This window comes from Papaver somniferum, chromosome 5 (genome assembly GCF_003573695.1).
Source record: "Papaver somniferum cultivar HN1 chromosome 5, ASM357369v1, whole genome shotgun sequence".
NCBI lineage: Eukaryota > Viridiplantae > Streptophyta > Magnoliopsida > Ranunculales > Papaveraceae > Papaver > Papaver somniferum.
The window spans coordinates 52,184,111-52,256,199 of record NC_039362.1 but is presented as its reverse complement, the minus strand read 5'-3'; the positions used below and the strand labels follow the sequence as shown (position 1 = coordinate 52,256,199).

The window sequence follows — 72,089 nt, the reverse complement described above, 5'->3', positions numbered from 1 at the left end:
GTGAACGACTTCAGCTTTTTGGATAACCAACTTCTGTTAGGATTTGGTAAAAAGGGTGTTTCTGGGAATTCTACACCTGTATTTCTTTTAAAAGGCTCTACCTCTTCAGCACTCTCATTTCATCTTCTCTATCATGTACTCCTCTAGTATTTCAAGTAAAGAAAGTGATGTATGGACATTTCTATTTCCTTCAAAGAAGATTCGTTTCGATTCTTCTACAATGAGATGTGCTATAGCAAACATGTCTCTTCTTCTGATGACAACCCTTCTGTCTCTCAGTTTGATAAGCTCTCTTTAACCATGAATCTCGTTTTGGAACAAGTTCGTGCTCTGAAAAATGAACTTGAAGGTTCTTCCAAAAGACTTGAGGAGAAATTGGATAGTCTTGAATCAAGGATTGACCTAATCGAAGATGAGCTTGAAGAATATAGGGAATACGAGAAGAATATTCAAGGTAAGTGAAATGATTGTTAAGAGGTATAGATACCTAGTATGTCTTCTTTTTGGATTAGTTGGAAGAATAACTAGTGCTTTGAATAGTGATGATTGTGACTACACTAGCTATTTTTGTTTTCATCTTCTTATGTTATTTTTTTAGGTTTATTGGTTTTAAAATTCTAAAAATATTTGAGGATGATTTTATGCAGTATTTTAATGGTTTGTGATATTGCAATTTTTTGGGATATGTATTTTTGCGTCCGTGAACTTGAAGGTCCCATATTACGGTCAAAATAATCGTTCATGAATCGGTATTTCATATTGATGAAAGGACGAATGAACTTTTGACATATACAAAAGTTATGCCTATGCAGTCATGTATTTGATGGAAAATAGGATAAAATCTTTTGTTCGACAAGGATAAAGTCTATATGTCGTTATGATGGAAAATAGAATAGATCCTTGTATGTTATCCACGGTATGATCTTCATGATCCATTTTATTATATTTTACCGTGAAGGCTCCATTGTGTGTCTTATGTTGACACCTTACAACTAAGTCGATTTACCTGGCTTTCTTGTTGTTCCATGATATGATATGTGAGCTTAGGAACTAAATTAATCAACTAGTTTGGTATTTAGTAGTACCCATAAGTTTTCTTCTTATGTTGAGTACCTGTACGTTAAGGTTGTCATATTCTATGATGAACTTAGTCGGGGTTCCATAAGTTCTTTATGTTGAGCCCAAAATAATTAAATTGATTACTTCGGTGATTAGTATGGTTATTTGTATTCCAATTAGATTAATTATAGGTTCTCTTGTAATTAATCTAGTTGAGTTTTCATATATTCCACAAGTTCCTGTGTTGAGTATATGAAAGGCTACACTATCATGTTCTTTGGTTAATGTAGTCGTATATTTCGTAAGGTTTTCCTTATGTTGAATATTTGAACGGTTAAGTTAGTCATCTCCGTGTGATTGACTTAGTCGTAGCTCCGTGAGTTTACTTATATTGAGCACTTTCAACTCCGTAGCACTGGGATCTACAAGCTAGGAGATTGGTTAGAGAATGATAATAAAAAATCCCTACAATAGTGAAGATCAACTTTGAATGTTCTCTAAAAAGCCTTGAAAACTCTAAAAAACCCTGAAAACTCTGAAAAGCCCTAAAATATCTAAAGAGCTCTAAAAAAAGCTTCAAGTTAATTATATTTCGTAGCACTAGTATCTACTAGCCAGGGAATTCGTTAAAGCCAACTAAAAGTAACTTAATTCTTTATAAAGAATGATACTAACAATTCCCTGCAATAATGAAGATTATCTTTGAAAGTTTCCTAAAAACCCTAAAAACATTAAAGAGCCCTTAAAGAGCTCTGAGAAACTCTAAAAAGCTCAGAAAGACTCCAAAAGGCTTTGAAAAGCTTAAATTTAATTATACTCTGCAGCACTAGGATCTAAAAGCTAGGAGATTCGTTAAAGAATGATAATAACAAATCCCTACAACAGTGAAGATCAACTTTGAATGTTCTCTAAAAAGCCTTTGAAATTCTAAAAAACCCTGAAAACTCTAAAAAGCCCAAAAATATCTAAAGAGCTCTGAAAAACTTTAAAAATATCTGAAAAAGCTTTGAGTTAATTATATTTCATAGCACTAGTATCTACTAGCCAGGGGATTCGTTAAATCCAATTTAAAGTAACTGAATTCTTTATAAAGAATGATACTAAAAGAATTCCCTACAATATTGAAGATTATCTTTGAATGTTTTGTAAAAATCCTAAAGAGCCCTGAAAGCGCTCTGAAAAACTCTAAAAAGCTCAGGAAGACTCCAAAAAGCTTTGAAAAGCTTAAATTTAATTATACTCCGTAGCACTGGGATCTACAAGCAAGGAGATTCGTTAACGAATGATAATTACAAATCCCTACAATAGTGAAGATCAGCTTTGAATGTTCTCTAAAAAGCCTTGAAAACTCTAAAAAACCTTGAAAACTCTAAAAAGCCCTAAAATATCTAAAGAGCTCTGAAAAATCCAAAAGAGCTCTGAAAAAGCTTTAAGTTAATTATATTTCGTAGCACTAGTATCTACTAGCCAGGGGATTCGTTAAAGCCAACTGAAAGTAACTTCAGTAACAAAATTCCCTACAATAATGAAGATTATCTTTGAATGTTTTCTAGAAACCCTAAAGAGCCCTGAAAGAGCTCTGAGAAACTCTAAAAGCTCAGGAAGACTCCAAAAAGCTTTGAAAAGCTTAAATTTAATGATACTCCGTAGCACTGGGATCTACAAGCTAGGAGATTGGTTAGAAAATGATAATAACAAATCCCTACATTAGTGAAGATCAACTTTGAATGTTCTCTAAAAAGCCTTGAAAACTCTAAAAAACCCTGAAAACTCTGAAAATCCCTAAAATATCTAAAGAGCTCTGAAAAAGCTTTAAGTTAATTATATTTCGTAGCACTAGTATCTACTAGCCAGGGTATTCGTTAAAGCCAACTTAAAGTAAATTAATTCTTTATAAAGAATGATACTAACAATTCCCTGCAATAATGAAGATTATCTTTGAATGTTTCCTAAACACCCTAAAAACACTAAAGAGCCTTTAAAGAGCTCTGAGAAACTCTAAAAAGCTCAGGAAGACTCCAAAAGGCTTTGTAAAGATTAAATTTAATTATACTCCGTAGCACTAGGATCTACAAGCTAAGAGATTCGTTAAAGAATGATAATAACAAATCCCTACAACAGTGAAGATCAACATTGAATGTTCTCTAAAAAGCCTTGGAAATTCTAAAAAACCCTGAAAACTCTAAAAAGCCCTAAAATATCTAAAGAGCTCTGAAAAATCTAAAAATATCTGAAAAAGCGTTGAGTTAATTATATTCCGTAGCACTAATATCTACTAGCCAGGGGATTCGTTAAAGCCAACTGAAAGTAACTTAATTCTTTATAAAGAATGATACTACAAAAATTCCCTACAATATTGAAGATTATTTTTGAATGTTTTCTAAAAACTCTAAAGAGCCCTGAAAGAGCTCTGAAAAACTCTAAAAAGCTCAGGAAGACTCCAAAAAGCTTTGAAAAGCTTAAATTTGATTATACTCCGTAGCACTGGGATCTACAAGCTAGGAGATTCGTTAACGAATGATAATTACAAATCCCTACAATAGAAAAGATCAGCTTTGAATGTTTTCTAAAAAGCCTTGAAAACTCTAAAAAACCCTGAAAACTCTAAAAATCCTTAAAATATCTAAAGAGCTCTGAAAAATCTAAAAGAGCTCTGAAAAACTCTAAAAAGCTCTGAAAAAGCTTTAAATTAACTATATTTCGTAGCACTGGTATCTACTAGCCAGGGGATTCATTAAAGACAACTGAAAGTAACTTCATTCTTTATAAAGAATGATAGTAACAAAATTCCCTACAATAATGAAGATTATCTTTGAATATTTTCTAGAAACCCTAAAGAGTCCTGAAAGAGCTCTGAGAAACTCTAAAAACCTCATGAAGACTCCAAAAAGCTTTGAAAATCTTAAATTTAATTATACTCCGTAGCACTGGGATTTATAAGCTAGGAGATTGGTTAGAGAATGATAATAACAAATCCCTACAATAGTGAAGATCAACTTTGAATGTTCTCTAAAAAGCCTTGAAAACTCTAAAAAACCCTGAAAACTCTGAAAAGCCCTAAAATATCTAAAGAGCTCTGAAAAAGCTTTAAGTTAATTATATTTCGTAGCATTAGTTATACTAGCAAGGGGATTCGTTAAAGCCAACTGAAAGTAACTTATTTCTTTATAAAGATGATACTAACAATTCCCTGCAATAATGAAGATTATCTTTGAATGTTTCCTAAAAACCCTAAAAACACTAAAGAGCCCTTAAAGAGCTCTGAGAAACTCTAAAAATCTCAGGAAGACTCCGAAAGGCTTTAAAAAGCTTAAATTTAATTATACTTCGTAGCACTAGGATCTACAAGCTAGGAGATTCGTTAAAGAATGATAATAACAAATCCCTACAACAGTGAAGATCAAATTTGAATGTTCTCTAAAAAGCCTTTGAAACTCTAAAAACCCTGAAAACTCGAAAAAACCCTAAAATATCTAAAGAGCTCTGAAAAACTCTATAAATATATGACAAAGCTTTGAGTTAATTATATTTCGTAGCACTAGTATCTACTAGCCAGGGGATTCGTTAAAGCCAACTAAAAGTAACTTAATTCTTTATAAAGAATGACATTAAAAAAATTCCCTACAATATTGAAGATTATCTTTGAATGTTTTCTAAAAACCCTAAAGAGCCCTGAAAGAGCTCTGAGAACTCTGAAAAGGTCAGGAATACTCCAAAAAGCTTTGAAAAGCTTAAATTTAATTATACTCCGTAGCACTAGGATCTACAAGCTAGGAGATTTGTTAATGAATGATAATAATAAATCCCTACAATAGTGAAGATAAACTTTGAATGTTCTCTAAAAAGCCTTGAAAACTCTGAAAAGCCCTAAAATATTTAAAGAGCTCTGAAAAATCTAAAGAGATCTGAAAATCTAAAGAGCTCTGAAAAACTCTAAAAAGCTCTGAAAAAGCTTTGAGTTAATTGTATTTCGTAGCACTAGTATCTACTAGCCAGGGGATTCGTTAAAACCAACTGAAAGTAACTTAATTCTTTATAAAGAATGATACTGACGAAATTCCTTGCAATAATGAAGATTATCTTTGAATGTTTCCTAAAAACCCTAAAGAGCCCTGAAAGAGCCCTGAAAGAGCTCTGAGAAACTCTAAAAAGCTCAGGAAGACTCCAAAAAGCTTTGAAAAGCTTAAATTTAATTATACTCCGTAGCACCGCGATCTACAAGCTAGGAGATTCGTTATAGAATGATAATAACAAATCTCTACAATAGTGAAGATCAACTTTGAATGTTCTCTAAAAAGCCTTGAAAACTCTAAGAAACCCTGAAAACTCTAAAAATCCCTAAAATATCTAAAGAGCTCTGAAAAATCTTTAAGTTAATTATATTTTCTAGCACTAGTATCTACTAGCAAGGGGATTCGTTAAATCCAACTGAAAGTAACTTAATTCTTTATAAAGAATGATACTAACAAAATTCCCTATAGTAATGAAGATTATCATTGAATGTTTTCTAACAACCCTAAAGATCCCTGAATGAGCTCTGAGAAACTCTAAAAAGCTCAGGAAGACTCCAAAATGCTTTGAAAAACCTAAATTTAATTATATTCCGTAGCACCAGTATCTACTAGCCAGGGGATTCGTTAAATCCAACCGAAAATAACTTAATTATTTATAAAGAATGATACTAACAAAATTCCCTACAATAATGAAGATTATCTTTGAATTTTTCCTAAAAACCCTAAAGATCCCTTAAAGAGCTCTGAGAAACTCTAAAAAGCACAGGAAGACTCCAAAAAGCTTTGAAAAGCTTAAATTTAATTATACTCCGTAGCACCGTGATCTACAAGCTAGGAGATTCGTTATAAAATGATAATAACAAATCTCTACTAACAAAATTCCCTACAATAATGAAGATTATCTTTGAATGTTTCCTAAAAACCTAAAGAGCCCTGAAAGAGCTCTGAGAAACTCTAAAAAGCTCAGGAAGACTCCAAAAAGCTTTGAAAAGCTTAAATTTAATTATACACCATAGCACCGTGATCTACAAGCTAGGAGATTCATTATAGAATGATAATAACAAATCCCTACAATAGTGAAGATCAAATTTGAATGTTCTCTAAAAAGCCTTGAAATCTCTAAAAAACCCCGAAAACTATGAAAAGCCCTAAAATATCTAAAGAGCCCTGAAAGAGCTCTGAGAAACTCTAAAAAGCTCAGGAAGACTCCAAAAAGCTTTGAAAAGCTTAAATTTAATTATACACCGTAGCACCGTGATCTACAAGCTAGGAGATTCATTATAGAATGATAATAACAAATCCCTACAATAGTGAAGATCAACTTTCAATGTTCTCTAAAAAGCCTTGAAAACTCTAAAAAACCCTGAAAACTCTGAAAAGCTCTAAAATATCTAAAGAGCTCTGAAAAAGATTTAAGTTAATTATATTTCGTAGCACTAGTATCTACTAGCCAGGGGATTCGTTAAAACCAACTGAAAGTAACTTAATTCTTTATAAAGAATGATACTAACAAAATTCCCTGCAATAATGAAGATTATCTTTGAATGTTTGCTAAAAACCCTAAACACACTTAATAGCCCTTAAAGAGCTCTGAGAAACTCTAAAAAGCTCAGGAAGACTCCAAAAAGCTTTGAAAAGCTCAAATTTAATTATACTCCGTAGCACCATGATCTACAAGCTAGGAGATTCGTTATAAAATAATAATAACAAATCTCTACTAACAAAATTCCCTACAATAATGAAGATTATCTTTGAATGTTTCCTAGAAACCCTAAAGAGCCCTGAAAGAGCTCTGAGAAACTCTAAAAAGCTCAGGAAGACTCCAAAATGCTTTGAAAAGCTTAAATTTAATTATACTCCGTAGCACCAGTATCTACTAGCCAGTGGATTCGTTAAAGCCAACCGAAAGTAACTTAATTCTTTATAAAGAATGATACTAACAAAATTCCCTACAATAATGAAGATTATCTTTGAATGTTTCCTAAAAGCCCTAAAGAGCCCTGAAAGAGCTCTGAGAAACTCTAAAAAGCTCAGGAAGACTCCATAAAGCTTTGAAATGCTTAAATATAATTATACTCCGTAGCACCGTGATCTAAAAGCTAGGAGATTCGTTATAAAATGATAATAACAAATCTCTACTAACAAAGTTCCCTACAATAATGAAGATTATCTTTGAATGTTTCCTAAAAACCCAAAAGAGCCCTTAAAGAGCTATGAGAAACTCTAAAAAGTTCAGGAAGACTCCAAAAAGCTTTGAAAAGCTTAAATTTAATTATACTCCGTAGCACCGTGATCTACATGCTAGGAGATTCGTTATAGAATGATAATAGCAAATCTCTACAATAGTGAAGATCAACTTTGAATGTTCTCTAAAAAGCCTTGAAAACTCTAAAAAACCCTGAAAACCCAAAAAATCCCAAAAATATCTAAAGAGTTCTGAAAAAGCTTTAAGTTAATTATATTCCGTAGCACTAGTATTTACTAGCAAGGGGATTCATTAAAGCCAACTGAAAGTAACTTAATTCTTTATAAAGAATGATACTAACAAAATTCCCTATAGTAATGAAGATTATCTTTGAATGTTTTCTAGAAACCCTAAAGAGCCCTGAATGAGCTATGAGAAACTCTAAAAAGCTCAGGAAGACTCCAAAATGCTTTGAAAAGCTTAAATTTAATTATACTCCGTAGCACCAGTATCTACTAGCCAGGGGATTCGTTAAAGCCAACCGAAAGTAACTTAATTCTTTATAAAGAATGATACTAAAAAAATTCCCTACAATAATGAAGAATATCTTTGAATGTTTCCTAAAAACCCTAAAGAGCCCTGAAAGAGCTCTAAGAAACTCTAAAAAGCTCAGGAAGACTCCAAAAAGCTTTGAAAAGCTTAAATTTAATTATACTCCGTAGCACTAGGATCTACAAGCTAGGAGATTCGTTAAAGAATGATAATAAAAAATCCCTACAACAATGAAGATCAACATTGAATGTTCTCTAAAAAGCCTTTGAAATTTTAAAAAACCCTGTAAACTCTAAAAAGCCCTAAAATATCTAAAGAGCTCTGAAAAATCTAAAGAGCTCTGATAAACTCTAAAAATATCTGAAAAAGCTTTGAGTTAATTATATTCCGCAGCACTAGTGTCTACTAGCCAGGGGATTCGTTAAAGCCAACTGAAAGTAACTTAATTCTTTATAAAGAATGATACTACAAAAATTCCCTACAATATTGAAGATTATCTTTAAATGTTTTCTAAAAACTCTAAAGAGCCCTGAAAGAGCTCTGAAAAACTCTAAAAAGCTCAGGAAGACTCCAAAAAGCTTTGAAAAGCTTAAATTTGATTATACACCATAGCACCGTGATCTACAAGCTAGGAGATTCATTATAGAATGATAATAACAAATCCCTACAATAGTGAAGATCAACTTTCAATGTTCTCTAAAAAGCCTTGAAAACTCTAAAAAACCCTGAAAACTCTGAAAAGCTCTAAAATATCTAAAGAGCTCTGAAAAAGATTTAAGTTAATTATATTTCGTAGCACTAGTATCTACTAGCCAGGGGATTCGTTAAAACCAACTGAAAGTAACTTAATTCTTTATAAAGAATGATACTAACAAAATTCCCTGCAATAATGAAGATTATCTTTGAATGTTTGCTAAAAACCCTAAACACACTTAATAGCCCTTAAAGAGCTCTGAGAAACTCTAAAAAGCTCAGGAAGACTCCAAAAAGCTTTGAAAAGCTCAAATTTAATTATACTCCGTAGCACCATGATCTACAAGCTAGGAGATTCGTTATAAAATAATAATAACAAATCTCTACTAACAAAATTCCCTACAATAATGAAGATTATCTTTGAATGTTTCCTAGAAACCCTAAAGAGCCCTGAAAGAGCTCTGAGAAACTCTAAAAAGCTCAGGAAGACTCCAAAATGCTTTGAAAAGCTTAAATTTAATTATACTCCGTAGCACCAGTATATACTAGCCAGTGGATTCGTTAAAGCCAACCGAAAGTAACTTAATTCTTTATAAAGAATGATACTAACAAAATTCCCTACAATAATGAAGATTATCTTTGAATGTTTCCTAAAAGCCCTAAAGAGCCCTGAAAGAGCTCTGAGAAACTCTAAAAAGCTCAGGAAGACTCCATAAAGCTTTGAAATGCTTAAATATAATTATACTCCGTAGCACCGTGATCTAAAAGCTAGGAGATTCGTTATAAAATGATAATAACAAATCTCTACTAACAAAGTTCCCTACAATAATGAAGATTATCTTTGAATGTTTCCTAAAAACCCAAAAGAGCCCTGAAAGAGCTCTGAGAAACTCTAAAAAGTTCAGGAAGACTCCAAAAAGCTTTGAAAAGCTTAAATTTAATTATACTCCGTAGCACCGTGATCTACATGCTAGGAGATTCGTTATAGAATGATAATAGCAAATCTCTACAATAGTGAAGATCAACTTTGAATGTTCTCTAAAAAGCCTTGAAAACTCTAAAAAACCCTGAAAACCCAAAAAATCCCAAAAATATCTAAAGAGTTCTGAAAAAGCTTTAAGTTAATTATATTCCGTAGCACTAGTATTTACTAGCAAGGGGATTCATTAAAGCCAACTGAAAGTAACTTAATTCTTTATAAAGAATGATACTAACAAAATTCCCTATAGTAATGAAGATTATCTTTGAATGTTTTCTAGAAACCCTAAAGAGCCCTGAATGAGCTATGAGAAACTCTAAAAAGCTCAGGAAGACTCCAAAATGCTTTGAAAAGCTTAAATTTAATTATACTCCGTAGCACCAGTATCTACTAGCCAGGGGATTCGTTAAAGCCAACCGAAAGTAACTTAATTCTTTATAAAGAATGATACTAACAAAATTCCCTACAATAATGAAGAATATCTTTGAATGTTTCCTAAAAACCCTAAAGAGCCCTGAAAGAGCTCTAAGAAACTCTAAAAAGCTCAGGAAGACTCCAAAAAGCTTTGAAAAGCTTAAATTTAATTATACTCCGTAGCACTAGGATCTACAAGCTAGGAGATTCGTTAAAGAATGATAATAAAAAATCCCTACAACAATGAAGATCAACATTGAATGTTCTCTAAAAAGCCTTTGAAATTTTAAAAAACCCTGTAAACTCTAAAAAGCCCTAAAATATCTAAAGAGCTCTGAAAAATCTAAAGAGCTCTGATAAACTCTAAAAATATCTGAAAAAGCTTTGAGTTAATTATATTCCGCAGCACTAGTGTCTACTAGCCAGGGGATTCGTTAAAGCCAACTGAAAGTAACTTAATTCTTTATAAAGAATGATACTACAAAAATTCCCTACAATATTGAAGATTATCTTTAAATGTTTTCTAAAAACTCTAAAGAGCCCTGAAAGAGCTCTGAAAAACTCTAAAAAGCTCAGGAAGACTCCAAAAAGCTTTGAAAAGCTTAAATTTGATTATACACCATAGCACCGTGATCTACAAGCTAGGAGATTCATTATAGAATGATAATAACAAATCCCTACAATAGTGAAGATCAACTTTCAATGTTCTCTAAAAAGCCTTGAAAACTCTAAAAAACCCTGAAAACTCTGAAAAGCTCTAAAATATCTAAAGAGCTCTGAAAAAGATTTAAGTTAATTATATTTCGTAGCACTAGTATCTACTAGCCAGGGGATTCGTTAAAACCAACTGAAAGTAACTTAATTCTTTATAAAGAATGATACTAACAAAATTCCCTGCAATAATGAAGATTATCTTTGAATGTTTGCTAAAAACCCTAAACACACTTAATAGCCCTTAAAGAGCTCTGAGAAACTCTAAAAAGCTCAGGAAGACTCCAAAAAGCTTTGAAAAGCTCAAATTTAATTATACTCCGTAGCACCATGATCTACAAGCTAGGAGATTCGTTATAAAATAATAATAACAAATCTCTACTAACAAAATTCCCTACAATAATGAAGATTATCTTTGAATGTTTCCTAGAAACCCTAAAGAGCCCTGAAAGAGCTCTGAGAAACTCTAAAAAGCTCAGGAAGACTCCAAAATGCTTTGAAAAGCTTAAATTTAATTATACTCCGTAGCACCAGTATCTACTAGCCAGTGGATTCGTTAAAGCCAACCGAAAGTAACTTAATTCTTTATAAAGAATGATACTAACAAAATTCCCTACAATAATGAAGATTATCTTTGAATGTTTCCTAAAAGCCCTAAAGAGCCCTGAAAGAGCTCTGAGAAACTCTAAAAAGCTCAGGAAGACTCCATAAAGCTTTGAAATGCTTAAATATAATTATACTCCGTAGCACCGTGATCTAAAAGCTAGGAGATTCGTTATAAAATGATAATAACAAATCTCTACTAACAAAGTTCCCTACAATAATGAAGATTATCTTTGAATGTTTCCTAAAAACCCAAAAGAGCCCTTAAAGAGCTATGAGAAACTCTAAAAAGTTCAGGAAGACTCCAAAAAGCTTTGAAAAGCTTAAATTTAATTATACTCCGTAGCACCGTGATCTACATGCTAGGAGATTCGTTATAGAATGATAATAGCAAATCTCTACAATAGTGAAGATCAACTTTGAATGTTCTCTAAAAAGCCTTGAAAACTCTAAAAAACCCTGAAAACCCAAAAAATCCCAAAAATATCTAAAGAGTTCTGAAAAAGCTTTAAGTTAATTATATTCCGTAGCACTAGTATTTACTAGCAAGGGGATTCATTAAAGCCAACTGAAAGTAACTTAATTCTTTATAAAGAATGATACTAACAAAATTCCCTATAGTAATGAAGATTATCTTTGAATGTTTTCTAGAAACCCTAAAGAGCCCTGAATGAGCTATGAGAAACTCTAAAAAGCTCAGGAAGACTCCAAAATGCTTTGAAAAGCTTAAATTTAATTATACTCCGTAGCACCAGTATCTACTAGCCAGGGGATTCGTTAAAGCCAACCGAAAGTAACTTAATTCTTTATAAAGAATGATACTAAAAAAATTCCCTACAATAATGAAGAATATCTTTGAATGTTTCCTAAAAACCCTAAAGAGCCCTGAAAGAGCTCTAAGAAACTCTAAAAAGCTCAGGAAGACTCCAAAAAGCTTTGAAAAGCTTAAATTTAATTATACTCCGTAGCACTAGGATCTACAAGCTAGGAGATTCGTTAAAGAATGATAATAAAAAATCCCTACAACAATGAAGATCAACATTGAATGTTCTCTAAAAAGCCTTTGAAATTTTAAAAAACCCTGTAAACTCTAAAAAGCCCTAAAATATCTAAAGAGCTCTGAAAAATCTAAAGAGCTCTGATAAACTCTAAAAATATCTCAAAAAGCTTTGAGTTAATTATATTCCGCAGCACTAGTGTCTACTAGCCAGGGGATTCGTTAAAGCCAACTGAGAGTAACTTAATTCTTTATAAAGAATGATACTACAAAAATTCCCTACAATATTGAAGATTATCTTTGAATGTTTTCTAAAAACTCTAAAGAGCCCTGAAAGAGCTCTGAAAAACTCTAAAAAGCTCAGGAAGACTCCAAAAAGCTTTGAAAAGCTTAAATTTGATTATACTCCGTAGCATTGGGATCTACAATCTAGGAGATTCTTTAACGAATGATAATTACAAATCCCTACAATAGAAAAGATCAGCTTTGAATGTTCTCTAAAAATCCTTGAAAACTCAAAAAAACCCTCAAAACTCTGAAAAGCCCTAAAATATCTAAAGAGCTCTGAAAATCTAAAGAGCTCTGAAAAATCTTTGTATTAATTGTATTTCGTAGCACTAGTATCTACTAGCCAGGGGATTCGTTAAAGCCAACTGAAAGTAACTTCATTCTTTATAAAGAATGATAGTTCTCTACAATAATGAAGATTATCTTTGAATGTTTTTTAGAAACCCTAAAGAGCCCTGAAAGAGCTCTGAGAAACTCTAAAAAGCTCATGAAGACTCCAAAAAGCTTTGAAAAGCTTAAATTTAATTATACTCCGTAGCACTGGGATCTATAAGCTAGGAGATTGGTTAGAGAATGATAATAAAAAATTCCTACAATAGTGAAGATCCACTTTGAATGTTCTCTAAAAAGCCTTGAAAACGCTAAAAAACCCTGATAACTCTGAAAATCCCTAAAATATCTAAAGAGCTCTGAAAAAGCTTTAAGTTAATTATATTTCGTAACACTAGTATCTACTAGACAGGGGATTTGTTAAAGCCAACTGAAAGTAACTTAATTCTCTATAAAGATGATACTAAGAATTCCCTGCAATAATGAAGATTATCTTTGAATGTTTCCTAAAACCCTTAAAAACACTAAAGAGCCCTTAAAGAGCTCTGAGAAACTCTAAAAAGCTCAGGAAGACTCCGAAAGGCTTTAAAAAGCTTAAATTTAATTATACTCCGTAGCACTAGGATCTACAAGCTAGGAGATTCGTTAAAGAATGATAATAACAAATCCCTACAACAGTGAAGATCAAATTTGAATGTTCTCTAAAAAGCCTTTGAAACTTTAAAAACCCTGAAAACTCTAAAAAACCCTAAAATGTCTAAAGAGCTCTGAAAAATCTAAAGAGCTCTGAAAAACTCTATAAATATATGAAAAAGCTTTCAGTTAATTATATTTCGTAGCACTAGTATCTACTAACCAGGGGATTCGTTAAAGCCAACTAAAAGTAACTTAATTCTTTATAAAGAATGACATTAAAAAAATTCCCTACAATATTGAAGATTATCTTTGAATGTTTTCTAAAAACCCTAAAGAGCTCTTAGAAACTTAAAAAAGCTCAGGAATACTCCAAAAAGCTTGGAAAAGCTTAAATTTAATTATACTCCGTAGCACTAGGATCTACAAGCTAGGAGATTCGTTAATGAATGATAATAATAAATCCCTACAATAGTGAAGATAAACTTTGAGTGTTCTCTAAAAAGCCTTGAAAACTCTTAAAAGCCCTAAAATATCTAAAGAGCTCTGAAAAATCTAAAGAGCTCTGAAAAACTCTAAAAAGCTCTGAAAAAGCTTTGTGTTAATTGTATTTCGTAGCACTAGTATCTACTAGCCAGGGGATTCGTTAAAACCAATTGAAAGTAACTTAATTCTTTTTAAAGAATAATACTAACGAAATTCCCTGCAATAATGAATATTATCTTTGAATGTTTCCTAAAAACCCTAAAGAGCCCTGAAAGAGCTTTGAGTAACTCTAAAAAGCTCATGAAGACTCCAAAAAGCTTTGAAAAGCTTAAACTTAATTATACTCCGTAGCACTAGGATCTACAAGCTAGGAGATTCGTTAAAGAATGATAATAAAAAATCCCTACAACAATGAAGATCAACATTGAATGTTCTCTAAAAAGCCTTTGAAATTCTAAAAAACCCTGTAAACTCTAAAAAGCCCTAAAATATCCAAAGAGATCTGAAAAATCTAAAGAGCTCTGATAAACTCTAAAAATATCTGAAAAAGCTTTGAGTTAATTATATTCCGTAGCACTAGTTTCTACTAGCCAGGGGATTCGTTAAAGCCAACTGAACGTAACTTAATTCTTTATAAAGAATGATACTACAAAAATTCCCTACAATATTGAAGATTATCTTTGAATGTTTTCTAAAAACTCTAAAGAGCCCTGAAAGAGCTCAGAAAAACTCTAAAAAGCTCAGGAAGACTCCAATAAGCTTTGAAAAGCTTAAATTTGATTATACTCCGTAGCACTGGAATCTACAAGCTAGGAGATTCTTTAACGAATGATAATTACAAATCCCTACAATAGAAAAGATCAGCTTTGAATGTTCTCTAAAAAGCCTTGAAAACTCAAAAAAACCCTGAAAACTCTGAAAAGCCCTAAAATATCTAAAGAGCTCTGAAAATCTAAAGAGCTCTGACAAACTCTAAAAAGCTCTGAAAAAGCTTTGTGTTAATTGTATTTCGTAGCACTAGTATCTACTAGCCTGGGGATTCGTTAAAGCCAACTGAAAGTAACTTCATTCTTTATAAAGAATGATAGTAAAAATATTCTCTACAATAATGAAGATTATCTTTGAATGTTTTTTAGAAACCCTAAAGAGCCCTGAAAGAGCTCTGAGAAACTCTAAAAAGCTCATGAAGACTCCAAAAAGCTTTGAAAAGCTTAAATTTAATTATACTCCGTAGCACTGGGATCTATAAGCTAGGAGATTGGTTATAGAATGATAATAACAAATTCCTACAATAGTGAAGATCAACTTTGAATGTTCTCTAAAAAGCCTTGAAAACTCTAAAAAACCCTGATAACTCTGAAAAGCCCTAAAATATCTAAAGAGCTATGAAAAAGCTTTAAGTTAATTATATTTCGTAACACTAGTATCTACTAGCCAGGGGATTTGTTAAAGCCAACTGAAAGTAACTTAATTCTCTATAAAGATGATACTAAGAATTCCTTGCAATAATGAAGATTATCTTTGAATGTTTCCTAAAACCCTTAAAAACACTAAAGAGCCTTTAAAGAGCTCTAAGAAACTCTAAAAAGCTCAGGAAGACTCCGAAAGGCTTTAAAAAGCTTAAATTTAATTATACCCCGTAGCACTAGGATCTAGAAGCTAGGAGATTCGTTAAAGAATGATAATAACAAATCCCTACAACAGTGAAGATCAAATTTGAATGTTCTCTAAAAAGCCTTTGGAACTCTAAAAACCCTGAAAACTCTAAAAAACCCTAAAATATCTAAAGAGCTTTGAAAAACTTAGTAAATTATATTTCGTAGCACTAGTATCTACTAACCAGGGGATTCGTTAAAGCCAACTAAAAGTAACTTAATTCTTTATAAAGAATGACATTAAAAAAATTCCCTACAATATTGAAGATTATCTTTGAATGTTTTCTAAAAACCCTAAAGAGCTCTGAGAAACTTAAAAAAGCTCAGGAATACTCCAAAAAGCTTGGAAAAGCTTAAATTTAATTATAATCCGTAGAACTAGGATCTACAATCTAGGAGATTCGTTAATGAATGATAATAATAAATCCCTACAATAGTGAAGATAAACTTTGAGTGTTCTCTAAAAATCCTTGAAAACTCTGAAAATCCCTAAAATATCTAAAGAGCTCTGAAAAATCTAAAGAGCTCTAAAAATCTAAAGAGCTCTGAAAAACTCTAAAAAGCTCTGAAAAAGCTTTGTGTTAATTGTATTTCGTAGCACTAGTATCTACTAGCCAGGGGATTCGTTAAAACCAACTGAAAGTAACTTAATTCTTTTTAAAGAATGATACTAACGAAATTCCCTGCAATAATGAAGATTATCTTTGAATGTTTCCTAAAAACCCTAAAGAGCCCTGAAAGAGCTCTGAGTAACTCTAAAAAGCTCAGGAAGACTCCAAAAAGGTTTGAAAAGCTTAAATTTAATTATACTCCGTAGCACCGTGATCTACAAGCTAGGAGATTCGTTAAAGAATGATAATAACAAATCTCTACAATAGTGAAGATCAACTTTGAATGTTCTCTAAAAAGCCTTGAAAACTCTAAAAAACCCTGAAAACTCTAAAAACCCGTAAAATATCTAAAGAGCTCTGAAAAAGCTTTAAGTTAATTATATTTCCTAACACTAGTATCTACTAGCAAGGGGATTCGTTAAAGCCAACTGAAAGTAACTTAATTATTTATAAAGAATGATACTAACAAAATTCCCTATAGTAATGAAGATTATCATTGAATGTTTTCTAACAACCCTAAACAACCCTGAATGAGCTCTGAGAAACTCTAAAAAGCTCAGGAAGACTCCAAAATGCTTTGAAAAACTTAAATTTAATTATATTTCGTAGCACCAGTATCTACTAGCCAGGGGATTCGTTAAAGCCAACCGAAAGTAACTTAATTCTTTATAAAGAATGATACTAACAAAATTCCCTACAATAATGAAGATTATCTTTGAATGTTTCCTAAAAACCCTAAAGAGCCCTGAAAGAGCTCTGAGAAACTCTAAAAAGCTCAGGAAGACTCCAAAAAGCTTTGAAAAGCTTAAATTTAATTATACTCCGTAGCACCGTGATCTACAAGCTAGGAGATTCGTTATAGAATGATAATAACAAATCTCTACAATAGTGAAGATCAACTTTGAATGTTCTCTAAAAAGCTTTGAAAACTCTAAAAAACCCTGAAACCTCAAAAGCCAAAAAATATCTAAAGAGCTCGGAAAAAGCTTTAAGTTAATTATATTTTGTAGCACTAGTATCTACTAGCCAGGGGATTCGTTAAAACCAACTGAAAGTAACTTAATTCTTTATAAAGAATGATACTAACAAAATTCCCTGCAATAATGAAGATTATCTTTGAATGTTTGCTAAAAACCCTAAATACACTAAATAGCCCTTAAAGAGCTCTGAGAAACTCTAAAAAGCTCAGGAAGACTCCAAAAAGCTTTGAAAAGCTCAAATTTAATTATACTCCGTAGCACCATGATCTACAAGCTAGGAGATTCGTTATAAAATGATAATAAAAAATCTCTACTAACAAAATTCCCTACAATAATGAAGATTATCTTTGAATGTTTCCTGGAAACCCTAAAGAGCCCTGAAAGAGCTCTGAGAAACTCTAAAAAGCTCAGGAAGACTCCAAAATGCTTTGAAAAGCTTAAATTTAATTATACTCCGTAGCACCAGTATCTACTAGCCAGTGGATTCGTTAAAGCTAACCGAAAGTAACTTTATTCTTTATAAAGAATGATACTAACAAAATTCCCTACAATAATGAAGATTATCTTTGAATGTTTCCTAAAAGCCCTAAAGAGCCCTGAAAGAGCTCCGAGAAACTCTAAAAAGCTCAGGAAGACTCCATAAAGCTTTGAAATGCTTAAATTTAATTATACTCTGTAGCACCGTGATCTACAAGATAGGAGATTCGTTATAAAATGATAATAACAAATCTCTACTAACAAAATTCCCTACAATAATGAAGATTATCTTTGAATCTTTCCTAAAAACCCAAAAGAGCCCTGAAAGAGCTCTGAGAAACTCTAAAAAGTTCAGGAAGACTCCAAAAATCTTTGAAAATCTTAAATTTAATTATACTCCATAGGAAAGTGATCTACATGCTAGGAGATTCATTATAGAATGATAATAACAAATCTCTACAATAGTGAAGATCAACTTTGAATGTTCTCTAAAAAGCCTTGAAAACTCTAAAAAACCCTGAAAGCCCAAAAAATCCCAAAAATATCTAAAGAGTTCTGAAAAAGCTTTAAGTTAATTATATTTCGTAGCACTAGTATTTACTAGCAAGGGGATTCATTAAAGCCAACAGAAAGTAACTTAATTCTTTATAAAGAATGATACTAACAAAATTCCCTATAGTAATGAAGATTATCTTTGAATGTTTTCTAGAAACCCTAAAGAGCCCTGAATGAGCTATGAGAAACTCTAAAAAGCTCAGGAAGACTCCAAAATGCTTTGAAAAGCTTAAATTTAATTATACTCCGTAGCACCAGTATCTACTAGCCAGGGGATTCGTTAAAGCCAACCGAAAGTAACTTAATTCTTTATAAAGAATGATACTAACAAAATTCCCTACAATAATGAAGAATATCTTTGAATGTTTCCTAAAAACCTTAAAGAGCCCTGAAAGAGCTCTGAGAAACTCTAAAAATCTCAGGAAGACTAAAAAAAGCTTTGAAAAGCTTAAATTTAATTATACTGCGTAGCACCGTGATCTACAAGCTAGGAGATTCGTTATATAATGATGATAACAAATCTCTACAATAGTGAAGATCAACTTTGAATGTTCTCTAAAAAGCCTTGATATCTCCAAAAAACCCTGAAAACTCAAAAAAGCCCAAAAATATCTAAAGAGCTCTGAAGAAGCTTTAAGTTAATTATATTTCGTAGCACTAGTATCTATTAGCCATGGGATGCGTTAAAGCCAACTGAAATTAACTTAATTCTTTATAAAGAATGATACTAACAAAATTCCCTACAATAATGAAGATTATATTTGAATGTTTCCTAAAAACATAAAAGAGCCCTGAAAGAGCTCTAAGAAACTCTAAAAAGCTCGGGAAGACTCCAAAAAGCTTTGAAAAGCTTAAATTTAATTATCCTCCGTAGCACTAGGATCTACAAGCTAGGAGATTCGTTAAAGAATGATAATAATAAATCCCTACAATAGTGAAGATCAACTTTGAATGTTCTCTAAAAAGCCTTGAAAACTCTAAAAAACCTTCAAATATCTAAAGAGCTCTGAACAATCTAAAGAGCTCTGCAAAACTCTAAAAACACTGAAAAAGCTTTAAGTTAATTATATTTTGTATCACTGGTATCTACTAGCCAGGGGATTCGTAAAGCCAACCTAAAGTAACTTAATTCCTTATAACGAATGATACTAACAAAATTCCTTACAATAATGAAGATTATCTTTGAATGTTTTCTAAAAACCCTAAAAAGCCTGAAAGAGCTCTGAGAAACTCTAAAAAGCTCAAGAAGACTCCAAAAATCTTTGAAAAGCTTAAATTTAATTATACTCCGTAGCACCGTGATCTACAAGCTAGGAGATTCGTTATAGAATGATAATAACAAATCTCTACAATAGTGAAGATCAACTTTGAATGTTCTCTAAAAAGCCTTGAAAACTCTAAAAAACCCTGAAAGCTCTAAAAAGCCCTAAAATATCTAAAGAGCTCTGAAAAAGCTTTAAGTTAATTATATTTCGTAGCATTAGTATCTAATAGCAAGGGGATTCGTTAAAGCCAACTGAAAATAACTTAATTCTTTATAAAGAATGATACTAACAAAATTCCCTATAGTAATGAAGATTATATTTGAATGTTTCCTAGAAACCCTAATGAGCCCTGAAAGAGCTCTGACAAACTCTAAAAAGCTCAGGAAGACTCCAAAATGCTTTGAAAAGCTCAAATTTAATTATACTCCGTAGCACAAGTATCTACTAGCCAGTGGATTCGTTTAAGCCAAACGAAAGTAACTTAATTCTTTATAAAGAATGATACTAACAAAATTCCTTACAATAATGAAGATTATCTTTGAATGTTTTCTACAAACTCAAAAGAGCCTGAAAGAGCTCTGAGAAACTCTAAAAAGCTCAGGAAGACTCCAAAAAGCTTTGAAAAGCTTAAATTTAATTATACTCTGTAGCACTGGGATCTACAAGCTAGGATATGCGTTAACGAATGATAATTATAAATCCCTACAATAGTGAAGATCAGCTTTGAATGTTCTCTAAAAAGCCTTGTAAACTCTAAAAAATCCTGAAAACTCTAAAAAGCCCTAAAATATCTAAAGAGCTCTGGAAAATCTAAAAGAGCTTTGAAAAACTATAAAAAGCTCTGAAAAAGCTTTAACTTAATTATATATCATAGCACTAGTATCTACTAGCCAGCGGATTCGTTAAAGCCAACTAAAAGTAACTTAATTTTTTGACTATTTCAAGGAAAAAAAGGAACTAATGGATAGAATGTCAACTAAGAAAAAACATCAATCTCCTATTAAGCTTGTTCCTGGTGGGAAATATGTTTCAGATGAATATGAATCTGATGATATATATGAAGATGAATATGAATCTGATGATATATATGAAGATGAATACAAAGAGCCTTATGGAGACCCTGATTTGACACAAATACTTGCTGGTTTTCTCCCCAATAAGAGGAACTTTAGAGTTGGAAACAAGGGGTGCAAACGATATTAATGTTCTTTGTTTGCCTCTTTAGGTTATTTATGTGTGTTTAGGAGCTTCATTTATGAGCTTTAGCTTTTATGAGTTTTTATTTTCGCCCCTTTGGTTTATGGGGGTGGGGAGGCCTTGAGCCTCTCATTTTGTAATTCTTGTAATTACGTTTTTTTGTAATAATAAACCTTGGACTTAACAAAAAAAAAGAAAATAACTAAATTCTTTATAAAGAATGATACTAACAAAATTCCCTACAATAATAAAGATTATCTTTGAATGTTTCCTAAAAACCCTTAAAATCCCTGAAAGACTTCTGAGAAACTCTAAAAAGCTCAAGAAGACTCCAAAAAGCTATCGAAAGCTTAAATTTAATTATACTCCATAGCACCGTGATCTACAAGCTAGGATATTCGTTATAGAATGATAATAACAAATCCCTACAATAGTGAAGATCAACTTTGAGTGTTCTCTAAAAATCCTTGAAAACTCTAAAAAACCCTGAAAACTCAAAAAAGCCCAAAAATATCTAAAGAGCTCTGAAAAAGCTTTTAAGTTAATTTTATTTCGTAGCACTAGTATCTAATAGCCAGGGGATTCGTTAAAGCCAACTGAAAGTAACTTAATTCTTTATAAAGAATGATTCCAACAAAATTCCCTACAATAATGAAGATTATCTTTGAATGTTTCCTAAAAACCCTAAAGAGCCCTGAAAGAGCTCTGAGAAACTCTAAAAAGCTCAGGAAGACTCCAAAAAGCTTTCAAAAGCTTAAATTTAATTATACTCCAAAGCACCGTGATCTACAAGCTAGGAGATTCGTTATAGAGTGATAATAACAAATCCCTACAATAGTGAAGATCAACTTTGAGTGTTCTCTAAAAATCCTTGAAAACTCTAAAAAACCCTGAAAACTCAAAAAAGCCCAAAAATATCTAAAGAGCTCTGAAAAACCTTTTAAGTTAATTTTATTTCGTAGCACTAGTATCTAATAGCCAGGGGATTCGTTAAAGCCAACTGAAAGTAACTTAATTCTTTATAAAGAATGATTCCAACAAAATTCCCTACAATAATGAAGATTATCTTTGAATGTTTCCTAAAAACCCTAAAGAGCCCTGAAAGAGCTCTGAGAAACTCTAAAAAGCTCAGGAAGACTCCAAAAAGCTTTCAAAAGCTTAAATTTAATTATACTCCAAAGCACCGTGATCTACAAGCTAGGAGATTCGTTATAGAGTGATAATAACAAATCCCTACAATAGTGAAGATCAACTTTGAGTGTTCTCTAAAAATCCTTGAAAACTCTAAAAAACCCTGAAAACTCAAAAAAGCCCAAAAATATCTAAAGAGCTCTGAAAAACCTTTTAAGTTAATTTTATTTCGTAGCACTAGTATCTAATAGCCAGGGGATTCGTTAAAGCCAACTGAAAGTAACTTAATTCTTTATAAAGAATGATTCCAACAAAATTCCCTACAATAATGAAGATTATCTTTGAATGTTTCCTAAAAACCCTAAAGAGCCCTGAAAGAGCTCTGAGAAACTCTAAAAAGCTCAGGAAGACTCCAAAAAGCTTTGAAAAGCTTAAATTTAATTATACTCCGTAGCACCGTGATCTACAAGCTAGGAGATTCGTTATAAAATGATAATAACAAATCTCTACTAACAAAATTCCCTACAATAATGAAGATTATCTTTGAATGTTTCCTAAAAACCCTAAATAGCCCTGAAAGAGCTCTGAGAAACTCTAAAATGTTTAGGAAGACTCCAAAAACCTTTGAAAAGCTTAAACTTAATTATACTCCGTAGCACCGTGATCTACAAGCTAGGAGATTCATTATAGAATGATAATAATAAATCTCTACAATAGTGAAGATCAACTTTGAATGTTCTCTAAAAAGCCTAGAAATTTCTAAAAAACCCTGAAAACTCAAAAAAGCCCAAGAATATCTAAAGAGTTCTGAAAAATCTTTAAGTTAATTATATTTCGTAGCAGTATTATCTAATAGCTAGGGGATTCGTTAAAGCCAACTGAAAGTAACTTAATTCTTCATAAACAATGATACTAACAAAATTCCCTACAATAATGAAGATTATCTTTGAATGTTTCCTAAAAACCCTAATGATACTTGAAAGAGCTCTAAGAAACTCTAAAATGCTCAGGAAGACTCCAAAAAGCTTTGAAAAGCTTAAATTTAATTATACTCCGTAGCACCAGTATCTACTAGCCAGGGGATTCGTTAAAGCCAACCGAAAGTAACTTCATTCTTTATAAAGAATGGTACTAACAAAATTCCCCAATAATGAAGATTATCTTTGAATGTCTCCTAAAAACCCTAAAGAGCCCTGAAAGAGCTCTGAGAAACTCTAAAAAGCTCAGGAAGACTCCAAAAAGCTTTGAAAAGCTTAAATTTAATTATACTCCGTAGCACCGTGATCTACAAGCTAGGAGATTCGTTATAGAATGATAATAAAAAATCTCTACAATAGTGAAGATCAACTTTGAATGTTCTCTAAAAAGCCTTGAAAACTCTAAAAAACCCTGAAAACTCTAAAAAGCCCAAAAATATCTAAAGAGCCTGAAAAAATCTTTGAAAAAGCTTTAAGTTAATTATATTTCGTAGCACTAGTATCTACTAGCTAGGGGATTCGTTAAAGCCAACTGAAAGTAACTTAATTCTTTATAAAGAATGATACTAACAAAATTCTCTACAATAATGAAAATTGTCTTTGAATGTTTTCTACAAACCCAAAAGAGCCCTGAAAGAGCTCTAAGAAACTCTAAAAAGCTCAGGAAGACTCCAAAAAGCTTTGAAAAGCTTAAATTTAATTATACTCCGTAGCAATGGGATCTACAAGCTAGGAGATTCGTTCAAGAATGATAATTACAAATCCCTACAATAGAGAAATCAACTTTGAATCTTGAAAACTCTAAAAAAACCTGAAAACTCTAAAAAGCCCTAAAATATCTAAAGAGCTCTGAAAATCTAAAGCGCTCTGAAAAACTCTAAAAAGCTCTGAATAAGCTTTGAGTTAATTGTATTTCGTAGCACTAGTATCTACTAGCTAGGGGATTCGTTAAAGCCAACTGAAAGTAACTTAATTCTTTATAAAGAATGATACTAACAAAATTCTCTACAATAATGAAAATTGTCTTTGAATGTTTTCTACAAACCCAAAAGAGCCCTGAAAGAGCTCTAAGAAACTCTAAAAAGCTCAGGAAGACTCCAAAAAGCTTTGAAAAGCTTAAATTTAATTATACTCCGTAGCAATGGGATCTACAAGCTAGGAGATTCGTTCAAGAATGATAATTACAAATCCCTACAATAGTGAAATCAACTTTGAATCTTGAAAACTCTAAAAAACCCTGAAAACTCTAAAAAGCCCTAAAATATCTAAAGAGCTCTGAAAATCTAAAGCGTTCTGAAAGACTCTAAAAAGCTCTGAATAAGCTTTGAGTTAATTGTATTTCGTAGCACTAGTATCTACTAGCCAGGGGATTCGTTAAAGCCAACTGAAAGTAACTTAATTCTTTATAAAGAATAATACTAACAAAATTCCCTACAATAATGAAGATTATCTTTGAATGTTTCCTAAAAACCCTAAAGAGGCCTGAAAGAGCTCTGAGAAACTTCAAAAAGATTAGGAAGACTCCAAAAAGCTTTGAAAAGGTTAAATTTAATTATACTCCTTAGCACTGGGATCTACAAGCTAGGATATTGGTTAAAGAATGATAATAAAAAATCCCTACAATAGTGAAGATCAACTTTGAATGTTCTCTAAAAAGCCTTGAAAACTCTAGAAAGCCCTGAAAACTCTGAAAAGCCCTAAAATATCTAAAGAGCTCTGAAAAAGCTTTAAGTTAATTATATTTCGTAGCACTAGTATCTACTAGCCAGGGGATTCGTTAAAGCCAGCTGAAAGTAACTTAATTCTTTATAAAGAATGATACTAAAAAAATTCTTAATTCTTAATTCTTAATTCTTATATTTCTTTTAATTTTGTGAAAGATTTGTGGAATTCTTTTGTGGTTTCAGGCAGTGCAGGTTTTGTTTTTTGTAAGAAGCTTCAATTACTAAAACATCATCTTCGAATTTGGAGCAAAAGTGAGTTTGGTGAAGCGGATAGAAGATTAGAGGAGCTGGAGGTTATTTTTTTGGATCTGGACGCAATGGAGAACGCAAATAATGGTCTTACTACTACTCAATGGGAGGATAGAGAAAAAGTCAGACAAGACTATTGCAATTTGAGCATAATAAAAGCTGAGAAATGGAGAAGCAGAAGCAGAGCAACTCATTTTAAAGACTTTAAGAAAAACAAAAAATATTTTCATAGGCTTGCAAATGATAGAAGAAGGAGGAGTTACATTGGTGCAATTAAGGTGAATGGTGTGCTTACAAATGATTCTACAGAAATTAAAGATGGTATTGTTACTTATTTCCAAGACATTTTTCAGTCTCAGCATCATATAATTGCTACAGCAGATGGAATGCAGTTCAATCAAATATCTCAAGACATGTGCAGTTGGCTTGAAAGGGGTATAGAAGAAGAGGAATGTTTGGCAGCTGTTAAATTACTTGGTCAATATAAGGCACCAGGGCCAGATGGGTTTACTATCAAATTTTATAATGTTTGCTGGGATATTCTTAAAGAAGACTTTATCAAAGTTATCAAAGAGCTACAAGACAAGTCTTTTATAGATTGGAGACTCGAGAATACTTTCATTGCTTTGATCCCTAAAAAGGATTGTATAGAGGAAATCAAAGACTTAAGGCCAATAAATCTTGTTCATGGAGCTTATAAAATTATTTCAAAGATTCTAGCTGAAAGGTTAAAATAATCTCTTCCTTTTATTATCTCTCAACATCAAACAACTTTTGTCAAGAATAGACAGATTTTGGATGGAGTTTTAATTGCAAATGAACTTATTGATTCTAGAATAAGAAGTGGTAAACCAGGTTTTCTTTGAAAAATAGACTTTGAGAAGGCTTTTGATCATGTTAATTGGTCTTTCTTGGATGATATGTTCAGGTTGATGGGTTTTGGAGAGAAATGGAGGAGCTGGATTAAATGTTGTGTTGAATTTGCAAGATTTTCTGTTTTAATTAATGGAAATGCAGTTGGTTGTTTTAAGAGAAATAAAGGCATCAGAAAAGGTGATCCTTTATCACCCTTTTTTTTCTTACTTGTTGGAGAAGCTCTAAATTTCATGATAAGAAAAGCTCAATAGGAAGGATTAATCTCTGGTTTTCATACAAGAGATGATGGCATTAAAGTGAGTCACTTGCAATATGCTGATGACACACTTATATTCATATATGAAGATGTGGAGAAAGTTAAGAATCTTAGACTGATTTTGTTGTCTTTTGAGATGTTATCTGGCTTAAAAATAAATTTTGCCAAAAGTTAAATTTTTCAGTTGCTTATGAAGATGATCTTTCTGTCTTTTCTTCTATGTTGGGTTTTTATAGTGGTGTTCTGCCTACCACTTATGTTGGTCTTCCTCTAGGGGATAAGAGTGAAGGAATTGTTAAGTGGGACAAAGTCATTGAAAAATTCATTGCAACGCTAGATGGCTAGAAGAAGATTTTATTATCAAGAGCAGGTAAAATCACTTTAATTAACAGTGTTTTAAACAGTCTTCCTATTTATTACATGTCTCTTTTTTGAGATGCCTGCTTCCGTGATAAATAAGCTTGAGAAAATTATAAGGAACTTCCTATGGAATGATAACAAAGGAAGGAAAAATATTCATTTGGTCAAATGGGAAGCTCTTTGCAGAAGGAAGAAGTTTGGTGGTCTTGGAATTAAAAGTCTCAAAAAAATGAACAAAGCTTTGCTCTCAAAATGGATTTGGAGGTTTGCAGTTGAGGATGAAGCTCTCTGAAGGAAGATTGTCAATGAAAAGTATGGAACTGATGGCACTATTTGGATTCCAAAAACTCCAAAAACTACATATGGCAGATCAGTGTGGAAATCAATTATGAAGCATAAGGATTTTGTGTTAAAGACTGTCAAATTCAAAGTTAACAATGGTGTTTCAGTTAGGTTCTGGGATGATAACTGGATTTATGATCAGCTAATTAAAACTTGTCATCCTAATTTGTATGCTTTGTCCAGAGCTAAACATTTGTCTGGGGCAGAAGTCTGCACCTTTGATGGCAGAGATAATTGTTGGAATCTTCAAGTTCAAACAAGGATGAATGTAGCTGCAAGAACTGAGCATCACCTCCTTATTGCTGATCTTCACTCTTTCAGATTGGATACCATACAAGAAGATGTATTACAATACAATGGCCTTTAACAAAAAATAAGTGCTTCTCTGTCAAAACATCTTATGATAAACTTTCTATGGACACAAGTATTGCTCAGCAAAGTTCTATGTTCACTTTCATCTGGAATTTGAAGTGTCCTCCAAAAGTTGGGTTTTTCTTATGGACGATTGCACATGATAGACTTCCCACTAGAGATATGTTGAGGAGAAGAGGTGTTGAAGTTCCAGATACATGTCTTTTCTGCAATTGTGCTAAGTCTTGCTCTCATCTGCTACTTCATTGTTCTTTTGCTACTGAAGTTTGGAACAGTTTCTTGAAGAAACTTCATTGGTTTTACAGTGTGCATATGGATGTTATTCCTTCTTTACAGGCTCGGTTTCTATCTCAACATTCAAAAGCTAATTTGGCAGTTTGGAACCTTGTACCTGTTGCTATCATTTGGAGATTGTGGAAAGAGAGAAATGCAAGAGTTTTTACGGATAAGAGAACAAATGTTAATGGAGTGGTGCATAAGGCTATTTACTATCTGTTCACTTGGGCTTTGGCTATTAAAGAGTTTGAATCTGTCAACTCTTCTACTGTAATGTCATATTGGTGCGCAATTTATTTTAGACCAGTTTAGGATGGTAGTCTGTTACCATTCTCTTTTCCTTTTTTTTTTTTTTTTTTTTTTTTTTTTTTTTTTTTTTTTTTTTTTTCTTTTGTACTCTTGCTTAGGGTGGTACAATCTTTATACCCTCTATTTTTTGATCAATATAATCTTCTTTATCGATCAAAAAAAAATGATACTAACAAAATTCCTTGCAATAATGAAGATTATCTTTGAATGTTTCCCAAAAACCCTAAAAACACTAAAGAGCCCTGAAAGAGCTCTGATTTTTTTTTTGATAAGTCAAAAATTTGTATTAATAGATAACAAAATTTACAAGAGATAATTTACAAGAAAAGAGGTCACAGCAACCCCAAAAACTTGAAAACTACTTAAATCTATAATAAGCAACATTTGGAAGTTCAACTGAACTTGTTATGGGAAAAAACAAACAAATTCATGTTTGTACGACTATTGATATCAATTCTCTTCCAAACCCTACTACCAAAGATGGAAAGCCGGCGGTAGTAATCCCTCATGATTATTATGAGGAGGGTTGCCAAATATGGAGATTCAGTCTCATTGGAAGGTTGGATCTCAAAGGGGTTAAGCTTACGGATATTACAAACAACTTGGAACAACAATGGAATTTGGGAGAAGCTAGGGTTCAGTTCATCCCCATGAACAGTGGTTTCTTCATAATCAAGTTATCTACTCCAGAAGACAAAGCTAAGGTTTATAGATATGGAAACAAAGAACCATTATTTGTGCTTAGGAGCTTATTTTAAACAAAGATGGAAAGCCATCGGTAGTAATCAAGTTATTTTATTTTCTTTCTTTTGTTAGTTATTTGTGCTTAGGAGCTTTTTATTGTTAGCTATTTTGATGTTATTTTTTCTCCCCTTTGGTTTATAGGGGTGGGGAGGCCTTGAACCTCCCATTTTGTAATTCTTGTAATTACGTTTTTTTGCTTAATAAACCATTTTGACCTAGAAAAAAAAAAGGAAACAAAGAACCATGGATTGTGAATCAACAACCCTTACGTTTGATAGAATGGTATCCAGGGTTTGATGCTGACAAACAATGCACATCCCATTCTACTGTATGAGTCAAGTTTCCAGGTCTTCCAGTCGAGATGTGGGTTGAGAAAACTCTTCTAGCTCTTGGTAAATCGCTTGGTACACCTATTGTAGTTGATAAAAGAACCCTAAACCATGAGTACGGTCATTATGCATCTGTGTTGATTGATGTTGATTTTTCTAAACTCAACTCCGGTTCTGTTCATGTTGAAGCTGGTGGTCGTAATTTTTGGCAGCCTTTTGAAATTTTAAAGAAGCCTAAGTACTGTTCTAAATGCAAGATTGTGGTCATTCTGACGCGGAATGCAGGAAAAAACATGCTATGGATCAGCAAGTTCCGCTAGTTCAGCAAGCTGGTGCTTCAGCTGGTAAGTCGCAACAAGCTGGTTCTTCAGTTAACGCGACGCAGCCAGATTCATCTATTGTTATTCATCAAGGTGACCAAAACTCAACATGGCAAGTTGCAACAAATAAGAAGAATGGCAGGAGAAATCGCAAAGGTACAACTCAACATTTCGTTCAGCATGAGGTCGCTGTTGAGAAGGAACAACAGTTACAAGATGATTTAGCTATATCAGAAGTTGTTTTGTATAGTGCGTTAGCTGAGTTTGAAAGAACCAAACAAGCTAAACTTATTCATTCAGTTTATTTTCCAAAGCAAAGTCGGTGAGTACTTCTGTTTTGAATACTAATCCAGATGGGAATGTTGAATTGGCTAGAATTAAACTTCTTAATCCTGGTAGGATACCTTTATCATCTTTGCCAACACCGGTGTGTGACGCTCTTGAGACTAGTTCTGAATATGTTTCTCACAACAAGTTTAACATCCTGGGTGCAAACTATGTGGGAGAATCTTCTAATAATCAGTTACGTGATATTAATATGGTTGATGAAGTGTCTAAACATGCTAAGCAGCAGTTGATAGCTCTTCAAAACAGAATTAATGCTTTGAAAGATAATGATGTTATGTCTGATTCGGAAGATGAAACTGAATTGGGAATCCGTGCTAGGAATGGTTCTTCACCAAGACTCAAGTCCTCCTTAAATACTTCTAATCAAGTAAAGCTAAATAAACCTCAAAATCCCAAGGTTTAATTATGCGGGTTCTCTATTGGAATATTAATGGAGTTGCTCATGAGGCAGCTCAATGTAAACTTAGGGAGTTAATAAGAGATTTCAAGCCTGAATTTTTTTGTCTTGCGGAACCAAAGGTACACTGCTCGGTTGCTTTTGGCAACAGACTTCAATTAGAGGGTTTTTCTTCTCATGTTAATCATAATGCTACTGCTAATAGTATTGCTAATATTTGGGTTTGTTATTTGAATTCAATAAATCCTTCTATAATCAATAGGAGTAAACAAGCCATTACTATTGAGGTTGAAGGAGTTCATATTTCTTTTTTTCACGCTAGTTATGTTCAAACTACTAGAAGAAGACTTTGGCAGCAATTTAATAATCAAGATGATGTTACTCTATGGCTTGTTATGGGTGACTTCAACTGTATTCTTCGGCTTGACGAGAAGAAAGGAGGTCTTGAACCAAGAACTTCAGCTATCAATGAATTTTCGGATTGGTTAGATGACAATAATCTTTTTGAAGCGGATTCTTTGGGTACTAAATTCACTTGGACTAATAAACAATCGGGTACTGATAGAATTATTAGTAAGCTTGATCGTGCTGTTATTAATGCTGCTTGGCTTGCAAAGTTTGAGAATTGGCGGTGTAAAGCTCTTCTTAGGGAAGTTTTCGACCATTCGACTCTCTTGGGTTATTCTTTTGTTGTTCCAAGGCCTAAGAGAGCTCCTTTTCGTATTCAGAAAATGTGGTTTTTGCACGCTGATTTTCTTGGTATGGTTAGTGAAAGTTGGAATATGCCTGCTCACGGGTCTCTTGACTTTATTATTACTTATAAATTGAAGAGGCTTAAAGGTGTGATCAAGGTATGAAATCTTATGGTTTTTGGTAATATTCACTCTCGGTTGAAGCAAGATCAATTGAGGTTTGAAGATGCTGCTCTTCATTCGGATGAAAATCTTAGTGATATTACTAATCTCAATCTTATGAAAGAAGCTATGTCTAAGCTAAGTGAAACGCGTCTTCAGCATAACATTATGCTTAAACAAAAGCTAGAAATCAATGGCTTGTGGAGGGTTCAAGCAATTATACTCTCTTTCATAATAACATTCGTATTCGAAGAAGTGCTAATACTATTTATGAATTAGTTGATGAAGCCGACATTACTATTTCAGATTATGACCAGGTACGTGATCATGTTGTGCAATATTATGAGAACAAATTCAATGGTCAGGAGTTGGACTATGAATTTAGTTTATTTGATTACGAGCATCCTAGCATCTCGGAGGTGGAGAGTCTTTCCATGGACAGAATTCCTTCTCCAGAGGAGATAAAGCAAGTTGTTTTTGATTTGGGAGCTGACAGTGCTCCAGGTCCAGATGGGTTTTCTGGTTGTTTCTATCGTCATTGCTGGGAAATTATTCAGGATGATTTGATCAAGGCTATTACTTTTTTGTTGGGATACTAGTCATATTCCAAATGGGATCCAATTCTAGCCTCATCATTTTGCTTCCGAAGGTAAGAGGTGCGAACACTCTTCGTAATTTTCGTCCTATTGGTCTTAGTAATTTTTTCTTTAAAATTGTACGAAGATTCTCGCTACAAGGCTAGGTAGTGTTTTGGATAATCTGGTTTCTGAGGAACAGGTTGCGTTTATGAAAGGGCGTAATATCCATGAAAACATTAGTTTGGCTTCTGAAATGGTTAATGAACTTCACCTTAAGCGCAAAGATGGTAATATTGGCCTTAAGCTTGATATTTCTCAGGCTTTTGATACAGTGAGTTAGGCTTTTGTGTTGGAAGTTTTTCGTAGATATGGTTTCTCAGAACAGTGGTGCTCTTGGATTCATAATATCTTGAATTCAGCTAGAATCTCTATTCTTTTGAATGGAAGTCCGGAGAGTTATTTCAAAATTAATAGAGGTTTGCGTCAAGGGGATCCTCTTTCTCCTCTGATTTTTGTCTTGATTGAAAATGTTCTTAGAAGAAATATTACGAAGCTTTTTTGTGATAAAAAGTTGTCTCACATGGTTACAAGAGGTGGTATCTCTCCTACTCATCTTTTCTTTGCTGATGACATTACGATTTTTTGTAAAGGAAATTTAAAAAGTCTTCATAACCTTGTGGAATTGTTGGGCAAGTATCAAAGAGCTTCTGGTCAAACAGTTTGTCGACAAAAGAGCAAGATTTATTATGCTGGTGGTTCTTTGAGTAGAAATACTTAACTTGCTGATTATTTGGGGATGAGTGTTGCCACTTTTCCGGACAAATATTTGGGAGTTCAAATAATGCCAGGTACGATTAGATACCGTCATATTTCTAATTTGGTTGAAAAGATAAAATCTCAACTTGCTGGTTGGAAGGGTTTCTCCTTATATTTTCATGATCGTATTGTGCTTGTTAAATCTGTCATTGCTAGTTATTCTATTCACAACATGGCTATTTACAAATGGCCTCGCAAATTTATTTTGCAATGTGAAAGGGATGCAAGGAATTTTATCTGGACGGGTGATTCTAATGTTAGCCGTGCAGTGGTAGTAGCTTATGACGAAGTTTGTTGTCCTTTTGAGGAGGGGGGCCTTGGCTTAGCTCGTATGTCTACTAAGAATGATGCTCTTATCATGAAACTTAGGTGGAATATTCGTACTTCTAAGAAGAAATGGGCTGGTTTTCTTCGTGCCAAATTTTTTGGTAGGAATGGTTGTATCAAATTCAAGGGGGTGAAGTCTTCTATTCTTCCGGGTATTAGGAAGATTTACAAGCTGGTGGAATCGAACAATAGAGTTTTCTTAGGTGATGGTCGTACTACTTCCTTGTATTATGATGCATGGTACTCGGATAGGTGTTTTTCTGACATCCTTAATGACCAAACCGTTGATAGAAATGTGCTGTTAGGTGATTTTTGGTTAGCTGATCACTGGGAATTCCCTGAAGTGCATATGGATCGTATGTTACAAGCTGGTGTCATTGCAGCTCAATTGCCTATTCCGAATGGTGGGGATGATCAAGAGTTTGGATGCCATATTATACATGCTCTTTTTCCGTCATTTCAGATAAAGATTTGATTCATCAAAGATATAGCACCTTTGCTGGTGCATCTCTTATTTGGAAGAAAGAGGTACATCCAAATATGGCTGCTCAGAATTGGAAATTTCTTAGACGCGCGTGTGCTACTTTTGACGTTATTAAGTCCAGATTCAAAATTCAGCTCGCAAACAAGTGTAGTCTCCGTGGTTTGGAGGAAGAGACGCTTACTCATGTTCTTTTCCATTGCATTTTCGCTGGCCGTGCATGGAATTGGATTAGTGATACCTTTGGTTTAATTGCTAATGAAAATCTTGTGATTTCTGTCAAACAGCAAAAGGGAGGAGTACTATGGTGCGTGATCTTTGGCTGATTGCTAACCTTGTCATCAGGTCAGAACTGTGGGTTGCTCGTAACAAAGCTATTTTCGAACATCAAAAGGCTAACTGGAGCTTGTTTTTCAAGAGAGTGCTTAAGCTAATTCAGGAGTATGTTGTTTGTCTTAAAGGTTGCATGAAGAACTGTGCTGGGGACGTCATCATCCTTGATTACTTCCGTGTTCAGCATAGAAAGGTTAAATTTAGCGAGACAATTGAATGCTTTTGGAAACCTCCGGAAGAAGATGAAGTTCAAATTTGTTGTGATGGTGCAACGCGTGGGAACCCTGGTGTTTCGGGTGCTGGTGTTGTCGCAAGAGATGCAAGTTGTTCGGTCCTTGGAGCTATTTCTATTGGTTTTGGGATTACAATAAACTACTTGGCTGAACTATATAATATTATTGTTGGTATGGAGTGGGATGTTAGGTGGGGTTTCAGACGCATTTGCATAAGATACGATTCATCTAGTGTTGTTGAAGCTTTGAAGAATTCTAATCTTCCTTGGTTTGCTAGACAAAGGTGGAGGGCAGTTTGTAATCATTATGATAGTATAAGGTGTATTCATACCTATAGGGAGGCGAATTTCTCGGAAGATACTTTCGCAAAAAGAGGTTGTCTTCTTCGTAAGGAGGAGGGTCTACATCATGATGGAAGACCTGTGTAGGATCAGAATCTCGCAAAAATTATGTCTCAGCGAAATTATCAATGGTACAACACAATAGCGTCGCAGAACAATTTCAGAAACGACGTCAGCAAGGATCATGAGAAAGATGTGATAGTCCTGCGAAAATTAGAGAGCTTGCGAAATTAACATTTGTAAGGTTACGAGAATATCGCAAACCATATCCGAAAATAAAGGACAGATTAGCTGTCATCCACAGTATTTCCTTATAAATAGTCACTCGAGTTGTAAAGAAGGGAAAGAGATCTTTTTTGAGTAAGAAACAAGTAAACAGGAGAGAGAAAATCCAGAGCAGAGATCATTCTTGATTTCTTTATCTTTCTTGTAAGAACATCCAAAGATTTATCAATAAAATTAAGAGTGCAAACCTAAAAATTAGTTAATCAACAATGAAATCATATGAGGGGTGTAGTGTAGGATTTCCTGCAAATACAACCTGATTTTTTGCTTTCAGTTGAATATCCAAATGTTACTTATTTTCGTTTCAAGTAGTTTGCAAGTTTTTGGGGTTGCTGTGACCTCTTTTCTTGTAAACTATCTTTTGTAAATTTGTTATCTATTAATACAAATTTTTGACTTATCAAAAAAAAAAAAAAAATCAACTGAAGTTATAAAATTAGGTCTTTCATCATAATTGATTCTAACCCCATTCTCTAAATAACAACCTCGTTTAGCCATCACATCTGCAGCAAAATTTGCTTCTCTGTATGTATGAATGAACCGAATTGAATCATAGTTTCTACACACCTGAATCCACCTTTGCTTAGAAAACCAAGGTAAATTTGAATTTTTAAGAGCCTCCACCACACTATAAGAATCCGACATGATGCAAACTTGACGAACTCCCCATTTTGTAGCCCATTCCCTCCCAATAATAATACCATATAATTCAGCAAGGTAATTTGTAGTAACTCCCAAACCAATTGACATAGCTCCCACAACGTTACACAAGGAATCTCGCACCACCACCCCTGCACCTGGTCTACCAGGGTTTCCCCTTGCCGCACCATCACAGCACAGCTGAAGCTCGTTCACCTACGGTGGATGCCCGAAACATTCCATAGGTTGATGCATATTCACCTTCCTATGCCGCACTCTGAAATAGTTCAAAACCAGTACATCATCAGCACTGTTCTTCATATACCCTGTAAGACGCACTGCATATTCTTGGATCAGCTTTAAAACTCGTTTGAAGAACACGTTCCAGTTAGGCTTCATGTGATCAAAAACACCCCTATTCCACAACACCCACAACTCTGATTTAATGACCAAGTTTGCAATTAGTCATAAGTCAAGAACCATCTGACTCCTTCCTTTTGCTGCCTTAAAAGAAACCAAAAGGTTAACATTAGGCTACAAACTAAAAAATCCAGCAATCCAATTCCATGCCCGTGCAACAAAACTGCAGTTGAAAAGCACATGGTCAAGAGTTTATTTATCACTCCCACAAAGGCAGCACTTGTTGGCCATCTGAATTTTGAAACGTTCTTTGATCAGGTCATAAGTAGCACAAGCACGACGTAAGAATTTCCAGTTTTGAGCTGCCAAAACTGGGTGGACTTCCTTCCTCCAAATTAGAGATGCTCCTTCCAGCATATGGTATCTCTGATGAAACAGATCCTTTGCTGAACTTACGATGAACTCCCCTTTGAAGTCTGGCATCCAAATTCTGTTATCTTCACCTCCAGTTGGGATCGGGAGTTGAGTGATATTGACACCAGCATCTACTAACCGTTCCATATGAACATCGGGGAAGTCCCATTGAGCGCCATTCCAAAAGTCATCAACCATAATTGTTTTATCCAGAGATTGATCATTGAGAATGTCAGCAATGCACAAATTAGTACAACAAATATCAAAGTAAAGAGCTGTGGAACTATCATCCCCAACAAGAACTTTAGTGTTGCTTTCGACAAGTTTATACACCCAACAAAATTGTGGATTTAACTCCATAATTCTTGATGCAACCATTTCTCCCAAAAAATTTAGCTCTTAGAAAACCTTCCCATTTCTTCTTCGAATTGCGAATACTCCACCACAACATCATAATAAGAGCCTTGTTCATGGTAGACATGCGAGATAAGCCTAAACCCCCTCCTCAAAAGGGAAACAGACTTTGTCAAACGCCACTGACACAACACGGCTAACCTCCACGTTTCTCCATGCTATCTGCTGCAAAATTTGATTCACGATAAGTGTGCACAAATTTAATAGAATCATACAATCTTTTCACATCAGTCCATCTTTGTAGTGCAAACCAAGGAACCGAATCCTCTTCCAAAGCTGTTATAACACTAGACGAATCTGAGCGAATCAAAATCTGTTTATAAACCCATTGCAATGCCTATTCCAGACCCACAATAATTCCATAAAGCTCCGCCAAATAGTTTGTAGTTACGCTCAGTCCAATGCATATAGCTCCCACAACTTCACAGCTTGTGTTCCTTGCTACTACTCCAGCTCCTGCGATCCCTGGGTTACCCCTTGAAGCGTCATCAGTACATAACAAAAGTTCCCTTGATTTGGAGGATACCAAAAACACGCCTTAGGATCAGAAGTCTTCACCTTTCTGTATCTAACACGAAATAAATCTAGCAGCTGTAAATCCTCCACCGTGTTATACATATAGTTTTGAATTCTCACCGAGTATTTATGGATCAAGTTGAAAACTCTTTTTTGAAAGAAAGACCAGCAAGGAGGTTTCTTCTCATACACCTTCTTATTTCTAGAGAACCACAGCTAAGAGCGCACCACCAAGTTCGCCACTAGCCCCAAATCCCTGACAATACCACTTTGTCGTGCAGCTTCTTTGTTAGATATAAGTAAATTGTAGTGAGGTTTAATATTGAATATACCTGCAATCCAGTCCCAGGACTTTTTTGCAAAGCTACAGCTCCATAAAACATGCTCCAAAGACTCCTCAGCGTTTTGACAAACACTGCACTTCGATGCCAACGAAATTTTGAATCAGCTGTGCACCTTGTGTAATGTAGCACACGCTCCCCTGACAAACTTCCAGTTCTGTGCAGCTAACGAAGGATGTGCAAACTTCCTCCAAATCAATTTCGCTTCCTCCATAATAAGATATTTATCTCGATCAATCTCCCTTGCAGACCGACTGAAAAATTCCCTTTCAGATCCGGCATCCATATCCTCTTGTCCAGGCCATTGCGAATTCTAGGCAACTCCTCAAGCACCACATCAACGTCCAATAGAACCTGCATATGAACTCCTTGCAGCTGCCATTCACCCTGCACAATGATATCACTAACCCGAGCATGCCTATCCAGGTCAGTGCGGTTTAAAACATCCGCCAAAGCTTCAGTTCCATACCAAATATCGTAAAACAATGAAGTTGCCCTACCATCACCAATTAACGATTTAGTATTCCTTAGCATATCCTGGTGTACCCAACGAATGCCAGGAAGAATCGTTGATTTAATTCCAGCCAGTTTTATACGTCCATCCCTGCAAGTGTACTTAGTTGCTAAGTACCGAGCCCATTTCTTTTTTGAGGTAAAAATACTCCACCAAAGCTTGTTAACAGTGCCTTGTTCATATTCCGCATATTACTTAGACCAAGACCCCCTTCTTGTACCGGACTGCATATCTTATCATAACCCACCATAAAATCCTTAGAAAGATTCGAATCTCCCGACCAAAGAAAATTACGAATTACTCGTTGGCATTGGTGAATAAATTTTACTGGCCACTTATACACCGCCATATTGTGTATTGAGTATCTAGAAAGAACAGTTTTAATGAGCACCACTCTATCTTGCAAGGAAAGCATCTTACCTTTGTAGACCGAGAGTTTTGTAGGATCATAAACTCGCAGCGATAATGTCTCAGCGAAATTATAAACAACACAACACAATAGCGTCGCAGAACAATTTCAGAGATGATATAATAAACGACATCAGCTAAAAATCATGAGAAAGATGTGATAGTCCCGCGAAAATTAGAGAGTTTGCAAGATTAACATTTGTAAGGTTGCGAGAATGTCGCAAGCCATATCCGAAAATAAATGATAAATTAGCTGTCATCCACTATGTATTTCCCTATAAATAGTTGTTCAGTTGTAAAAGAAAGGGAGAGATCTTTTTCTGAGTGAGAAGCAAGTAAATAGGAGAGAGAAAATCTAGAGCAGTGGTTATTCTTGATTCCTTTATCTTTTCTTGTAAGATTGTTCAAAGATTCATCAATAAAATTAAGATTGTTAATCTAAAATGAGTTGAATGTTAATGAAATCTTGTGAGGGGTGTAGTGTAGGATTTCCTGCAACTACATAATGGTGCTAGAAACAGGGCGATGAAGATCGAAAGTTGAAGATTGTTGTTGAAATTGTTCAAATCAAGAAAGTGATTAAATAAATCAGTGAACTAGTTAAAAGAAAAATGATTAGAGTCAACGAAGATGACAAAAGATTGGAGTATAATATGATAACAAAAACAATGATTAATGCATTCCATGAAAACATCAAAGGAAGAATACATAAACGAAATTTTGAAGGAAGGAAGGTTATGGCAGTAGAAAATACATCACCCTTGAAAGATTGGGAAAAGTAAAAAATCACATTCATGGCGGCAGAAATACCAAAAGAAAATTTGAACCACACATCTCCATTGATTATTACAGTGCCTATTACGCGAAAAGAGAAGGGGACAACAACAAAATCCACGGAAGAATGGATATTAAACATAACTTTAGTCGATACATGAAGTTCAGTGGATATAATATTTTATCATGCGTTCAGGGGAATGAGATTTAAAGATGAAGAAATGTCCAGTTCAACATATCTTGTTCATGGCTTTGGAAAATCCACAACAAAACCTAAAGGAGAAATAGTAGTACGAATTCCAAAGAAGAGATTTGAGTATTCAAGTTAACAAGGATAGTTGGGTTGCTGTTGAAATCGAGGAATCAACAACAGAAACAACGGATTCTTGGCCCGAAGATCGCTGGAAAACTCATGTATTTGAATGTGGGATTAGATGATCGATTGAAATGATTAATGGGTGATTTTGAGTTCTGGATGATTATAAATGAATAGGTTTGTTCTAAATGTGAATTGTTCCAGGGAAGAAGTTGATTTGTGGTCTTCAAAATACCAAAAAAGCTTTATTCATCATCAGTCTGCAAGACGCTTGTGAACTGTTTGAGGACATGCCTGACTTACCAGTTTTTCACAAACTCAAAGTCAGTTGCCACTAGTTGACTGGACCAGCCTTACCATCGGCTAAACCATGGCTCTGCATGGGTCTTTACTATGGGTTCAAAGAGGATTTCGAAGCTAAGATAAAAATTGAGCAGGCGAGAATGGTTTTTTGAGATGCTTGGGTTAAAAATTAGCCGAGAATCCAGTCATGAAGACCTTGTCGCTATTGTTGATTTTCAGTGATCAATGAGTGAGATTAAAGAGTATTCCAACAGTTCTGGTGGGATTAGAAGACGGTGCAGAAAGAACTTAGCTATATAGGAAGGAGAAGAAAGTTACAGAAAAATAATCCAATATCTCATACCCTTCACGACCGTCGTTCACAACCAACAGAGAGGATCCATTCCATTCACATCACCCACTTGCATCTGACCAACATCGTTTTTTGCAACTCCATTACCATCTTTACCACCTGCATATATCCACCAGCTATATTCCATAAACCCTAGTGTCAGCGAGCTTTTGCTCGCTGAACAACCATCATTCCACCACCAGCAATCCTCCATTAAATCTGCATCGCATTCCACCACCTACATCTCCATCAGTTCTCATCTACACCACTTGCACTCTAAATTGTTATATATGTTTATTTATATTAATAATATCTAGGGTAAATCCCGTTTATTACCGGAATGTTCTTGTGTCTAGCCAATATAAATAGAGGTTGTATTCTTTCTTTTTCTACACACATTAATAAGAATTCTCTTTTTCTCTCTATTTTTCTATCTTTTACACTACGTCATCAACAATGAGCTCACCAAGTGAGTGGTAATCAATAATTTTTCTTTATATACATGGTTAACAAATTTATTGGTCATGTCTGGCTATGCCGTCTAACCAATAATTTTATTTTATTTTATTATATATTGTGCGACGTTTAATATTTTTTTATTTTTATCTTTTTTCTACTCAGAAAATGTCCAAACTCTCTAACCTGGACTTCATGGCCCTCGACATTACTGGAAAGAACTATTTGTCATGGATTTTGGATGCAGAAGTGCACATTAGTGCCAAGACTTTGGGAAACACTATTGTTCAGAACAACAAAGAATCCCCTGATGATCGCAGCAAAGCCTTAATTTTTCTCCGTCATCACCTTGACGAGGCTTTGAAGTCCCAATATCTTACGGTGAAAGACCCGTACACTTTGTGGACAGAGCAGAAAGATCGTTTTGATCATCAGAAGACAGTGATTTTACCTCGTGCAAGGTATGAGTGGATGCATCTGCGCCTCCAAGACTTCAAGAGTGTAAGTGCATACAATTCAACACTTTTTCAAATTGTCTCTCGTTCAAAACTATGCGGTGAAGCAGTTATTGATGCCGATATTTTGGAGAAGACTTACTCCACCTTTCTTGCTTCAAACATTTTGCTTCAACAACACTATCGTGAAAGGTAGTTTAAGAAATACTCTGAGCTTATCTCTTGCCTTCTAGTAGCTGAGCAGAATAATGAGTTGCTACTCAAGAACCATCAAAGTCACCCAGCAGGTTCTACAGTTGCTCCAGAGATGAACGCTACAGAAAGTCGTGGCAATGCTCCTGAAAGCCGTGGGAAAGAACAGGGACGTTCATTAGGTCCTAAAAAGGCCAACTTCAAGAAGAAGGCTGGTAATAACTCCCATTATCAGAAGGGGAAGAAGAACGTGTTTCCAAAACACAAAGGCAAAAGCTCGCAAAGTCATTCAAAGCACCATGAAAGTGTTTGTCACCGATGTGGTTCACCAGGGCATTGGGCAAATGTTTACCGTACTGCAAGGCACCTTGTTGACCTTTATCAGGCATCTATTAAAGGAAAGGAAAAGAAGGCTGAAACCAATTTTGCCCAATATGACATACCAATGGATATTTCCCATCTTGATATTTCTGACTTCAAGAATGATGGAAATGAGATTGAAGACATGGACTCCTTGTTCAAGGATATCTGAGTTTATTTGTTTTATGATCAGTTCTTTTTAGTAGATTGAGTAGTAGTTTGGTTTGAATAAGTGACAATGTTTTGCCATATTTTTTTTTAGAGATTGTTTTTCTTTTAGGAAGTTGATTTTAATGTATTAGTTGTTGAATTTCTCTTTAGTAATGAAATTATTTTCTTAGTATTTATTCTCCATAACTTATATTATTGTCTTTATTTTTTTTTCTAAAGGGATATGGATATTGCTAATGGAAAGCCGAAAACAAGTGACGAAGATATATGTCTTGTTGACAGTGCAACAACGCACACAATTTTTCGTAACAAAAGGTTTTTCTCCCATTTAACGTTAGCTACGACCAATGTTACTACAATTTCAGGGACTTCTAATCTTGTTGAGGGACATGGAAAAGCATCGATAGTGCTCCCTAATGGTACAAAAACCCACGTCCAAGATGCCTTATTTTCAACAAGGTCTAAACGCAGCTTGTTGAGTTTTAAAGACATTCGTCTTAATGGGTATCATATTGAGACAACAAACGAAGCTAACAAAGAGTATCTATGCATTACTGTCATTGTCTTAGGTAAGAAACAAGTACTAGAAAAACTTTCATCTCTATCTTATGGATTATATCACACTATCCTAATAGAATCACATGTTGTGAGTCATCCTAAGACTTCTGATCCCGGTGTTTTTAAACTTTGGCATGACCGTTTGGGTCATCCGGGATCAACTATGATGCGTCGAGTTATTGAAAACTCATATGGACATCCTCTAAATAGACTAAAAGTCTTATCATTTAATGATTGTCCATGCATCGCTTGTTATCAAGGAAAATTGATTATTAGGCCATCATTGATGAAAGTTGGTATCGAATCACCTAATTTTCTGCAACGAATTCAAGGTGATATATGTGGACCAATTCACCCTTCGTGTGGACCATTTCGTTATTTTATGGTTCTTATCGATGCTTCAACATGATGGTCACATGTTTGCTTACTTTCGACTCGTATTGTTGCATTTGCAAGACTTATTGCACAAATTATTAAGTTACGAGCTCAGTTTCCATATTTTCCTATTAAAACTATTCGTCTTGATAATGCTGTTGAATTTACCTCTAAAACATTTAATGATTATTGCATGTCAATTGGCATTGATGTTGAACACTCCATCGCTCATGTGCACACTCAAAATGGCTTAGCGGAATCATTTATTAAGCGCTTACAATTGATTGCCCGACCATTAATCTTAAGATCTAACTTGTCATTTTCAGCATGGGGTCATGCAATATTACATGCTGCAGCACTGGTCCGTATAAGACCAACCAACTATCAAAAATACTCACCTGTACAACTCGTATATGGGCATCAACCAAATATATCTCATCTCCGAACTTTTGGTTGTGCTGTGTATGTTCCCATTGCTCCACCACAGAGAAAATGGGTCCTCAACGTAGACTCGACATATATGTTGGCTATGACTCTCCATCTATTATTCGGTATTTGGAACCTCAAACAGGAGATGTTTTTAAAGCAAGATTTGCTGATTGCCAATTTGATGAATCAAATTTCCCGTCGTTAGGGGGAGATAAGCCAAAACTTAAGGAACGCCGTGAAATTTCATGAAATACACCATCATTAGCCCACTTTGATCCTCGTACAAAACAATGTGAACTTGAGGTTCAAAGAATCATACATTTGCAAAATATTGCAAACCAAATGCCTGATGCATTTACTGATATAGGTAAGGTAACAAATCACATATACCTGCTGCAAATACTCCTGCGAGAGTAAGTATCCCAGAAGGACATCATGATAATCAGTCCACAATACGCTTAAAGCGTGGAAGACCTCTTGGTGCAAAGGATTTAGTTCCGCGGAAAAAGAGATCAGTAGTTGGCATTCCGGAAAAAGCCATTCTCTCTGAAACATTGATTGATTAATCAAATACTGATACACAAGTTGCACCTGAAGAGGCACATGTACCTCAAAATAATGAGATCTCTATAAACTATGTTGGTACAAGACAAAACTGGGATATGAATACAATTATTTCTGATAGTAAATTTGCTTTTACAGTTGCTTTGGATGTCATTGAAAATATTCATGATCCTGAACCACAATCTATCGAAGAATGTCGTCGTAGAAAAGATTGGCCTAAGTGGGAGGTTGCAATCCAAGCAGAGTACAACTCATTAGTAAAACGTGGAGTCCTTGGTCCTGTTGTTGTAACTTCTGAAAATGTAAAAGCTATCGGATACAAATGGGTATTCGTACGAAAACGTAACGAGAAAAATGAAATTGTGAGATATAAATATCGACTCGTTACGCAAGGTTTTTCACAAAGACCAGGTATTGATTATCAAGAAACTTATTCTCCAGTGATGGATGCCATCACGTTCCGGTTTCTTATTAGTTTGGCAGCTTCAGAAAAGCTTGAAATGCGTCTTATGGATGTAGTTACAGCTTATCTTTATGGGTCACTTGATAGTGACATTTATATAAAACTTCCCGAGGGATTTCGTATGCCTGAAGCAGACAAGTCCAAATATCGTAGTGTATACTCAATAAAACTTCAAAGAGCTCTATATGGACTAAAGCAATCTGGAAGAATGTGGTATAATCGCCTCAGTGAATATCTATTGAAAGAGGGATATACTAATAATGCTATTTGTCCATGTGTTTTCATTAAGAAATCCAATTCTGGGTTTGCTATTATTGCAGTATACGTTGATGATCTAAATCTTGTTGGAACTTTAAAAGAACTCACTGAAACCGTTGCTTACTTGCAGAAGGAATTTGAGATGAAAGATCTTGGTAAAACTAAGTATTGTCTTGGTTTACAAATTGAGCATGTCTCAAATGGGATATTTTCCCATCAATCTACTTATACAGAAAAAGTCTTAAAACGATCTTATATGGACAAAGCACATCTACTGAGTTCCCCTATGGTTGTGAGATCACTTGACGTGAATAAAGACTCATTTCGACCTAAAGAAGATGGTGAAGAACTTCTTGGTCCGGAAGTGTCATATCTAAGTGCAATTGGTGCTCTTATGTATCTTGCAAATTGCACAAGGCCAGATATTGCTTTTTCAGTTAATCTGTTAGCTAGATACAGTTCTGCTCCAACTCGAAGAAACTGGAATGGAATCAAGCACTTATTACGTTATCTTAGTGGCAATATTGATTTAGGTTTATTTTACCCTTATGAATCTAAGTCAAAACTAATTGGATACGAGATGCAGGTTATCTTTCAGATCCACACAAAGGACGATCACAAACTGGGTATTTGTTTACTTATGGAGATACAACTATATCTTGGCGGTCAATGAAGCAAACAATTTCAGCTACATCTACAAATCATTTTGAACTAATAGCAATCCATGAAGCAAGCCGTGAGAGCGTCTGGTTAAGGTCAGCAATACATCATATTCAAGAATCATGTGGACTTCCTTCAACTAAAGATTCACCAACAATATTATACGAAGACAATACTGCTTGCATTGCACAACTAAAGGAAGGATTTATCAAAGGTGATCGAATAAAGCACATTAGTCCGAAGTTCTTTTTCTCACATGATCTACAGAATGATGGTGCGATTGATATCCAACAAGTACGTTCAAATCACAATCTAGCAGACCTCTTCACTAAAGCATTACAAACTTCTACATTCAAGAAATTAGTTCACAAGATTGGAATGCGTCGACTTAAAGATTTGTAGGCCAAGATTTCGCTGAAGTATCCATCAGGGGGAGCATCATTAGGACATAAACGCGTTGTACTCTTTCCTTCGTCAAGGTTTGTCCCACTGGGTTTACTTGTCAAGGTTTTAATGAGGCAGCATATGCGTGTCCAACACTGTTCCGAGTCTCACACATTTCAGGTTTTTCTCTCTTGATTTTCCTGGTATATTTTTGTGACTTAGACACAGTGGTCATCAAGGGGAGTGTTATAAACGTTTATTTATGTTAATAATATCTAGGGTAAATCCCGTTTATTAACGGGATGCCCTTGTGTCTAGCCTATATAAATAAATGTTGTATTCTCCCTTTTCCTACACACATTAATAAGAATTCTCTTTCTCTCTCTATTTTTCTATCTTTTACACTAGAAATTTCACAGAAATTCCGTGAAATTGAAAAGGAAGATTATTATGATTAACCATTCAACAGATTTAGAAACAAAACTCCAACAACAAATTACATAGAATGAAATTAATAATTAATGGATAAGAAGATGATTATCAAATACAAAAGAAACGATACCTATTTCATCAAACACCTCAAATTTACAAATCAGGTAAGAACCCATCACTCCGAAGCAATGAGAGAGAGCAGGGAGAGACTGAGTGTCTGTTTCTAATCAAAAAATTAAAATAAAAAAAATTGATGGTTGAACTGCTCACAGAAACCTCATCTAAATCTTATTCCCACTACCCATTTTTATTCAATGTAGACACTGTGAGATCATTATAGTTGGAGAATTTGAGATTTATCATTATAGATATTCATGGCTTTCTATATTTCAAAGAAATAGTTTTGTGTTGACACATACCTAGAACCAGACAAGAGCTTTGATTTTTATTAACAGAGAGATCTCGTTTTATCAGGTTTAGAGGACCAGGAATTTTGTATACAACAAAATATCAACTTTGATGTTAGTATTTATAAAAAAAAAGGAGAGAGACGCTCTCCAACCATCACTCGACGTCACTAAAACCCTTTTCAAATTAAACCTTTCCTCAAGATCTTCTCAAATTAAACCTTTCCTCAAGATCGATCCTTTGGATCATACCTTTTCTAAACCATTCTACAACCAAAATCTCGCAATTGAAGACTATCTTATGAACTAAAACCTCTTTCTTGATCCCCCTGGAAGCATTCATCACATGAGTATCCCTGCGAGGTAAGTCTCAAACTCAACTGATTTCTCAGTTAAATTTTCTTTGGTGCTCTGTTTCAGGTATTACTATTGGCACCCCCCTTACTCTACTGTTTGCTTATCTTCTCATTTTCCCGGCTGCTTCTCCTCAACTTCTTTTGCTGTCAGTTTTTGCCTAGCTTGACCCCACTGTCGTGTCGCTCTCTCGCCATCCCTTTATTCCTTATCCCTATCTTATCTCCCCCCGCGTTTCTCTCAACCCCCTCTGCTCTTATGCAACACAGTAAAAAATCAGATCTCACTTTAATGCACCCAACCACTGTAATAACTGAGTTGAAATCAGCTCAAAAAGTAAAGAAGTGGTTAACCAAACTCTGGCTATTTGAATTCATGGCAACTATGTGGGCGAAGTTAATCAAAAGCATCAAAAGAATAACCATCAGTCAAACCAGCTTGAACAACCCAAACATGAACAGTATCAACGACCCATCGTCGAACAACCAAAGAGAAACGGAGCTGGTAGATAGAATGAACACACAACTCTCAATGACCCGATCTATTACTCTAAAACCAGAAACAATTTCGAAATGAAGGAACAATACTGAATTCATGGTGGTAGCAAGAATATTCTGTCCATTCAAGCTGAATATAAAGAAGATGATGGAAATGTTACAGTTCTTATGGGTGCTGGCATATCAACCCATTGCTACTCTAGTAAGTGGCTCTACCGAAGCCAACAAGTTCACCATCGAACTGCAATCACGTGCTGATGTCCAAAGAGCAATCAGATATTCCCCAACTAAATATGTTGCGTGGCTGCTGGTCCTTAAGCCTTACCAATTTGGAATCCCACCATCCATGATACATATGACGCTAGTAAACTTTTGGGTTAGCTTCATGAATCTACCTGTTGAGTTTTTCGGCGAAGGGATACCGGAAATGATTGCAAACAACATTGGAACTTTCATCAACAAAGAACTCCCGCAAGACTGTAACCATGCTCGTCCATTCATAAGATGTCTTGTCCAAATGGATCTAAATGAACGCTTTGATCCTACCTTTGACCTCATTCTGGGAGAACATGATGTGTTTGAGGTCATGTTGTACTATGAGCCGCTGCCTAAATCTTTCTGCAAAATATGTAGGATAATAAACCATCCAACGGAGAAATGTAGAGAGCTCAGTAACGATGATTTCCCCATTATATTGCTAGAACCGGATCAGCAGGAGGAAGTGGCATTAAATGATGCCAATGTCCAAATGAACTTTGATGAATTGGAAGACGAGACATCATTATCAGCTCACCAAGCACCCCAGAGAGTCTATGAAGCAAGAGACTTGATAATCCCGGAGTTCATTTCTCCACCAAACTTGGTGGCTCCGGCGATCCCACCGGGATTTAGCATGAACATCTCTGACGCTGATCTGAGAAACGCTTTTATTAGCCCCCAAATGAGCATAGCGTCCCTGAGCAGCTCCAACTCATCCAAGAGACTATGGGAGGATGATATAGAAATCTCAGCAAACAAATTTCAGAGATGGGATACGCCAATAGAAGAGAGCGATGTTTAAATGGTTCCTACAATTTTCTTCATGGACCACCACCAGTACAAAGCATGATATGGACACCTGAGGATTCTATGGGTGTACCAAACTCGACTGTGTTTGGGGAAAACAATCAAATAGTATTATCCTCATCAGGCGGGCTACACCAGATGGTGCCCTTATCAACTTGTATGGCTATAACAACGGATCCGCTGCTAGAGATTAATCCAAACATCAACAAAGGCAAATCGTCTATGACTCATGCAGAAGTTGGGGAGTCTCAACGATCTCAAACAGAAAAGGAAATGGAGAATACTGCTAACTTCCTCCAGATGCCAAATCAGGTGAATACAATGGAAGGAAGCGTAAAAACTCAAATTAAACAAAGAAAAAATTCTCGAACTGCTGAGGGAGGAAGAACTAACAATATTTGGAGTGGATCTAAACAAAGCTCCCATAATGGTCTCTGAAGAAATCACAAACCAGATCTCAGTTATAAACTCAAAAGGGGTGGTCATCAATCAGATGGAGAAACAACCAAAAAGGCAAGAAGGAAAAGGAAAGTCGATCTATGCAAAAATAAGGAAAAATCGATTGGAGGCTATTTTGTTAAGGAAGACTGTTCAAAATCTGATGGGAGCTCAAAAACCTCAAAAGAAAAAAGGGGCGGTCAAGGGAAAATCTAAATCCAAGATGGGAAATATTAATCAACCTGATTGCTTGATCCCACCACATATGTACTTTGGTAAGCCGGAAATAAACTGCTCTCAATTTCCATCATCATCGACCTCTCAACCTAATTTCAAAATCAATACCCATAATCTTTCAGACAACAGTGCTATCTCCACCTACCAGGGTCAACCCCAGAACCAAAAAGAGATTTTCGTTCCACCTCTAGTCATTTCTGCTCCTTTCAATATAGTCCCATGGCCCGATCATCAATACCCCTGAAATACCATTCCTTCTTTTCAAGCTCAAGCTCAAGTAGTCGAGAACAGTGGGATGCCAATTAGTGATACCAACAAACTGGTTGAAGATAATGGTGATGGGAAAGGTTCAAAGCACATGGATGGTGCAATCATTGGGGATACTCAATCAAAAGGTGATGATGCTAGCGCAAAAGGGGAGGATCAGGTATTAATTAAACACCTAAACTTTTTACAACTACCTCAGTATAATAGCTTGCATTTTACTTTGAGTACTCATATGATACAACATATATTTCACCTGAAGATTATTTGGATATGTGTTGGAGTTGTTAGATGGGAAAATAAAACTTTAGGAGGTACTCACTTTAAGCTCCACGATGCGAAGTGCACTGATTTCACACATAATCTGCAAGAAATAACTAGCAACATGAGTAGGAAAAATTTGAGTAGCATTGTTAAGACTAGGCACCTTCTCTTTAATAGTCAATCCCTCCTGCTATATAACTATTTCCTCAGCCAGACAACCACTAAAAAGAAAATGTCTATAAATATCATGTCATGGAATCTACAAGGTCTAGGTAAACCATTCACTAAAACTCACTTATCTAATCTTGTGAAAGATTATCAGCCTGATATTCTATTTCTCTCTGAAACTAAGCAAAATAGTAACCGAGTGAATAAGATCATAAAAAGCCTGAAATTTTGCAATGCTGAGATAGTTAATCCTAAAGGTATCATAGGAACAGCTGGTGGCCTTGTCCTGGCATGGAATGACAACATTAAAATTGACATTCTAAGAGCCAATGATAACCAGATAGATGCTTTAGTACATGAGAAGGCAACCAATCATCAATGGATGCTATCTTGTATTTATGGCAACCCTAACAAACAAAAAAAAATCCAATCTTGGGAACCATTCCAAGAACTTGCCAAAGATGTGGACATCCCCTGGATGGTAATAGGAGATCTAAACTTTGTTCTAAACTCTGAAGAAAAACGTGGAGGAAGTCAAATTAACCAAAATGAATGTTTCTTTTTCAATTCCTTGATTAACTCAGCCAATCTAATTGATATAGGATTCATAGGGTATCCTTTCACTTGGTCCAATAAGAGAAATGGAAACCAGTTCATTGAAGCCAGAATTGATAGAGCCCTTGCTAATGATCTTTGGTTAAACTGCTTTCGTTCGGCCAATCTTCATCACCTCCCACCAATAGCCTCAGATCACAGTCCTATTCTTCTGAAAACTTCCCCCATATGGAAAGATGGCTCCAAACCGTTTAAATTTTTTGGTTTCGTTCTAGAAGATCAAATGTGCTTTGAAGTTATAGAACAGGCCTGGCAAATAGAAATTCAAGGGACTCCTGCTTTCTCCTTCATTTCTAAGCTAAAAAATGTAAAACAACTGATAAAAATTTGGAACAGAGACTAGTTTGGTAACATCCAACATCATATAAAGCAAACAACAAAACACATTGAGTATGAGAAAAATGTTAGGAAACTTCCAGAAAACTCCCAAACCTTAATTCATCTGAACTCTGAATTAGAAAAATGGTGTCACTTTGAAGAAGCTATGTGGAAACTAAAAGCTACTGAAAATTCTCTAAATTTGGGGGATCGAAATACGGGGTTTTTCCACACAACGACTAAACAAAACTATAGAAGGCTAAGGATTGATGCACTAAAGGATAAGAATGATAATTGGTGCACTGATAGAATAGCTATCTCGGATGTGCTCTTCTCTCACTTCTCTGACATGTCTACCTCTGAGGATAAAGACATTCCACCCCATATTCTCGACCTCATCCCATCCTGCATCTCTAGGGAGGAAAATGATGCTCTAATAGCTCCTCCGAGTGAAGATGAAATTAAGTTTGTTCTTTTTGGAATGCATCCAAATAAATCTCCTGGCCCGGATGGATTCCCAGCCATCTTCTTTCAGAAAAACTGGAATCTGATTAAATCGGATTTAGTTGCCACTATCTCATCTTCTCCAGGGCTAATCCGAAGGAATGCAAGAAATTAATCTCCATACTAGAATCTTTTAGCACTGGATCTAGTCAATTAATCAACTACCAGAAATCGGGAATGTTCTTTGGAAAGAGTGTAGGAAACAAGGAAGCTAAGGAAATCATTAACATTCTAAAAGTGGGAAGAATCAAATTGGAAGATAAGTATCTAGGGATGCCCCTGTTTACCCATAGATCAAAAAATTTGTGCTTTAACTCCACTCTTGAAAACTTAAAAGGTAGACTGCCTGGGTGGAGAGGTCATCATCTTACACACGCAGGGAAGGCTGTCATGATAAAACATGTCTCTGATTCCCTAGCTACTTACCAAATGACATGTTTTGTCATACCCAAGAACATTACCAGGAAAATGGATGCCCTAAATAGAGCTTTATTTTGGGGTCACAAGGAAGGACAAACCAGAGGATGGTGTCCAAAAAATTGGTCTGATGTGTGCATATCTAAGAGTCTAGGAGGTCTGGGGTTCAAAAAATACTCGGTATTTAATCTTGCAATGATCACTAAAACTGTTTGGAGATTAATCCACAACCAAGATTGTTTGTGGGGGAAAATAATGAAAGTAAAGTACTTTAAAAACTTATCACCCCTCCTCTTAACTAAGGATAAACCACCACCAAATAGCTCTTGGCTTTGGAAATGCCTCTAGAAGGGCCTGAAACTAATACAAAAACATGCTGTATGGAGAATATAAATCTGTGGGGACACAACTGGATCCCAATCAACCATCCAAACAACTGGATCCCAATCAACCATCCAAACAACATCTCTACAAAAGATATCAAACCCAAAATCCAAAACACTTTATCCAAAGTGAGTGATTCCAGGAGACTGAGAATTGGAACTATGATTTCATTCAGGTCTTTGAACCTGAAGTGGCAGAAAATGTTAAAAACATACCTCTAGATGAAAGTAGGGATGAAAATGATAAACTGTTTTGGTTAACCAACCCAAAAGGGGAACTCTCTGTGAAAAAGTCTACAACTTGTTAGTTACCTCCTCGGAAAGCAGAACAACCAATACTCTAGACCCTCACACTTGGAAAAAAGTTTGGAACCTAAAAACAGTCCCTAGAATCCAGATCTTCATGTGGAAAGTCATCCATGACATTCTACCAGCCAACAAAAACCTAAATATGAGAATCAATGATATTGATACCACCTGTCTGATGTGTAAAGCTAGGATTGAGTCTGTTAAACATATCCTTTTTGAGTGCACTTTCAGTAGAGCAGTTTGGTTTGGGTTAGGAATTACCCACATCCCTCATCTGATAACTTCTAGGAGTCTACATGAATGTTTTCTATCTTGGTTTGATAACACAACTGAAGAAAACTTCCCGGAGAAATGAGCCACAACTTGCTGGCATATCTGGAAAAGCAGATGTCAAAACACTTTTGAAGGAATAACTCTGAATCCTATCACAACTATTACCCTTACCAACCAACATATACAAGCTCAGGTTAAATCTAGGGTTAAGCTTAATCTGTTAAGAAACCCAGATGTGTCCCAAAGAAATGCAATGCAACTGTGTTCTCCAGATGAAACGTGCTACATCTCAGTACACTCGACTGTAAACAAAGAAAGCGAAACTTCATCAACGATAATTGTGATTACTAATGCAAATAATATTATTTCAGATACAACAGGAATCATCACCAACTCAACAAGTCGGAACACAGCTCAATCAATAGGAGTAGTAGCGGCACTGGTAAAGGCCAGGAGAAAGTGCCAGAAACAGCTCCACATCAAGGTGGAAGACACCAAAGTTAGAAGGCAACTAATCAAGCAACTGCACAATAAAAACCAGGATTCGGGGAATCCCTTTTTTACTTCGATATCAAACTTAATCATGTATTTCAGTTCTATTTTATGTAACAGTCTTAATGGACCTATAAGACAAGACATCCCTAAAAGTGCTCAAATATTCCTAGATAACCACAATCTAAGACCATTTTGGAACACGTTAATTCCCGGGAACTATCCCTTATCTATTTGTAATGCTAAGTGAGAGGATCTACCTCTGACTTAGCCCGTTTCGTTAATGAAGTTATTTTCAAAAAAAAAAAAAGAGATGTTAGTATTTATAACGAAACACGTGGAAATATAGGAACATGTGGCATGTGCTGGTGATAGTAGAGTAAGGAATTTGTTGACCTGCTTTGTAGTAAAGGAAACATGATTGTAAGGACATGTCACACGTCCATATTACCACACTAGTAATTCGTACATGCATGCGTAGGTTGGAGGGGTTAGAAATGGAACTGCCTAAATGGTTCTCTATTTTACGTCTTGACAAGAACATTGCAAGTCCGATTATCTGATAGGACTTATATTTATGCAGTTGATGATAACTTCCATCACTAACATTACAATTGTAAAACATTCATTTAATCTTACTTAATAATACTAGAAAGGATTGATAGTTGGTCGGCCTACACTGCTGCAGCAGTCATCTAGTAAGGCAGCCATGTGTCTTTCCTCAACCTTTGCTCGCAAAACTGCTCTTCTGGTAGCGAATGCATTCGTGATCCCCAACCATTAATCCAAAGCATCCAACACACAATTAAGATTAAGAAAAAGAAAAATGTAATTAGCATGAAGAATAAGAAGATATTTACAACGTGAATGGCTACCACTACACAACACCAGTTAACACGTGTAAAGAATCAGAAACCAACTATTGCCATCACTACACATAACGTTGTACAACCTACGACATGTGTCAAGCACAACAGAGACATGTGTCTCATAGCCGTACAGTGCAAAGTCAGAAAACAGGCAAAGCTGACATTAATGTTGGAAAAAATCGTCCCACGTAAAATATTGGTAGCCGCTTAAAAAATATCTCCATAAAAATTACTGCCCCAAAACCATAAACATTTATCGATGTGAAAAGGAAAAGAAGCAAAATAAAACACTGTAATCGTTTTTAGAAACATCAAACTGCAATGTGAGAATCCAATTCTAATGTCAGGTAAATAATACAATGTACGGGTAAAAGCAACGACGGGTTAGCTGGATAAAACTCACAAAAAAGTGTATGGAAATGTGGATTGATGCAAGTGTATACCAAGATTATTGAATAATATTTGTCTCGGTGAATATCGTATATGATTTTGAAGTTTCCTTGCCCTAATTTCTAAAGTTGCATTTCTATTTCCACTATGTCTATGTCTATATTGGGACCTTAGTCCCACATTGGTAGATGAGGTTTAATTGGGTAGTTTATAAGTCAATGGAATCCCTCATGTACTCAACCGGTTTTCGACTTGAGATCTACCCATGGGCTTATGACGAGTTGGGGTCGGTACCCTAACATTTGGTATCAGAGCCAACCACCACGAACCATGCCCGCTCCACGGAAGGGGTGACCTATAGGCTAGATTAAAGTGTAGGGGCACCAATGTATGGGCGTAGCTGTCACCGCATTGAATACTGGTAGTCGAGTGGAGCCGCCGTAAGGAAAGGGCTACCGCCAGGCCAGTGTCGATAGAGTGGTCCAACGAGGAAGTTGGGTCTGGAAGCGTGGTAGGATGTTGGGACCTTAGTCCCACATTGGTAGATGGGGATTAATTGGGTAGTTTATAAGTCAATGGGATCCCTCATCTAGTCAACCGATTTTCGAGTTGAGTTCTACCCATGGACTTATGACGATTTGGGTCGATACCCTAACAGTCTATGCCAATCCTCGGCTCGGCGCATGAACCTATTCAAGAATAGGTAAAACTTCAGTTAGAAAAATATTACAATAAGAAGAATAAAACAGATTGCAAAATCATAACACTGCCTACATATAAAACCCCTTGAAAGTGGCTAAATGTTGATTTCGATAAAGATGTGTTTCCAACCATGTTGATATCATATTGATCAGTAATTGTAGTTACCTAAAATCGGTGAGAGGCTAGAGATGAGATTCTAGGGTTTTGAAAGTGAGTTTCGGGAGGTTGAGCACGAACGGTCTCCGCCTAAACCACACACAGTGGCCGTTCAAAGGCTGCTTCAGTCACAAGGAAAAGATTTAGGGATGCTCTTAGGGAGGCAAGCAAATTAAGAGAGAGATCAGAGAATTCTAGGGTTTGAAGAAGAATTGCTCTGAGAGGTTATGACAAAAAATTATCGTAGCTTGGAAAATAGGTGACCTATTGATAGCTGAATTCTCTAATCTCAATTCGGTGAAGATAAAGATTGCTTTCCGTGCAGAGCAATTCTCCTGTCTCTTCAGGAATAAGGATAAACTAGGTCGAGTTTATCTCATTATTCCACCGCCTTTACTCTCTTATGCGGTGAGAAATAAGCCGGGTATTTCTCACACGTGTTGTAGACCGCCAGAAAAAACCCTAATTGTTATTCCCCCATTTGTGTGAAACTGAGTCAGCCATAGTGATGACATGTTGAGAGAGAAAAATATTCTCTTTAGCCGAGATAGCTAGAGAGATATTCTATAATTTGTAAGAATGACTAGGATAAGTCACGTGAAAAGACATGAGATGCCTTATATTCGTGTGGAGAGGACACTTTATTCCTACGTGAGGCTCGTGCCTACCATGGGGAATATTCAGCCTTATTGGAGAATTCCCGAGAGATTTGAATCTCTCTGAGATTTTGTAGAGAGATTTGAATCTTTCCGAGATTTTGCAGACGGATCAAAATCTCTACGAAGATTTTCTTAACGGATCGGAATCTCTTTACGGTCAGCTGGGACTCGTCCTGGAGAGAGAGAAAAGGCTTTGTACGCCCGATTAATGCCTCTGCGAGACTTTGACTCACTTGTCTTTGACCATCGTATCTTGCAGAGATGTGCTAGGAATCAACTGTGTGTCCATATGATGAGCCAACAAGACCAGTGTATCTCGAAAGGATGTTCTAGGAGTCTGTCGAAAGGTCCCATAGGTAGAATAACCAGCGTGTCTCGCGAGGATGTCCTATGAGTTATTCGGAAACCTCAGTAAGTCGATTCAGAGCCTAGAGCAGACATGACCAGTGTATATCGCGATGATGTACTAGGAATAAGTCACTTATCTCAAATAGGCTGAGTTGTGCTTACAAGAGATATGTGTATCTCCACTCGGGGTCATAAGCCCGTCGGGGACGTATTTACGCATCTATAGAGCCTACATGACCAGCAACATCTTGTCGAGGATGTATACTAGGAATCATCGCATCACAATCAGCTCCGCGAAGACATGCTGGAATTGTGGCTGTTCTGGTTCATAAGTCTACTGGGGACGTTTTACGCTCTACAGAATGTACGTGACCAGCAGTATCTCGTCGAGGATGTGCGCTAGGAATCACGACATCACGACCAGTAGTGTCTCGCGGGGACGTATACTAGAAATCGTGGCTAAGGATTCCTTGAGGGCCAAGGGCTTAATCTCTCCCGTGAGAGTTGAATTCTGTCTATAGGGTTGAAATGTCACTTTCGCCCCTTATCCAAATTTCACCATCTACAATAAAAAAAATCAGTTCTCAATATAATATACTGTATACCATTTTTCTTGTGTAAAAATTACTAATAAATTCAGATGTAGGTTTCTAAAACTTCATTGCATCTAAGACAATAATTGCATGCTAAGTACTGTCATAACCAATAAGCAAATGTGAAGTACCATCAATACACCCTTCTAAGACCTTACAATCTTTTTTTTTTGTTGCCATTTTATTTTATTTTGAGATTTGCACACAAGAAAAAAAAAACAATAAAAAGTAGGTTTTGAATCAAAGTTTGTAGAAAAAAATTACATAAAAAGATTTAGAAGAATCAAAGATATCAAACTCGCAAACTTTTTTTTTTTGATACATATCCAAAGTTCATAAAGGAAAAATCCCTATCAGCCTAATATACCCTATAAACATACTCAGTAAAAAATTCCAAGCTAGCATACGTAATCAGGGTAAACAGTTCAATCAGCTACATGTAACACATGAGTAATCAAATTATGCTCTACCAAATCAGCCTTTTTCCTGATGCTAGTATAAGCAAACATAACATACATACTTTAACAAAATATACAGGTGTTGGTATCATTCATAAATACGTGCGTGATATATACTCTTGTTATACAGGATTCTTATTGGAAGTTAGCATAAGTAAACAGCACAAAATTACTTCTATAGAATGCACACAGCTTACTCCGCCATGTACACCGAACACCAACACCAACACCAGATTACGCAGATACACATAGTTTTAGTTATGAATCACAATTTGAAGTTATGAGTCACAATTTTACCACAAAAGAAAACCCTAACATTACCTTGGTCAATAGATATAATATGTTGATATAGATATAACGTAGTATCATTGATTGTGACGTGCTTGATCTCGGGATATAGATGGCGTAGGATTGACATCCGCACTACGTCTCCTACCGCCGTGCTTGTTTTTGTATAGTAGAAGAGGGCAAATAAAATCGGTGGATGGATGATTGAGAGGCAAATTTTGTTTGTAGCAGAGGGAAAATAAACTCGGTGGATAGATGATTGAGAGAAAGTATTTAGGTTTGAAGCTCGGTGGATACCAAATCAATAAACTCGGTGGTGTTATTAGATGAAATATTGGTGGTGGGAAAAAACCAAAGGTTCCTATTGGTCTAAATATTTTTCAGTGGGGCCAGAAGCTGTAGGAAGAGAGATTGATTCATCTTTTAACCACAACAAAGGAAATTCACCTGAAATCATATTATTAATTAATGAGTGATTTTTAATATGCGGATATACCCTTCTGTTGAATAATCACTGCTATAAACGGTTAACAAGGAAGGACAAATGGTAGCTCCCTGTTTGTCCCTCACGCCCCCATCATAAATTTCCCCCATCAAAAATTTATCCTACCTCCGCTATATATCTCAACCAACAATTAGATCGCTACATAGATCATTCTCTTAAATCCAATTGAATTAATCAATCCCATAATCGGTGATGGAATAAAAATAGTTAATTTGTACAGAAAATGCACGATTCGTCCGCATTTCAAAGCTTCCACTTCCACCTTCACCACCCATCTACCACTACCAGCGTCTGCGTCAATTGATTGGTTTTTCCATTCTTAGATTTTCAGGCAATTAACACCCAAGTTAAGAGAGATTTAGATAGAGGAAGAAATGGTGATATTTGGTATTAATTCTAGTGATTGATTTCGGTGATACCTAAGTGATGAACAAAAGCATTAGGAGGTATTTGAGAGTTGATAGAGGTTTAAAAAGTTGGGTTTGCATATGACTCCAATTCTAGATGAGAATTATGGAGCTATGAAAAAATTGCAGCGAAGCTTTCAATGGCGTTGCTCTAGAAAGAAGAAGAAGAAGAGAGTCTTTGGGAGAAGATAAAATTAAGGGCACGTGTAAACATTTAAAGCCATCTCAATCCCACGATTCGTAAACGTTCATCAATTGAAAGGTTTTTGACCGTAAGATCAAACTTATATATTTACAGTACGTGTCTAGTTTCTAGATTAAGGTTGAAAAAGCGGAGGTCTAACAACCTCGCCCAATATTTCGCTTAGCAATTTGTATGGACTAACTCCAATATACTTTTAAGAGAATCAACTAGACAGTCAGACTCAATCTTAATAAAAAGTATATCAAAGAGTTATATCTCAATTTCTCGATTCAATCCACAATCAAACAAATAGGAATTTGCGAGCCTGATTGAATACAAGAGAAATAACTTGAACGGTACCAAAGACCAATGTTCAAGGATCTATCAATTTCAATCAATAACCAAAGGTTGGATTTACCAATTGATCAATTCAACGCACAACCTGTGATATTTCAATTATATAACAAAATATAATGCGGAAAAGAAATAATACAGACACCAGAACTTTGTTAACGAGGAAAACCGCAAATGCAGAAAAACCCCGAGACCTAGTCCAGATTTGAACAACACGCTGTATTAAGCCGCTACAGACACTAGCCTACTACAAAGCTAACTTCGGTCTAGAATTTAATTGAGTCATAATCAATCTCACGCTGATCAAGGTACAATCGCGTTCCTTACGTATCTGATCCCAGCAGGATGCTACGCACTTGATTCTCTTAGCTAATCTCACCCACAACTAAGAGTTGTTACGACCCAAAGTCGAAGACTTGATAAACAAATCTGTATCACACAGAAAAGTCTATTGAATAGATAAATCTGTCTCCTACAGATAAACCTACGAGTTTTTGTTCCGCCTTTTGATAAATCAAGGTGAACAGGAACCAATTGATAACCTGGACTTATATTCCCGAAGAACACCCTAGTATTATCAATCACCTCACAATAATCTTAATCGATTAACGAAACAAGATATTGTGGAATCATAAACGATGAGGCGAAAGTTTTTGTGACTACTCTTGCCTATCGGAGATATAAATCTCAAGCCAATCTTACGATTGTACTCAAACACGATAGAAACAACAAGATCAGATCACGCAACTACATAGAAATAGTTGGGTCTGGCTTCACAATACCAATGAAGTCTTCAAGTCGTTAACCTACATGGTTTCGTGAAAAACCTAAGGTTAAAGGAGATTCGACTCTAGTTTATGCAACTAGTATCACACATGAGGTGTGGGGATTAGGTTTCCCAGTTGCCAGAGTTCTCCTTTATATAATCTCCAAATCAGGGTTTGCAATATAAGTTAACTTGGTAACAAAGCATTCAATATTCACCGTTAGATGAAAACCTGATTATATTCAAGCTAATATATTTCAACCGTTATATCGAACTTAGCTTGTTATACACAAATGAAATGTAACTTCATTTAGGTTTGGGTAACCGTACCTAAACGTGTACACTTAGTTGGTTCAACAATAGTTAACCAATGGTTAGCCATATGAGCACTTTCATATCAACCTTATTCATCTTCACCATAACTAGTTCAATTGACTCAAATGAACTAGTTAGAGATTTGTTCAATTGCTTAGATCTTATAGAAGTATACAACACACAATTGAAGCAAAATTGGTTTTGATTCACTCGAATCGATTCATGAACATTATACCCATGGTTTGCAAAGATTGTATTCCTTATTATACAAATGCTTTAGTTCATGAACTTACCTATTTTAGAAAGTAACCTACTTAAGTATGCAAACGGGTACGCGTACTTAAGTAACCGGATTGAGTTTGTTTTTGAATTTCAAATTCCAGCAGAAATTCACGGACGTGAACTTTCCGCCAGTATGCGTACTGGTACGCATACTCACCTGGATTTCCAACAACCGCCAGTACGCGTACGGGTACACATACTTTGGGTTTCCGGTTTTGGACTTTTACACAAATGTAAGAGCACACTATGTTTATATCTAAAGATGGTTACATGTTCTAAACTCTCATTTCAATCATTGAAACTTTCTTAGAGGATGTTATATAGTTGTTATTCACAAGTTATTTTTCATCAAAGCGATTTTCAAGTTATTGAAATAATCAACATGACTTTCGTCACGAGTAAAGATGAACTTGGCCAAAGCGAAAGCTTACCAACACATATTTCTAGAAATAGATAAGCGAGATAAACTCGGCTCGAAATAGCAAATGTGTACAATTGAAGTCTATATAGCAATACGACTTTTGTCTCAAAATTGGAGATCAAATAGATAGACTTTTGAGTGATATATAAGTTCAAGTCTCCACACACCTATTGTTGATGAAGTTCCACAAGTTCCCTCGAGTAGTTTTTCGTCTTCATTCGATGAACGTCGTGGAGTCTTGAGTTCAACTACACTTACTATCCTAATCCGAGACTTAGCTATAAGTAGACTAGAAATCAAGACTTAGAGTTTTGGCAACTAAACTTGAAAAACAAGCTTGAGATAGCAACGCTTGCGAGCTCGACCGAGCAATGCTCTAACAAAGGTAAAAGGTAATTTTGGATTTTTAGGATTTAGTATTTTATAATGCACACACATGGCCTAAACGTGCACATGATCACGGCCGAGTTAACATAAGGGACGTTTTACCAATTTCGAATTTATAAGGGAGGTAATATAAATTAGCAGATTATCCAAGGGGGTAATATAAAAAACCCATGTATAAAAAGCTTTTTGATGTTTTTAATGGATCAATAAGATTCATGGGTTGCAGATTGAATGGTAGCATTCACTTACCAGTTCTACTTTTTTTTTTTTTTAAATATTAATCCTATTAAACTGTCTGGATCAAACTAGTTTTAGAATGGACTGGATCTTACGAGTCACTGGTCCAACCGTCCAGTTCAACTTTTTTGCATAAACTAAAACGGTTTTTGAAGAAGTCTTTGGGTCAATGTCGAACCTACCTAGAATTGTGACTGGGTCATTGATTCTCCGGCTCGACCGGCTAGTCTGGGTCTTAAATCAATGGTTCAACCGTGAGGTCGAACCATATTTCTACTTATATTTTCCCTATAAAATAACATAAGTTTATCCCCAAGGAGCAGTATTTAAGGAAATATTTTAGTGTCTACATATTTGTAAGGGAGAAAAAAATCTACCACCACAAAAAAAATTGAATTTTCCACTGACTTATTCTTCCATAATCAACTCCCAAGAGCTAATGATAACACATATACATTTCAATTTTAAGCTCAATAATTACAACCAACGGTGATAATAAAAAATGTAAAAAGCAATTAAAGCCACACTTGAGCAATCTTATATTTAGACTAACGAATACAAACTTATGGATACCGAGATTAACCTTTGGTTTGGTGATGAAGAAGAGCAAAACCGAAAAATCTTAATAACTTCTGAGTAAATCCCATGAATGCAAAATTACAACATATGAATAAAATATTAAAAAAAAAGCAATAAGTAATTCAACATAATTAACAGTAAGCATTCTCATGTGCATTCACAACTCGTACTTTGTTACATAGAGAAATAAGGTTGAAATTAGGATCTCTACTAGCCTTCAACAATTTTTGTACTAAAGTTTGAAAATCCAAAGGAATCTTTGATTGGAAAACAACCGATCAATAACATATATGACTTCATATGAGATTGAGGTTAAAAGTAGATGAATTCAAATCAATTTGATGGGTTTTAGAAATTAAGATGCGTTGATCTCGGATCTGAAGTTCTGTTTTCGTTCTAAGTCAAAGTATTCAAAAATGATCTCTAAGAATTTTGTTAAAAATTTTCGGTATCTTGTTGTCAAAACAAATCAATATGATGGGATAGTTATAGATCTAAATTCTCATCAAATCGAATGAGATATCCGAACTGATATCTTGTCTCTGGTAACGTTATATTCAACAGAAGTATATAGAGCACATAGAGCTATTTCGACATATGAAATGGAAAAAAAGAAATGAAACTGAAACTGAATCATGAAAGGACCGACTCGTCTCAGTCTAGGTAAATTTGGATCTCCTTGTACTAGGCTTAATAAGGCAGGACCAGAGTGTTTAAAGCCCAAACAAATCTGGGATTAAACGTTAATTTCTACTTTGAAAATAGGAAAATAAAAAATAAAATCGGAAACGAGCTTTTTTCCCCAGATTGTTTTATCCTGGTGGTTAGGGTTTATCAACGGGTAAAATCCGTGGATTTGGTGCCACCCACACACGGTCCGTTTAAATGATGGGTGTAGATTTTGATCCATGTTTGATCCATCATCCGCGGATCTAACATTTGCAGGTATGAGGGTGATAGGTATCGTAAATACTTCAATATTTATCTATTATTTATACTTTCTTTGCTATTTTTCTTGTAAATTATGTATCTTATGTTTAATTTTGAGTTTTTAGGTACTTTGGAGTCATATGTAGCGAAAGAAGAAGAAATCAGTGAAAAGGGACAAAAGCGTCATTTCACGAGTAAATGCTATTGAGAGCTCGGTCAAGGATAAGAGGATCCCGTGGGAATCACTAAATGCTTCCATTTGGTTTGTTGGGTGCCTATAACACTTTTAATCATTACCCAACCCAAAAATTCAAAAGGGAATTGATTCGTCAATCATTTTCCACTGGTATTCATAGACGAGAGAGAAGTGTGGCTGCTGTAAGAGAAAGTGTGGTGATGAATTTAAGCAGAGAGATTATCCACCAAAATTCAGAGCATGGAGAGATGAATCTGTTGCATCTGGTAACGAGATGAGAAAGAGAGGAAGAACTGAAGATTAAATGGGGATTTTCTGCTATGAATTGAGATGACAAAACTGAAGTTAGGGTTCGATGTGAAATGGAACTGGGTATGTTTGGTTTAGAAACCAAGACAACAAGATGATGTTGGTGTTGTTATTACTTGAAGGGTGTGTGTCATGTACCTGAGTATGATGACAAGATTGGGGTGATAATTTGAGGATAAACCTCTCTTGATTCATTAGAATCAAGCCTCTCTGAGTTCAAAAGAACACAACCCAAGAAAAACCTTTTAATTGATTAATGATTTGATATCCTCTTCATTACAGGACATTAGCTTATATACTTAAGCTGAGAAACCTAAATCTAGCGACTACTTCTATCTCAGGTGGTTACATCTCAACCCAACAATATAATGATAAAGGCACCCCTCACAAGCTAAATGCCACTAACAAGTAACTACCCCCTTGTTGATGGTGGTTTTTAGTTCAGGGATAAAATTGTAAAACCCTGTATTTAATGCGATGTCGTTCTGCAAAGAGACTGAGCCATTTAAAAGTAACGAGTGCCCATGCCTCTCCACTTACACATGTATTGAGCAATTCAGTATATTTATATGAAATTTATTCAGAATGGTGCATGTAGCAACAATCCCAAACATTCTATAAATTTTATCAATCTCTCGCCTGCATTACTCATTAATGTATGGCTTATTGAGTATTTTTCCTATGCTATGTTCCCTGACTGAACCCTTAATATTGGTATGACATGACAATTAGTGTTCACTCGAAGCTGAGTAGCATGAATTTCCCGTATCAAGATTAAGGTCTGCATGAAAGTACTCAGTCAAAAGACGCGCTAACTGCTCTCTGAGGATAAAGTTAAAGAATTTTGTGTCAACACACAGAATTTATCAAATTTTTTCAATTTTGTGATAGTTCACAAGATTCAAATTTTGGCCTAATTAATTTGCAAAAACTAGGTTTTTTGCGCCCTGCGCAATATCTCGAACTCTATTGGTCGAGACCAAACCTAAGTAAACTAGGAAATTAATCCTCCATGGACTAGTAGGAGCAACGTCCTACCAAAAATCAGAAAACGAGAAGTAAAAGAGGAGCTGCGGCAAGTAGGAGCAGTAGCAAGAGGAGGCGTGGCCGCGCCACTTGGCTGACCGATTTGCCTCAACAGGCGCCACCTGTGGCCGGCTGGCCACGCTCCATGTTGTTGCTTGCCGGACCCCTTTTCTATCGAACAATCAGATCGCTTTAAACCCGCCACACGCATTTTTAAATAAAGTTAGAAGTTGGTTGCTCGATGCGCCTAATTCCTTCAGGAATCTGATATAGACTGCCCATGACAGTCTTAAAACGATCAAGGCCGTACATTTTGGCCACTCGATTTATCAAGCCTAGCTGCTCCCTAACGCGACCGGAGAAGCGTCATCAGGCATACCGACGGGCCCACTAATACTTCGACCAATCGAATCCCTTCCAACTCGCCAACATAGCCACTAACCGATTTCCCAAAGTTGGATGGCCGTACGCGTTACAAAACCCTAATTTATATTAGCAGCAGTATATTGCTGCCGCAAAACGACCTTGGCCGCCCAACTTCACCAGCCGAATTGACCGGCCTAGATTCAATCTCAACCAACGTCCAAGGTGCGGATACGCTCACCAGCGTCCCGACTATTGTGCTAGCCGGACGAACAAATCCCAACACGCGCCAATCACCAAAAAGGTTGGCCCAAAATAGGATTGGCCACACGGTTTTTAAAACCTAAATCGATTCAACGACATCCATTAACTGCCGCAAATCATCTCGGACGCCCAACTTCGCCAGATGAATCGGCCGACCTAACTCCTATTTTAGGTAGCCAACAGGGTGTGTCCATGATCAACGGCCACTCCCTTTCCATAAGCCGCAATAGGACAAGCCACGACCTCCCCATATGGCTCCCAAACGATCGTCCAAAAGGGGCTAGTCGCGCCGCTTACATGAATTTTAAGGCATCCATTCACTGCCGCAAATCATCTTGGACGTACAACTTCGCCAACCGAATTGACCGGCCTAGATTAAATCTTAGGCGACCGATAAGATGTCACCATAGTCTCCAGCCATCACTCTCCTATAGGGACCGACCGACCTACCTTTGGCATGTATAAATGGTTCCCAGCAGCTTCCTGAAAATGACCGCCATGCTCTTTTTAAGACATTAGGTTCCGCGACCAACCAAGACAGGCTTTATACAACGATGCTTTGCATGAATCTGCTTGCTTAAAAGCGATGCTTTATATGCATCGAATACATACGATATTTATGAGTATCAGCTTCACAAATAACTTAGTTATTTAACCTAATAATGCCACATGCTATTCTTTGCGACAAGTCTCATGACTTGGCTCGTCAAACATGAATACCCTCCACCTGGCTTGCGTGTGATTGATCAGATAACTAGGTCTTGCACACAAGACCCACTCAGCTACCTGCTGCATATTTTCCACGAAAATACTCGAGATATCATGTCACAAATTGGGGGATGCTCACTAGGGTATTGGTCTAGCGGTTTACAGCGTGCAGCGTTGATATAGGTATATCCGTAGTCCTTTAGGGAATTTAGTTAACCTCAAGCTAAGTTGAGGGAACAATCCTATTTTATGCAGGAATCCTTGTTTAGGCAGAATTCCTAGTTATGGAAGAGTTTTGTTTTAGGAAATACTCTTTGTTTAGGAAATAGATTCCTAAAAGAAGTCCTTGGTCGGCTGAGTACGATAAAGGTTATAAATATAGGGCTTTGGCTAATAGCTAAGGATACTAGATACAAAAAACGTAGAGAAAGCTTGGAACAATACTTGTGCAAGCTTAGCAAACAGTTTAAGGTTAATCCACTGTTTAGAGAAGATTGTGAGCGTAACAAAGAGAGAATTGTAATCGTTTTCTTGTTCATAATCTAGAGAAGATGTTTTCTTCGAATTACTATCTTGTGTCTCGGTTTTCTAAGTCTTTTCGTCTATTATTCTAAATTTCGTCTTTATAATAATAGCTAGCAAGGTAAAGGGATCAAAACGTATCAAGTTGGTACCAGGAGCAAGGTTCGTTTCTAGGGTAGATCCCTGTGGTTTATGGTTTTCACTAGATATCTATACATAAAGCTTGGTGAGGTACTCGAGAAGCTAGAAGACGTTAAGATAACAAGGGGATCAAGGATGACAAAGTCAGATGATGATCCTAAGGAAGGCGAACCACAATCTATGGAAGAAAATGTGGCTACGCTGCAGACATACATGAAGTCAATTCAAGTTACCCTTAAGGAATTGAGTGAATGTATTCGTTCTCATACACCCAAGCCGAAGATGAAGAAAAAGATTACACCTTCACCCGAAGCTTCGGAAAAAGATGATTCGGAAGAAGACGATTCGGAAGAAGAAGAGGAAGAGGATGAGGATGAAAAAAGAAGAAAAACGAGCTTCTTAAAAGTCCTAAACCTCATGGTAAGAATTTGAAAATTGATTTTCGTGTTGATATTCCACTTTATGATGGGAGTGTCGATGTAGATAAATTGGATGATTGGATTGAACGTCTAGAGACGTATTTTGCTTTCTTTGAATATGGTTCAAAGGAGAAGATTGCTTTCGCGGCATTGAAGCTACAAAAGCATGCTCTAACCTGGTGGAAAGCTTATCAAAGACAAAACCTGGGTAAGGGAGTATTGTCGTGGAAAAGATTCAAGGCAGTTGTAAGGAACATTTTTATCCGGTTGGCTACCTTGAGGAGAGATGGTTCAAGTGGTACAAATTGAAGCAAACTTACAACCAAACCGTGTATACTTCGGAATTTCAGAATCAAGCTATGATTTCGGATTTAGACTTGGGAGATTATGTTATCTATATGAAATATATTTCGGGGTTCCATGAGTATATACAGAAGGAGTTGAAGATGTTTTCGGTAGATACTATCTCCGAAGCAAGTATAAAAGCTAATGCCATTGAAGGCAGGCTTAAGAAATCTGATTCAAAGGGAAATACTAAGGTGAAATCTAGAGGTACCACTGTGAAAGGAGGTGAAAGGAGCAAAGAAGAAGGGAAGTATAGTGACAAGGAAGGTTTGACTTGCACCCATTGCAAGCAAACATGTCACGTTATCGACAAGTGTTGGGTTAAGAACCCTCATCTAAAGCCTAAAGGGTTGCAAAGGAAAGAAGCCAAGAAGGAAGCACTAGTCGCTCAAACTCCAAAGGAAGTCCACGGACTAAAAGAACCCAATTCAAAGCTCTCTATTATGACAGGGAAAAAAGAAAGACCTTCAAAAGATGATCTTAGGGAGCGACTCTTCACAGTGAAGATGCAAGTCAAAACATCACTAGTTGATGTTGTTATTGACCCGAGAAGTCAGAAGAATTTACTTTCGAATTCTTTGGTGCAGAAGTTAGGCTTGAAGACTATCAAACATCAAAAACCATACCCTTTAGGATGGCTTCAAAAGGAAGGAGGCTTACAAGTTTCACAGCAGTGCACGTTCAACAAGAAGTATGTTTAGCAGCCTTGACTGCACAACAAGAAGGAGACATAGAAAGGTTGAAGTTGAAATACAAGGATTTATTTTCTGATGTCACGGGATTACCGCCAAAGAGGAGTGTGGAGCATGAAATCATGTTTACCGGGGAGAGTTCTCTACCTAATGTAGGTCTTTATCGCACGACCGTGAGGAATCTAATGAGATCAAGAAACAAGTTCAGGAACTTCTAGAATTAGGAATGATAGTGCCAAGTGTTTCACCTTGTGGATCAACGGTGTTGTTGGTGACAAAGAAAGATGGAGGCTGGCACATGTGTATTGATTATAGAGCATTGAACAAGATCACAATCAAGAATCATCACCCTCTACCTAGGATAGACAACATGATGGATCAGTTGGAAAAAACTCGAGTCTTTACAAAGTTGGATTTCAAATTCGGATACCACCAGATGAGAGTTCGAGAAGATGATAAATGGAAGACTGCTTTCAAATCCAAACAATGCTTGTTCCAATGGTTGGTGAATCCTTTTGGTTTGTGTAATTCTCCAACGACGTTTATGCGTTTGATGAATGATTTGTTACGACCTTTTATAGAAGATTTTGTGATTGTTTACTTGGATGATATCCTCATATACAGCAGAACTTGGGAAGAGCATCTCGTTCACGTTGAGAAGGTGTTTAAAGTGTTACATGAAGGCCAGCTGAAGTTGAACATAAAGAAGTGTGAGTTTGGGAAGGAGGAGTTAGTGTATCTCGGATTTATTGTTGTTGGTGTTCAACGGAAGATTGATCCAAGGAAGGTCTAAGTGATCACTAAGTGGCCTATACCTAGTATCAGGAGTTTCTTAGGGGCTTGCACATACTTGTGTAAGTTTATCTGACATTTTTCGAATATTGCAGGACCATTACATGGTTTGACGGGAGCTAAAGAAAAGTTTGAATGGCAGCAAACCCATGAAGACGCTTTTCAGTTACTAAAAAGGAAGATTTCAGAAGCACTAGTGTTTGCATTGCCCAACCTACAACGTACTTTTGAAGTTGAGACCGACGCTTCTAACTATGCATTGGGAGGAGTGTTATTACAGGATTGTAAGACAGTGGAGTACCATTCAGAATTGTTTTCAGGTGCTATTAAGAACTACACACCTTATGACAAAGAATTTTATGCTTTATATCAATGTATCAAGCATTTACGAGTGTATCTCTTAGGTAAAGAAGTAGTGGTACATTCAGATCACAAACCTTTGGAGTATTTACATGCACAGACGAAATTACAACCAGCCCGACACATGAAGTGGATGTCTTACTTGATGACTTTCAATATCCTCATTAGGTACAAGAAGGGAGTAGCAAAGAAGTTGGCAGATATGTTATCTCGACCTCCAGTTCGAGCATTAATGGTGGCCATGAGAATTCAACCAATTATTCCTCAAGAGTATACAGAGTCATACGCATCGATCAAAGACTTCAATAAGGTGTTAGAAGGTGTAAAGAGTGGTTTGAAAAGAGAGTATGAACTCCGAGATGGATTGTTATACAAAGGTCAGTTACTTTGCATACCAGAAGATGAAGATCGTTTATAGTGGTTAAGAGAGGCACACACTTCCCTAGTTGATGGACACTTTTGGATGAATAAAACTCTACTTAACCTCCGACATTATATCTTTTGGCCAAAGATGCAAGATGATGTGACTAAGTTAGTTCGAGGGTGTAAGTTGTGTAACACTTCTAAGCCTTCTAACAGAAAACGTGGATTATATCTACCATTACCAGTACCATCGAGACCTTGGGAGAGTATTTCTATGGATTTTATTGGTGGGTTACCAAAGACCAAGTCTGGTTATGATTACTTGTTCGTTGTGGTCGACCGATTCAGCAAGATGATTGCATTAATTCCATGTACAAAGACGGTAACGGGAGCCGGTGCAGCAAAGCTCTTCTTTGAGCATGTGTGGAAGCATTTTGAGTTACCTACTTCGATTATTTATGATAGGGATAGTCGGTTCCTTAATCACTTTTGGGATTCTTTATGGAAAATAATGGACACTAGGTTGAATAAGAGCACAACTTTTCATCCACAAACAGAGGGACAAACATAGGTGGTCAACAGGACTATGGTTCACATGTTAAGGGGATATAATTCCAAGCACCCTAAAACTTGGGATGAGAGTTTACCATATCTACAGTTTATCTACAATTTGCTTTCAATAAAGCAGTTTATAGTTCTTCGGGAAAATCTCCTTTTGAGACGTGTTATGGTTACTTACCACCTAGTTGATCGCTGTCGTATGCGTTAAAAATAGTTTCACTTTCCTAAAGTATATGATAAGAAAGAGTTCGTTTCCACAGAGAGGCAATTGTAGTTATTACGTATTCAATTTCCTAAAAGTAACCAATTGGGGGGATTTCTGATTTTTATGTAAGCAATAAAAGTAAATCAAAAACAAAGTAAATTGGAGAAAGTAATCAATAGAGAAAAGATATTGGTCAAGGAATTCATCTTCAATCTTAAACATGTGCTTGCATACATGATTAGAATTACAATTTAATCTCTTCATCATCAAAAGCCTAGAGTATCAAGAGAGCAAGATATTCCAATAATTTCCTAAGTTCATCAACAAACACATTAGAGCTGCGTATGTGAATTCTACCTAAAGAATAACCTAACGCCTTGCGCTAATTAAGTTCAATTCCCAGGAGCATTAAGTTTTGGAAATAGGCTAATAAATGCAATTGTCATACATTGCGCATGACAATTCGGACAATGGTCAAACTCCACATATGATGACGAGAGTGCATCACTCCATTAACCATACCTTTCATCCCTGCAGTTGCACCACTTACTGCTTCCTCTACATCCCAGGTTATCTGCATCATTCAATCATCAGCTCACTCCAACACAGGTTCCCTGTAACAACCAGAAGTAAACAACTCCAGTTGCATCTGCACATACACCCATTGGAACCTTGATGAGTGCTAAAAAGTGCATATTTCTATATATTTTTCTTGGCATTTAACTCATCTTTTGTGCATTAATTCTACATTTTATTCCATATTCTGTATTTTCTTTGTTTTCAAGAATAAATATTTTTATTAATTAATTTTGCATTTTTAGGTTGTAAATAAAGTTTGGATGAATTGCGGAGCGAAAAGAGAAGAAAAGTAATGAAAAGTCGGGAGGAGTTACTCAAGGAAGCCGCGAAGAATGTCGTGCACAAGCCCAAAAGACTAGAAATGGGCTCAAGAAGGAAGATTTGTTCTTAAAGAAGAAGTGGGCTCAAGATTTCCCAAGCCCAAACTCATTTCTCAAACCCATATTCTATACCCAAAATCCTAAAACCCAAATCCATATCCGCTTGCGTTTTCAGCCGTCAGAACAGTTCTCAGAAGCATCCTACGGTCGCTCCCTTGCTGTGCATCAAAGTTTGATATCTCCTCTTTACACTATAGTACCTAACTCCACCAAGTGCCGTTCGTTTCGTTGTATCCCTTCATCCGACGGTCGCTCATCGCTTGCCTCCGCATCGCCGTCAGATCTACCTACCATCTTCTCATCCTACGGCGAAGATCGCATAACATCTTCCCTCGCTGAAACCGCTCAACATCATAACATCCGAGCCATATACCCCTACCAAACATCCCCTTCCCCTTCTTCCATCGACCTCTCCTCCTCCATACCCTGTGCAGAACCACCACCACCTTCTCCACCTGCTCTGACCCCGCCATCATCACCACCTGCTCTGCCTATACCGCCACCACTACACTCCATCATTCTCCTATCCCCTAGCCACTCATTACATCAACCCCTCAACCTACTCTTCCCACTGAAACCCTAGTTTTAGGGGTTGATGAAATTAGTGAGCTAGAAACGCAATTAAAGGTGTGGGAAGCATCAGGAGACCATAAGGAAGCATGGGTCGACACACTCAAGTGAATTCAGAGAATTAGGTGAGGTTAATTTGTAATTTTTACAAACCCTAATTTTGCTGATTTGGGGGAATTTTGGGGTTTCAACTGAATGTATAAATAGGGGACTTTGGGTGTTGTAGAGGGTATGCCTGGATTAGCCAGAGCACCACCTTAGAGGCCTGGACTAGCCAGTGCTCTCTACTGTTACCTCTTGTTTAATTTCAAATTCAGTAATTTCAATTGTATTTGTTCACCATGTCTAGTGTGTTTGAATTGTCTTGTATGATGAATGTTAATGTTGTTTATATGTTGAGCATGAGCTAAATTGTTGCAGCTGAGGTTTAGATGAAACCTCAGTGCACTGTCTGATAGTGGAATGCTAGGTTAGAGCCTTAGTGCATTGTTTTGATTGAGTAATGGGAGAAATTAGTGCTCATAGCAAGCTAATTCTCTTTCCATTCCATTTGTATGCTTAGGATCATAAGTTGACCTTAGCTGTCACTTAGTTCCATTAGGAATTCAACCTAGAATTACATTGTCTGGATAGGTCACAAGGGTGGATTCAAGGCCTTAGCTTAACCCACAATTTGTTTTCACAGTCACTTGCAACTCCGAATCTGTTTTTCTTATTGCTTAGTTAAATTTTCCTTGCTGCTTTGTTTAGTTTTTGTGCAATTTACAGCTTGCTGTGCACTGAAATCAGTGCACTGTCTCCCCTGCCCTTGGCTCACAGCCTTGGTTCATGCCATTTGCCCTCTTTGTTTCACTGCCACTATAACATTGTGATCTTGCATCTTGTTTTACATCATCTGCCAGCATAGTTTAACTTCTTTATGCACTCCTAATCCCTGTGGACTGATCCCTTGCTTACTCTCTATACTAAAACTTGGCCTTGTATACTTGCAAGTCTTTTGTGTGTCTTTTCTAACCACACCAAGTTTTTGGCGCCGCTGCCGGGGATTGGTGCTGTGTGTTGAAGTTTTTTTTTTCCTTGCTGTCTTTCATCTACCATTGCATCTCTGTCAAGATCATTGCATGCCATTCATTCCTGCCCTGCAATCATTGCACTTGTAGCCTGCTATCATTGCACACAATCATTGCACACAATCTTTGCAGCCAATTTCTGGACTGTTGCTGTTGCTGCAGCTGGGACTGGTGAGTTTCTGCTGCTGTTGAACCTGGCCAAGGAAGCTGCTGCTGCTGCCAGACCAAGCCCAAAGCTAGTGCATCTCTGCCGCTGGGCTGTGCTGCTGTTGCTCCTGGGCTGTTGCATCTCAACAAGTTGCTGGGCTCGTACAACTGAGCTGGGCTGCTGCTACTCTGCGAACTGGGCTCCTAGTCTACT

General features: G+C 36.0%; 3 protein-coding genes across 3 annotated transcripts; all 3 read left to right on the top strand.

The window, feature by feature from the left end:
- Positions 1-29,701: 29,701 nt before the first annotated feature.
- Positions 29,702-32,743, top strand: LOC113279046. Its single transcript, XM_026527763.1, has 5 exons — positions 29,702-30,544; positions 30,590-30,689; positions 30,854-31,119; positions 31,271-31,456; positions 32,015-32,743. Exons 1-5 carry the CDS (start codon positions 29,702-29,704, stop codon positions 32,741-32,743), a joined length of 2,124 nt encoding a protein of 707 aa, XP_026383548.1.
- A 7,179-nt stretch (positions 32,744-39,922) lies between these two features.
- On the top strand, positions 39,923-40,906 carry LOC113279045. Its single transcript, XM_026527761.1, has 2 exons — positions 39,923-40,374; positions 40,459-40,906. The coding sequence occupies exons 1-2, from the start codon at positions 39,923-39,925 to the stop codon at positions 40,904-40,906; spliced, it is 900 nt and encodes a 299-aa protein (XP_026383546.1).
- A 4,155-nt stretch (positions 40,907-45,061) lies between these two features.
- LOC113281564 lies at positions 45,062-52,329 on the top strand. The gene is made up of 2 exons (XM_026530352.1): positions 45,062-48,453; positions 51,913-52,329. The coding sequence occupies exon 1, from the start codon at positions 46,384-46,386 to the stop codon at positions 47,344-47,346; it is 963 nt and encodes a 320-aa protein (XP_026386137.1). The 5' UTR covers positions 45,062-46,383; the 3' UTR covers positions 47,347-48,453; positions 51,913-52,329.
- The last annotated feature ends 19,760 nt before the right edge of the window (positions 52,330-72,089 follow it).

What these genes read in the sequence shown, in the direction of transcription:
- LOC113279046 (XM_026527763.1), top strand. Translation starts at nt 29,702, where the DNA reads ATGCGGGTTCTCTATTGGAATATTAATGGAGTTGCTCATGAGGCAGCT. An exon ending in GGCTTAAAGGTGTGATCAAG is followed by an intron (nt 30,545 to 30,589) that starts GTATGAAATCTT and finishes TCTCGGTTGAAG; the next exon opens with CAAGATCAATTGAGGTTTGA. An exon ending in AGAAGCTATGTCTAAGCTAA is followed by an intron (nt 30,690 to 30,853) that starts GTGAAACGCGTC and finishes TTACTATTTCAG; the next exon opens with ATTATGACCAGGTACGTGAT.
- LOC113279045 (XM_026527761.1), top strand. Translation starts at nt 39,923, where the DNA reads ATGGCCCTCGACATTACTGGAAAGAACTATTTGTCATGGATTTTGGAT. An exon ending in CAACAACACTATCGTGAAAG is followed by an intron (nt 40,375 to 40,458) that starts GTAGTTTAAGAA and finishes GAACCATCAAAG; the next exon opens with TCACCCAGCAGGTTCTACAG.
- LOC113281564 (XM_026530352.1), top strand. Translation starts at nt 46,384, where the DNA reads ATGGTGGTAGCAAGAATATTCTGTCCATTCAAGCTGAATATAAAGAAG.